Here is a 72,089-nt window from a genome sequence, read left to right as displayed (position 1 = left end):
ACTTACTTCACTCTGTATAATAGGCTCGAGGTTCACCCACCTCATTAGAACTGACTCAAATGTGTTCTTTTTTTTTATAGCTGAGTAGTATTCCTTTGTATATATGAGCCACAGCTCACATGTAGCATTTCTGAACCAGTCACTATGGTCATGGTGCACTATAGGCATTCCTGAAAGACACTGCAGGTCTGGTTCTAAACTTCCACAATAAAGCAAATATTGCAATAAAGCAAGTTGTGAATTTTTGGATTTCTTAGTGCATATAAAAGTTATGTTTATATCATACTTTGGCCACCTGATATGAAGAACTGACTCCTTGGGAAAGACCCTGATGCTGGTAATGACTGAAGGCAGGAGGAGAAGGGGGCAACAGAGGATGAGATAGCTGGATGGCATCACCAACTCAATGGAAATGAGTTTGAGCAAGCTCTGGGAGATGGTGATGGACAGGGAGGCCTGGCATGCTGCAGTCCATGGGGTTTTAGAGTCGGACACACTGAGAGACTGAACTGAACTGAACTGATACCATACTGTAGGCTACTAAGTGTGCAATTGCATTATGTCTAAAAAAATAGACATACCTTAATTTAAAAATACTTTATTGCTGAAAAATGTTAAACATCACCTGACAATGCTGAGTTCCCACAAGCTTTCAGTTTATTAAAAATGCAGCATCTGGAAGCACTATAAAGTGAAGCGCATTAAAATGTGATATACCTCCACTTTCATTAGTCAGGACCGGGTCATGTGACCATCAGTGAAGTCAGTGTTGAGGTCAGTTCCACCTGAAGTGCCATTGGAAGATGAGGAAGAGAGGTTCTCTAGAAGAAAATTGAAGGATAGTTTCTGGAAGAGGGAATGCTGAAGGGGGAAGATAAACATTTACTCTGTTAGGTTAGAATCTTACTACACACTCTTATAGCATTATGGACTTTTCCCTCTGGTACTATTCACAGCTGTAATTTTATACTTTTATTTGTGTGATGATTTGATTAATGTGTATTCTTCCACTAGGCTGTAAGATTCATTTGGACAAGTATGTTTTTGTTTTGTTTTACCTTATGATTAAATCCCCAGTGTGTACCTGCTGCCACTGGGAGCATGGCAAATATCTTTTGAATAAATGAATAAACTATGTTTGGATATGTGTTTCGGGGTATTACATCATGGTGATTTTGGAGTTACATGAATCTGAATTTCAGTGTTGACTCTATCACTAATTTGCTGTTAGAATAATTAATAAGTTGACCTAAGATTTACTTTTCACATCTGTGAAATCAAAATAATTCATGGTTCATTGGACTATTTTGAGGATTCAATCAGGTCATGAATGCAAAGGGTTGGTATACTATAAGAACTGATTATTCTTTTCTTCCATCTGTTGCCAAGAAAACTGGTTATCCATATACCCATGGCAGAACTGCCGTATAGTTTACTCCCCAAACCAGACACTCCTTTAACTGTAACCATGGCATATATCCCAGTATTTTCCATTCCATAGGGCTCCAGCCTTTAATCTGTTTCTGGAGAAAACTCAAGCTGCACAATAAGGTTCACAGACCATCCTTCAAGCGACTGCAAGAGACAGCGAGGGACAAGTCTAGTCCAAGCAACATGCAGTGGCGAGGCGGGAGGGTGGGGTGGTGGGGTAGGAGGGTGGGGTGGTGGGGTGGGGTGGGATGGGGGTGATGGGCTGGTATGGCTCTTGTCTCTTCCAGTCGGCAGTGGCTCATGCTTGTGCTCAGTCGTGTCCAACCCTTTGTGACCCATGGACTGTAGCCCACCAGGCTTCTCTGTGCATGGGATTTTGCAGGCAAGAAAACTGGAGTGGTTGCCATTTCCTATTCCAGGGTATCTTCCTGTCCCAGGGATTGAACCAGTCTCATGCATGGTTTTGTACATACCCAGCAGTCAAACTGATTACACAATGGTCTTTTACTTACAGTCTCTACTTCTATTTGCATTTCTGCACTTGTTTATAGCTTCATCTAACAGAGGGGGTCCATCCCACACCCAGAGTATCCAATCTGCTGTAATAAGCAGGGAAATGGGTAGGTTTCACACCAGCTTGGGTGTTAAGCACCACAGACACCTGGTGCAATAGTCAGTGAACTGTGAGAAGCTTCAGGCTGAGCGATGCTAAAGAAAAGTGTACCACACACTAGGGAGGTTCCCGGCTACCTGGAGTGAAGGAGTTATATTTGTTTCTCTCTCACACTAAGTGTATGGAGGTCAGTAGCTAGTAAAACACCAGATCTGGATAAGAAGAGAACAAATTCCCTGAAAAGGACTGCTATGGGTATTGAAGTGGGCAGGACAAAACACTGGAAAGCTGGCATTGTATCAGTATAAGGACAGAGCTATGACAGGTTAAAGGTGCTGTAGGAGAGGAATGGAAATGACCCGAACAATTGCTATGACCCAGTCTGGGCCTTGAAGGAGTTATCAAAGGAGGCAGACATGAAAAGTTACAATAATACAAAATAAAAATTTTAATAAATGTTTGTATAAAATTTTGTATGAGAGAGTCAACCTCTGTTTGGAAGAATTAGAAAAATGTTTAGTAAAGATTTCAAAAGCAGGGGACTTCCCTGGCAGTTCAGTGATTAAGATTCTGTGCTTTCAATGCAGGGGATATGGATTTGATCCATGGTTGAGGAACTGAGATCCCACGTGCCACACTGTGGGGCCAATAAAAAATAAAAATAAGCCAAATAAAAAGAAAAAAATATTTCAAAGACAACAAAGTATTTGGGATAAACTTCAAGCAAAGTGAGGTTTCTTGCATATCTGGTAGACAAGGAAGGTTTCTTGCATATCTGGTGTACAAGGGTGATCCAGTAGGAGTAAGAGTATGGGGCCATACACAGCTAAGTGTTGGGCAGGGTATTTAGATATGGCTGAAAGTTAAGCTATGTTTGCGGGAATAGTAGGCATAGAGATTAGACATAGGACAGAGTTCAAAGCGAGGTTACTCAGAGTTTGAATGTGGCAGCAGACCATTTAGGTTTTGGACTTGAGCTTTAGAGAAACTCAAATGCAGTGTCAGGATGACACATTGTCATTCCAGCCCCACATCTTAGAAAGTGACTCTCTGTGCAGGAAGTTGTTCAAGGCCTCAGATTCACAAAACAGGTACTTTTCTCATGGGTCAGTCTCATGAGAACTGATCTCTAGTCAATGGTTCAATGATTCAGGGGTGCTATATTATTAGCAAGGTTGTCTGCTCTGGTTTCCTTAAGACATAAAGCCAGTTGACCCTATATGTTAGATTTACCCTTTTAAGATTTCACTTCTTAGTGTCAAAGATTCTAAAAAAATTCAGAAAGCAGTAAGTTGGGTTGCAATGGTGAATGGATGCAATAGGAATTGGAAGGCAGTGTTGCAACAGACAACATCTGCTACTTCTGCCTTTATTTTATTCTTCTAAGCTTTACTTTGGTAAGCACTTGGCAAATCCCTTTGTTCTTCCACAGAACTTTGGCTCATGGGACCCCAACATCCCCATTTAGGCCAGGAAAAGCCTTATGGTATACCTCTGACTTTACCACTTATGCTGATCTGGCACTAGACCTCAGATCTTCACTGCATTTGCCACGAGTGAGACCTCTGAACACACTGCCTGACACAAGACATTTGGGCACTAAGTAGTTTGTGATTAATGTTTCACCCATGTTGCCAAGTACTTACACACACCTAAGATACCCTTTTCTATTTTATTCCTTTCTTATTCCAATTATTATTATTATTTTGCTAGAAATATGAGAGTAAGTTGCTGAGATCATGGCCTGTCACTCAGCTAGTATATCTTCATAAGTTTTTTTATTAAAATATAGTTGATTTACAATGTTGTATTAGTTTCAAGTACACAGCAAAGTGACTTAGCTACATATATATTCTTTTACTATATGAATATATATATTCTTTTTTAGATTCTTTTCCATTATAGATTATTACAAGATACTGATATAAGTTATTACAAGATACTGAGTATAGTTCCTGTGCTATACAGCAGGTCCCCATCAGTTATCTACACTATGGAGTAGTGTGTATATTTTAAACCCAAACTCCTGACTTATCCCCTCTTCCCACTGATAGTAAATCTCAAGAACAAGAACATTCAGATACAAAACTGCAGAGTGGGGACTTCCCTGGTGGTTCAGTGGTTGAAAATCTGCCTTACAATGCAGGGGACATGGGTTCGATTTCTGGTCGGGGAACTAAGATCCTGTGTGCCTTGGAGCATCTAAGCCCTTAACTTGCAACTACTGAGCCTTTGTGCCATAATTAGAGAGTCTGTATCCAGCAACCAAAGATCTGGCATGACCAACAAAGATCCTGTGTGTTACATTTAATAAATTAATTAACTGGGGAAAAAAAATCTAAACACTTAAAAATAACTGCAGGGTGATGATCTAACTCAAGAAATTTTAATGTTGATAAAATACTATTATCTAATATATGTCCATATTCACTTTATGCTGATTGTTCCAATATTATCCTTAATAGCAACTCCCATCTCCCCCAATCTAGAATTCTGTCCTGTCTCATTACTCTGGAACACTTCTTCAACTTTTCATTGAAATCAAGATATATTAATAATTTTTATTAATAAATAATCAAATAATATAAGTAATGAGATGGGCTGGGGAGAATATTTTTGGTATCATTTCATAATAGGAGACATTCGCAAGAGTCCAGTGAAAGAGATGATGAAGTTAAACCAACTAAAAAGATACAGTTTCTAAAATCACCATAAAGAGGACTCCATTTAGTGGGAGAGGTAAATGAGAAAGATTTGTGGACTCCCCGAAGTTTCTAACATGGTAGTCAGTGTGGACAATGATGCTGCACACTGCTAGAAAGAATACTGGAAGAAATCATATTGAAGAGGAAGAAGATCAATGAATTGCAGCTATGTTGAGTATTGCTGCTGCTAAGTCGCTCCGGTTGTGTCCGACTCTGTGCGACCCCATAGACAGCAGCCCACCAGGCTCCCCCATCCCTGGGATTCTCCAGGCAAGAACACTGGAGTGGGTTGCCATTTCCTTCTGCAATGCATGAAAGTGAAAAGTGAAAGTGAAGTGGCTCAGTCGTGTCTGACTCTTAGCGACCCCATGGACTGCAGCCCACCAGGCTCCTCCGTCCATGGGATTTTCCAGGCAAGAGTACTGGAGTGGGTTGCCACTGCCTTCTCTGATGTTGAGTATTAGGTGCCTCCAAAGTCATTCGAGTTATTTAATAGTAAGGTGACCAACTTAGTTTGCTTGGATCTTGCCTAGTTTTACCAATGAAAATTTATGTCCTGGAAGTCCCCTCATTCCTGGGCAAAATGCGATAGTTGGTCACCCTATAATCAGGAGGTTATTTGTGACATTAAGTCTATAGCTCAGAGAGTAGATGAAGTTAGTGATTTCATAGAGAGGGGCATATCTATGTAAAGGTTATAGTTGGAAACATTGGCAGGACTGAGACAATTCAGGGAGAAAAGACAGATGAGAAGGCTTCAAAGCCTAGACTGAAGCTGAGACCCAGAGCATCTCTCTTTCCAGAGAGGCAATTTCCTTAGCCAAGCGATCATAAAACAAGTACTGATTTCCTTCCTGTGTACAGGTTTCTCTTGCTATCCACAAGTAGAGAGTTTCTATGAAGCTTTCCCTAAATTGAAATGGCATAAAGTGAAGAAGCAATTACCTTACTTCACAAAATAAATGGAGAAAAAGCAAGGATGCTCACAGACACAGTTCAAAGCTAGGGCGGCTTGATGCTGAGATGATGACTGTAAGCTCCCGGGAATGAGTTTGGTGGTGTCACTCTAGCTGCTGGGGGCGCACTGCTTGCCACAAAGCAAACGCTGAATGCTATTTTTGACTTTTTCTTTTTTTTTTTCATGTAAAAGGAAATTGTCATCGGATTTCTTTCAGTTATCGAAAATCTCTACTAAGTGGCATAAACTGAAGGATAACTGTATATCGCATTACTTCTCATACCACTGCAAACTGTTCATAAACTTGCCATCAGGAACAGAAATGAAATCAAATTCATTATGAATCAAGGTGGTTATCATCACCCCTTCAATTTTTGACTTCTTTACTAGACTCAATAGCAATTTGGGAGATGTCACTCCTAAAAAGGAGTGACATTCTTCATTCATTCACTCATTTTTCCACATAATAAATATCCCAGCTCCTGGACTTCTTGGGGGAGAATCGAAGTTTAAACGCTTCCATCCCCAGTGCGGCTCACCTTCACACCCCCGCCCAATCAGGTCTGCTCACTCCGGGATGGCGTGCTCACCTGATTCTCCTGGTCATGTGCTTCTCTGGTCTCTAGGTCATGTGCACCCACACCCCAATCTCCGGGTCACGTACCCCTGGGGTCTGTGTTACGTGATTCCAATCTCCAGGAGTTGTGTACTTCCCCACTTCTATATCCGAGTCACAGGCCCCTTGGCCTCCAGATTACTCCTCCACCTCCAACTTCCGGGTCACATGCTCCCCTACGCCCGTCTCGGGATTACATTCTACGTAGCATCCCAGTCACGTGCGCCACCCCTGCCTCCAGGTCATGTACCCTCCACCCCTCTCTGAGGGTCACGTGCCTGCCTGGCCTTGGGGCACATGACATCCCCTCTCACTCCCCCCTACACACACAGGCACATGTGCGCCGGAGCACGCTTCCCCCGCTTCCAAGGTCACAAGCTCGCCTGGCCTCCAATCTCAGGGTCACATGCCTCCTCCCCCGCAACCCCTGTTAAGTGTTTCCGGGCACAAGGTCAAGTGCCCCTCCACACCCCATCTCTGGCTCACCGACTCCACATCAATGTGGCCCAGCTCTGGTCAGAGGCATCTCCCCTGCTGATACCTGCATGCTGATATGTGCACCCTGGCTGCGGGGTCACCTGAAGGAAAAAGGCATATATTTCACCCTGTTCTTAAATATTTTGGAGTTTTGAACTCAAAGACAAGCATTGCTGCCTGATGGGAGGGATGCTCGAGCCAGGATTGCAGGTCCCACCAGGACAACTGCCCTAGCAAAACCCTTTGAATGACGCTTCTAAAGAAGAGACCATGACCGTCTAGGCTGAAACCTTGGAGGATAAACATCCGGAAGACCAGTTCCATCCCTTCTGGATGGGACCCTGTGACAAACGCCAGTGAGAATGGAAAATGCGCTGCTAAAGAAAACCTGTGGCCACGATCATCCAGACCTGGGCTAGTTCCGGAATCCAGTGCTGACTTCTCACAGAGGCAGATGAACTCTGACGGATTATAAACTGCTTTCCTGAAACTGTGAGAAGGACACCGAGGTGAGTGGGTTCACTGCAGTGGTGGCTTTGCTCAAGCCAGACTCTTAAGAAGGCAGTTTCAATTGCTTGCTGGGGTATAAGAAAGTCTGGTGTTTTGGTAGTCCTTTTTTTTTTTTTTTAAGATGTATGTATTTAATTAAATTTTTGGTTGCACTGGGTCTTCACTGCTGCATGTGGGCTTTCTCTAGTTCCTTGCGGTGCACAGGCTTCTCATTGCAGTGGCTTCTCTTGTTACGGAGCATGGGCTGTAGAGTGTGGGCTCAGTAGTTGTGGCCCTCGGGCTTAGCTGCTCCTTGGCCTATGGAATCTTAGTTCCCCAACCAGAGATTGAACCCAAGTCCCCTGCATTGGCAGGCAGATTCTTAACGACTGGACCACGAGGGAAGTCCTCTATTTGAGTTTCTCAGCATAGCCTTTTCTACAACACGGTCCATTTTCTGCATCAAGAAAAGTTCAGCAGAGTGGAACTTCGGTTGAATAAAATGAGAATGCATTTAAAAGCTTGCTAAGCTCTGTACCTTATAAAAATCATAAGAACTATGATTATTATTTTTCAAAAAGACTGAGCATACTTGGACCTCAGTCTACCTCTAGATTCACTGTATTAATATATTAAACACAGCTTTGTCATTTGTTAGTTGACCCACACTTCATCAAAACTGTTTTAATTCATGTCAGGCATAAGTAATTTGTTGGTTCAGGGCCTCAGTTACAGATATGACAGGGTCTCAAAGGTCACATATACTCTGCATTCCCATCCAAAGCTGTTCCTGCTTTTGCTTCTGTACTTGAACCCTCTGAAGAAAACAGATGCTAAACTTGACACTTTCGTGTAGCACTGTAAAACCTTATATTTCCACAGCAGTTTCTCATACTTAACCTTATTTGATTCCTCCAGCTGTCGGGTGAATAGGTCAAGGGTTGCTATCACTTTCATTTGAAAAAGGAGGGACTTGAGACCCAATGTCACCAAGTGTTACAGGATGAATCAGTGGAGATATCAGCAGTGTTTATGAGACAGGTGCTGCTCGCCATGCAAAGAGGGCTGCCTGCAGCCACATTTACACATGTTCAAGTCTCTCCCACCACTCTTAGCCCTCTGTGCATTTTCACACTTGAATTACTTTACTTTTTATTATTTTTAACTTTAAAAAGTTAACATATACCCAAGAGTAATGAAAATATATGTCGACACAAAGATGTGTAAAAAGGTTCAGAGAATCTTGATTTATAATATCTCCAAACAGGAAATAAATGTCTGTCAATAAATCAAAAAATCAATGAATTGTGGTACATCCATACAATGGAATACTACCTAGAAGTGAAAAGGACCAAACTGCTGAAAAATGCTATCACATGGGATTATCTCAAAAACATTATGCTAGGTGAAAGAAGCCAGACACAAAAGAGTACATGGTGTATGCTTGGAGTTCCATGAAACTAAAACTAATCTATCTCATGTCAGTTGTTGCCCAGAGCCAAGGAGCAGGTGGGGTTGATAGAAGCTTTTGAGAGTGATGGATATATTTTGTATCTTGATTTTGTAATGGTAGCTACACAACTTGTATATATTTCTTGAAACTCAAGGAACTGAGTCAAGGAACAATAGAATGATACATTCTATTGTATGCTAATTATTTCTTAATGAAGTTGCTTTTAAAAATTAAAAATATTTTTGAAATAATAAATACAGAAAAATGTACAAGCCATCAGAGAACAGTTTATTGGATTATCACAAAATAAAGTTGACCATCTTCCAGGTCAAAAAAGTGAATATTGCTAACAGCCTAGAAGCCCCTCTCATATTCCTTCCCAATTACCCTCCAAAGTAATCTCTTGACTTTAACACCACAGCTTAGCTATGCCTGTTTAAACTTTATGTGAAATAAACTCATATTTTATGGCATGACAAGAAAAAATTTAAACATAGAGTTCTCTGCTCTTTGGCCTCCTTTCTCCCACTATGCAGTGTGTATTTGCATTTTAAGTATCAACCAGACCTTCTTTCCCATCAGCAAGAATACTTGCTCAACCATAAGGAGCAACATTCTCCCAGTTCCAACAAAATAACTCCTTAGAAGATAACATTCCTTGTTGATCTTGTAAGGGACACATGACCCACCATGATGGCGATTAGATCTGAATTATGTAAACTGTCAATAATATGCCATTTGATGTACAGCCCTCTGTGTCAAGGAATTTATACAACTGTGTCTTGACTCCTACCAAGCGGAACAGTTCTCAGAGCTTTCTGAGATGCTCTTCCAGGGTAATAATCCTTAAATTTAGTTCAAATAAAAATTTCTTTTCCTTTCTTAGTTCAACTGATTAATTTTTCATCAACATTTATGTAAGCAGAATTATGCAGTATGTAATCAATGTCTGACTTTTCTTGTTACTCATTATGTTCGTAAGATTCATCCATATTGATTCATGTAGCTATTTCTATGTAGTATTTCACTGTATGTACATTCCACACTTTATACATTTTTGATGGCCATTGTATTATTTCCAGTTTTTGAATATCATAAATATGTTGCTATAGGCAATTCAGTACATGTCTCTTGGTTAATTTTCTATTAGATATATATCTGGGAATGGAATTGCTGGGACATAGGTATGTGCATATTTGGCTTTAATAGAGAATGCCAAATATTTCCCGTATTTCTACCATTGTGCACTCCTACTAGGAGGAGCAGATGCGTTTTCTTTGCTTCACATCCTTGTTAAAAGTTTTGTTGTTGTTCAGTTGCTAAGTCATGTCCGACTCTTTGTAACCCAATGGACCACAGCATGCCAGGCCCCAACTCTTCTGTCCTTCACTATCTCCTGGAGTTTACTCAAATTCATGTCCCTTGAATCAGTGATGCTTTCTAACTATCTCATCCTCTGTTGCCCCGTTCTCCTTTTGCCTTCAATCTTTCCCAGCATCAGTGTCTTTTCCAATGAGTTGGCACTTTGTGTCAGGTGGCCAAAGTACTAGAGCTTCAGCTTCAGCAAGTTTGTCTGTTAGAGTTAAGTTTGTTGAAACGTATACTGTGAATTATTTTAATTTTAAGCTATATTTAAAGGAGTAGTATAATGTTGGAACTTTATCGATGGCTCAGCGGGTAAAGAATCTGCCTGCAATACAGGAGACACAGGATTGATCCCTGGGTTGGGAACATACTCCGGAGGAGGAAATGGCAACCCACTTCCGTATTCTTGCCTGGGAAATCCGATGGACAGAGGAGCTTGGCAGGCTACAGTCCAATGGGTCACAAAGAGTCCTATATGACTGAGTGACTAAACACAACGAGTATATCACTAGAGCTTTAATTGGACTTCTTTGATTATTAACGAGTTCCAGCATATTTTCATATGTCCCTGGCCATTTGTGTATCTTTTTATGTGAGGTGCCTTTCAAGTCTTCAGCCCATTTTTTCATGGAGATAACTTTTAAAAAATTGAGTTTTTTAATGGAGTGTTTTTTTTTCTTTAACATATCTGAGATATGACAACAAGCTTAGCTGTTCTGTGGCATGTGGAATCTTCCTGCACCAGGGATAGAACCCTTGTACCCTGCTTTGGCAGGCAGATTCCTATCCACTGTACCACCAGGGAAGTCCCTCCAATCTTCTTAAATGGGTTTTGACTATTCTTAGCCATTTGCAATTTCATGTAAATTTTAGTATTACCTTCTCAAGTTACAAAATTCTTGTTGAGATTTTGGTTGAATTTACATTAAACTGAAAGTCAATTTAGGAAGACTTGACATACTTTTAACATTAAGCGTGCTAATCTAAGAACATGTTATATCCCTTTATTTTGTTTTTTAAAAATTTATCCCAATAACATTTCATTTGCTGAATTTGCTACCACATATCTGATGTTTTGAAAGTGTAGAAAACTGTCTTTTAAAAAACTTAGTTTCTATTTGTTGCTTGGGGATCGAGATAGAATTGAGCTTTGTATATTGATTTCACACCGATCAATCTTATTTTATTAAAAAAATTATTTATTTGGCTATGTAGGATCTTTGCATGTGGGTTCTCTCATTGTGGCGAGCAGGCTCAGTAGCTGTGGCTTGTGAGCTCTCTAGTTGTGGCATGCGGGCTCAGTAGTTGCTGCTTGTGGGCTTAGTTGCCCTCTGTCATGTGGGATATTAGTTCCCTAACCAGGGAACTAAGAAAAGTTTTGACCAACCTAGATAGTATATTCAAAAGCAGAGACATTACTTTGCCGACTAAGGTCCAGCTAGTCAAGGCTATGTTTTTTCCTGTGGTCATGTATGGATGTGAGAGTTGGACTGTGAAGAAGGCTGAGCGCTGAAGAATTGATGCTTTTGAACTGTGGTGTTGGAGAAGGCTCTTGAGAGTCCCTTGGACTGCAAGGAGATCCAGTCAGTCCATTCTGAAGGAGATCAACCCTGAGATTTCTTTGGAAGGAATGATGCTAAAGCTGAAACTCCAGTACTTTGGCCACCTCATGAGAAGAGTTGACTCATTGGAAAAGACTCTGATGCTGGGAGGGATTGGGGGCAGGAGGAGAAGGGGACGACAGAGGATGAGATGGCTGGATGGCATCACGGACTCGATGAACGTGAGTCTGAGTGAACTCTGGGAGATGGTGATGGACAGGGAGGCCTGGCGTGCTGCGATTCATGGGGTGGCAAAGAGTCGGACACGACTGAGCGACTGAACTGAACTGAACCAGGGATCAAACCCACATTCCCTGCGTTGAAAGGCAGATTCTTGACCACCAGGGAAGTCCTGTACCCATCAATTTTAATGAAATTTTATTAATTCCAATTTATCTATGGGCTATTTTGAATTTGTATGTTTAAAATTATATTATTTGAAATTAATCACACATATTGTTTCAGTTCCAATCTTTGTAGCTTTTATTTCTTTTTCCTGGTGCTGTCAAAATCTTGGCTGTCTGTCTCCTGATGCCGAACAGAAATAGGGAGACAGAGTTACGGAGGAGAAAGGGGGGACATAGTAGGCTAGTGCCTCAAGAACTGTGATCCCTCTCCCTGGGAAACAGGGAGAGGTTATATAGTCAATCAGGGCTATGTGATAAGGGTTAAGGCAGTAACAGTCTTGGATTCTTTCTTCTGCAAAGTTTCAAAAGAATGGGCTTGCTGACAGGCTTATGGTGTGTGAAGAGTATCAGGTGGTTAGGTCTCCTAACCTTGATGAGCATTACTTTACTAGCATGTGAGATGAGTGCAATTGTGCGGTAGTTTGAGCATTCTTTTGCATTGCCTTTCTTTGGAATTGGAATGAAAACTGACCTTTTCCAGTCCTGTGGCCACTGCTGAGTTTTCCAAATTTGCTGGCATATTGAGTGCAGCACTTTCACAGCATCATCTTTCAGGATTTGAAATAGCTCAACTGGAATTCCATCACCTCCACTAGCTTTGTTCGTAGTGATGCTTTCTAAGGCCCACTTGATTTCTCATTCCAGGATATCTGGCTCTAGATTAGTGATCACATCATCATGGTTATCTGGGTTGTGAAGATCTTTTTTGCACAGTTCTTCTGTGTATTCTTGCCACCTCTTCTTAATATCTTCTGCTTCTGTTAGGTCCATACCCTTTCTGTCCTTTATCGAGCCCATCCTTGCATGAAATGTTCCCTTGGTATCTCTGATTTTCTTGAAGAGATCTCTAGTCTTTCCCATTCTGTTGTTTTCCTCTATTTCTTTGCATTGATCGCTGAAGAAGGCTTTCTTATCTCTTTTTGCTATTCTTTGGAATTCTGCATTCAGATGCTTATATCTTTCCTCTTCTCCTTTGCTTTTCGCCTCTCTTCTTTTCACAGCTATTTGTAAGGCCTCCCCAGACAGCCATTTTTCTTTTTTGCATTTCTTTTCCATGGGGATGGTCTTGATCCCTGTCTCCTGTACAGTGTCATGAACCTCATTCCATAGTTCATCAGGCACTCTATCTATCAGATCTAGGCCCTTAAATCTATTTCTTACTTCCACTGTATAATCATAAGGGATTTGATTGAGGTCATACCTGAATGGTCTAGCGGTTTTCCCTACTTTCTTCAATTTAAGTCTGAATTTGGTAATAAGGAGTTCATGATCTGAGCCACAGTCAGCTCCTGGTCTTGTTTTTGTTGACTGTACAGAGTTTCTCCATCTTTGGCTGCGTAGAATATAATCAATCTGATTTCGGTGTTGACCATCTTGTGATGTCCGTGTGTAGAGTCTTCTCTTGTGTTGTTGGAAGAGGGTGTTTGCTATGACCAGTGCATTTTCTTGGCAAAACTCTATTAGTCTTTGCCCTGCTTCATTCCGCATTCCAAGGCCAAATTTGCCTGTTATTCCAGGTGTTTCTTGACTTCCTACTTTTGCATTCCAGTCCCCTATAATGAAAAGGACATCTTTTTGGGTGTTCTAAAAGGTCTTGTAGGTCTTCATAAAACCATTCAACTTCAGCTTCTTCAGTGTTACTGGTTGGGGCATAGACTTGGATAACTGTGATATTCAATGGTTTGCCTTGGAGACGAACAGCGATCATTCTGTCGTTTTTGAGATTGCATCCAAGTACTGCATTTCGGACTCTTTTGTTGATCATGATGGCTACTCCATTTCTTCTGAGGGATTCCTGCCCGCAGTAGTAGATATAATGGTCATCTGAGTTAAATTCACCCATTCCAGTCCATTTTAGTTCGCTGATTCCTAGAATGTTGACATTCACTCTTGCCATTTCTTGTTTGACCACTTCCAATCGCACTCATCTCACATGCTAGTAAAGTAATGCTCAAAATTCTCCAAGCCAGGCTTCAGCAATACATGAACCATGAACTCCCTGATGTTCAAGCTGGTTTTAGAAAAGGCAGAGGAACCAGAGATCTAATTGCCAACATCTGCTGGATCATGGAAAAAGCAAGAGAGTTCCAGAAAAACATCTATTTCTGCTTTATTGACTATGCCAAAGCCTTTGACTGTGTGGATCACAATAAACTGTGGAAAATTCTGAAAGAGATGGGAATACCAGACCACCTAACCTGCCTCTTGACAAATCTGTATGCAGGTCTGGAAGCAACAGTTAGAACTGGACATGGAACAACAGACTGGTTCCAAATAGGAAAAGGAGTACGTCAAGGCTGTATATTGTCACCCTGCTTATTTAACTTCTATACAGAGTACATCATGAGAAACGCTGGGCTGGAAGAAACACAAGCTGGAATCAAGATTGCTGGGAGAAATATCAATAACCTCAGATATGCAGATGACACCACCCTTATGGCAGAAAGTGAAGAGGAGCTAAAAAGCCTCATGATGAAAGTGAAAGAGGAGAGTGAAAAAGTTGGCTTAAAGCTCAACATTCAGAAAACTAAGATCATGGCGTCTAGTCCCATCACTTCAGGGGAAATAGATGGGGAAACAGTGGAAACAGTGTCAGACTTTATTTTTTGGTGCTCCAAAATCACTGCAGATGGTGATTGCAGCCATGAAATTAAAAGATGCTTACTCTTTGGAAGAAAAGTTATGACCAACCTAGATAGTATATTCAAAAGCAGAGACATTACTTTGCCGACTAAGGTCCGTCTAGTCAAGGCTATGGTTTTTCCAGTAGTCATGTATGGATGTAAGAGTTGGACTGTGAAGAAGGCTGAGCGCTGAAGAATTGATGCTTTTGAACTGTGGTGTTGGAGAAGACTCTTGAGAGTCCCTTGGACTGCCAAGAGATGCAACCAGTCCATTCTGAAGGAGATCAACCCTGAGATTTCTTTGAAAGGAATGATGCTAAAGCTGAAGCTCGAGTACTTTGGCCACCTCATGAGAAGAGTGGACTCATTGGAAAAGACTCTGATGCTGGGAGGGATTGGGGGCAGGAGGAGAAGGGGACGACAGAGGATGAGATGGCTGGATGGCATCACGGACTCGATGAACGTGAGTCTGAGTGAACTCCAGGAGATGGTGATGGACAGGGAGGCCTGGTATGCTGCGATTCATGGGGTCGCAAAGAGTCGGACAGGACTGAGGACTGAACTGAACTGAACCTTGATGAGATTCTCTGGTCCCTTTAATCCTGTCTCAGGTGAGTTCATGACTGTTTCTACCTTGATCAGCAACTGTTCTGTCTTTTGGAACTCAGAGAAGGTCATGAAGACTGACATTTTACCTGTGAGAAATGGGGACGAAAAGTTCTCTGGGCCTGGGAGTTCCACAGGGCCCTGCTCGGCATCACTGACTAGTGCAACATTGAATGGAGAGCAGACATCCCTTTCTCATTCTTACCTCAGAGAGATCTTTCAACATTTTACCAATAAGTATATAGTTGGTCTAGGTTTTTTTGTAGATATCAATTGTCATATTATATAAGTCTTTTTTAATCCCTAGTTTTCTTAGAGTTTATTATAGATATATAATTACAGATCTGCAGTCAAAGGCTCTCCCCACTATCCCTTATTTTGAATTATTTTAAAATAATTAGTTATTTTTTCATTGAAATTTTACACAGAACTGTCATATATAGAGGATAGAAGTTGAACTTCTCCACTCACACTCCTCCCTCCTTCTCTTCTGGCTCCTAATGCCCCTCCCTTCCCCCTCCTACTCCTCCTTCTGCTTCTCCTTCCCTTCCTTCTCCTTCTTCCACCAAGCAGCAGCCTCAGCAGCAGCTCTACAGAACCATTGCTTTAAACCAACTTTCTTTCTTCACATCCTTTACTTACTGTTTAAAGCTCTTGTGTGTGTATCCTCAGTCAGTCATGTCCAGCTCTTTGTGACTCCATGGACTGTAGCCCACCAGGCTCTTCTGTCCATGGAATTTTCCAGGCAAGAATACTGGAGTGAGCTGCCACTTCCTCCTCTAGGGGATTTTCCTGACCCAGGGGTTGAACCCAAGTCTCTTGCATCTCCTGTATTGGAAGGCGGATTCTTAACCACTGCGCCACCTGGGAAGCCAAAGCACTTACATATACAATTCAAAAACGTGGAATAATAAGTAGGTAACGTCTATGGAGAAGGAAATGGCAACCCGCTCCAGTGTTCTTGCCTGGAGAATCCCAGGGACGGGGGAGTCTGGTGGGCTGCCGTCTATGGGGTCACACAGAGTCGGACATGACTGAAGTGACTTAACATGGAACATTTACTCTGTGCCAGGTATGTTTCTTATTAAGGGTTTACAAGGATTAACTTGTTTAATTGTCACAACTATCCTAGGAAGTACATATTATTATTAGAGATTATTTCTCATTTTATTTTAAAAATTATTTTATTTATTTTTGGCTGTGTTAGGTTTTTGTTCTGTGCATGGGCTTTCTCTACTTGCAGCAAGCAGGGGCTACTCTTGGCAGCGCGTGAGCTTCTCATTGTGGTGGTTTTCTTTTTGTAAAGCGCGGGCTCTAGGCCATGCGCTTCAGTAGTTGTGGCTCACAGGCTTAGTTGCCCCCTGACTTAGTCCCTTAGTTCCCAGAACAGGGACTGAACCAATGTCCCATACGTTGGCAGGCTAACTCTGAACCACTGGAGAACTGGAATTTTCTCATTTTATAGATGAGAAGTCTGAGGCTTGGAAAGTCAAGTAACTTAGCTCAAGATCACATAACTAGCAAGTGGTGGATTTTATTCCATTATCTACCAGTCTTAATGGATAAACTAAGCTGTTTTTTAGTGCAGACCCTTTCATCTCCAACCAGTGTAGCTAGCCATGTTTGAAAACATCTCATTCTTTAAGTTCTAGAAACATCTCTTACATGTTTGCTTTTGCTTGCATAGCAGCACAGCTGGCTAAATAGGTGACGAAAGACACATAATGGGAGGTGACAACAAGAAGTGCTGTTTATTATTTGAAAATTTGCATCCAGGATAACACATCCCTTCTGAAAATGTATTATTGATGCTACATATATTATTTGGATGTCATCTCAGATGTGATAATTTGTCAGAAACGGAGAGAGCTGTTTTCTCAAAACACATCACACTCCATGATCCTAATATCAGAAGCTGTTTGTGTTCGTTCTAAATTAATTCGGTGGTTCAGTTTGGACCTTATCTATTAAGTATGCATTACCTTAGTTGAGTTATTTAGTTGTGTTAAAATAGCCAGGGACTGAGATACTGATTTATTTTATGTTCCAATACGTTGCAGTATCAATGGCATAGAACTTGGTCTTTTTTTTCTTTTTCCTGGTAGAATTTCTGAAGGATTACTTCCTCTCTGTCTCTCTCTCCCCTTCCCTTTTGCCTCTTTTTTCCCCTTTCCTTTCTCTCACAAAAACCAATTATTGTATTTACTCTCAGAGATTCATTCTTTGGGTTTTGTTTGTTTGTTGGCTGCACGGGGTCTTTGTTGCTGTGCTTGGACTCTTTGGTGAGGTTGGCAGGCTCTGGAGCACATGGGCTTAGTAGTTCCGGTGCACAGGCTTCTCTGATTGTGGTGCGTGGGTTTAGTTACCTGGAGGTGTGTGGGCCCAGGGGTTGAACCTGTGTCCCCTGCATTGGAAGGCGGACTCTTAACCACTGGACCACAAGGAAAGTTGCACATTCTTTTTGTTTAACACATCCTAACCTGGAGGTGTATAACGCTGTGTATTTATTCGGCTGCATCAGGTCTTAACTGCAGCACATGGGACCTTAGTTGTGCACTAGGTGGAATCTTTCACTGCAGCGTGGCTCAGGCTCAGTAGTTGTCTCCCGCAGGCTCCAGAGTGAGAGGGCTTCAGTAGTTGCAGTACTCGGGCTCAGTTGCTCATGCTGCTGCTGCTGTCGCTTCAGTCATGTCCGACTCTGTGCGACCCCATAGACGGCAGCCCACCAGGCTCCCCCGTCCCTGGGATTCTCCAGGCAAGACGACTGGAGTGGGGTGCCATTTCCTTCTCCAATGCATGAACGTGAGAAGTGAAAGTGAAGTCGCTCAGTCGTGTCCGACTCTTAGCGACCCGATGGATTGTAGCCTACCAGGCTCCTCGATTCATGGGATTTTCCAGGCAAGAGTACTGGAGTGGGGTGCCATTGCCTCTGTGTATTTAGGTGTTACACTACAATGGCATTTTTCTATTTATTTGTGTTTGTGACCAACATTCTTCTCAAGACAAGGCTCTTCTTTCTGAGCAAGAGGTATGCTGATGGAAGCCCCCCAAAGGAAATTCCACATGACCACACTCAGGACACAACCCCCCTTAATGTGTGAGTCATTCTCGCTCCTTTTCCTCCCGCCTTGGGCATTTCTAGTCTTTTTCACCCCTCTTCTACTCTTCTTTCTTTCCTTTACTCTGACAGAGATTCTTTTAGTTCCTCCTTCATGGGAAATAGATGGGGAAACAGTGTCAGACTTTATTTTTTGGGGCTCCAAAATCACTGCCGATGGTGACTGCAGCCATGAAATTAAAAGACGCTTACTCCTTGGAAGAAAAGTTACAACCAACCTAGATAGCATATTCGAAAGCAGAGACATTACTTTGCCAAGAAAGGTCCGTCTAGTCGAGGCTATGGTTTTTCCTGTGGTCATGTATGGATGTGAGAGCTGGACTGTGAAGAAAGCTGAGCACTGAAGAGTTGATGCTTTTGAACTGTGGTGTTGGAGAAGACTCCTGAGAGTCCCTTGGACTGCAAGGAGATCCAACCAGTCCATTCTAGAGGAGATCAGCCCTGGGTGTTCTTTGGAAGGAATGATGCTGAAGCTGAAACTCCAGTACTTTGGGCACCTCATGCGAAGAGTTGACTCATTGGAAAAGACTCTGATGCTGGGAGGGATTGGGGGCAGAAGGAGAAGGGGACGACAGAGGATGAGATGGCTGGATGGCATCACCGACTTGATGGACGTGAGTTTGAGTGAACTCCGGGAGATGGTGATGGACAGGAAGGCCTGGTGTGCTGCGATTCATGGGGTCGCAAAGAGTCGGACACGACTGAACGACTGAAATGAACTGAACTGAACTCTTTCTATCCTGATTGTAGGTCAAGGCCAAGAGAAATAAAGTCCTAGAAAAATGTATCCGTTTATTACTAGATGGGAATGAACAGGTGAGGTGTATATACAAAAACAGTGCTTTGGGTGAAAATATGGCTAATCCAGGCCTTTGCTGCTGCTGCTAAGTCGCTTCAGTCGTGTCCGACTCTGTGCGACCCCATAGACGGCAGCCCACCAGGCTCCCCCGTCCCTGGGATTCTCCAGTCAAATCCAGGTCTCTATCAGTCTTTAAAATTGGATTCTCCACAGACCACTGGCCATTCAGACCTTTCTCCCAGCTTTAAAAATACCTTTACTACTTAGATTTTTGTATCTAATTATTTTAATGTTCTTTTAAAGAAAACAAATTGTTTCTGTTAACAGCTCATGTCAGGGTTTAACGGTTCTGCTTTGATCACAGGTGATTATTTTCATGAAAAACACTTGGATCTGTATTCCAAGTTATGCATACATGAGTAAGAGTCAGTCTCGTTTGTATTTTGTCTGCCCTGGCTGCACTTGGGGAATTAAAAAAAAAAAATACTGCACAAGTGCCTAGGATGCTACCAAATAAAAATTATAGGGAAAACAAGACAGATGAGTAAATACAGAAAATTGATGGAAGGATACTTCTAGGTACCAAATGAAAATCAAACATGAAGCTAAGTTTCTGGAGATGGGAGGTGGGTTATATATGAAGACCACAAACTGCTCAGCAAGAGGGGAATCCTGTAAAACAACAGAACCAGAGAGGAGGAAGAAAAAACTTTCTTCTCTGTTCTCTCAGAGTCTCCAGCTCAGCCTAAGAATTAAACTGACATAAGACAGGTTAACAAGAGGAAAACATACAAATTTTATTAGAATTGTATATATACATGGGAATCTTCACAAGAAAATGAAAGCCCAAAGAAGTGACCCTTTAGAGAAAGAGACAGTACATTTCTGAAGAACTGATAAGTCAGAGGTTTGAAGTGAAAGTGCTAGTCATTCAGTCGTGTCCAACTCTTTATGACCCCATGTACTATAGCCGGCTAGGCTCCTCTGTCCATGGAATTCTCAAGGTGAGAATACTGGAGTGGGTTGCTGTTCCCTTCTCCAGGGGATCTTCTGGATCAAACCTGGGTCTCCTGCATTGCAGGCAGATTCTTTACCTGATCCACCAGGGAAGTCCAAGAGGTTTTGAGTAGGGGCATACGTTGTGGGGAAGTGACCAAAGATACAGAGGGGACACCAGTGGAAGATGAAGGTCATTTTGGTGAGTTTTGTGTGTGCTGTTGCATGCACGTGTGCTCAGCCACGTCTGACTCTTTGCAACCCCACAGAGTGGGACCCACCAAGCTCCTCTGTTCCTGGGATTCTCCAGGCAAGAATACTGGAGTGGGTTGCCATTTTGTCCTCCAGGGGATCTTCCCAACTGAGGAACCCAACCCATGTCTCTTGGGCTTCCTGCATTGGCAGGCAGATTCTTTACCACTGTGCCCCCTGGTAAGCCATTCTAGTAAGTTTATATAGATCCAATTCAGCATCAGTTTCCAGTTTCTAGTGATAAGGATGTTCTTCTCTTCCTGCTATAGGAAGGGTACCTTTCTCATGGGAGATTTTATGGCCTGTTTTTCATGAGAAAAAGAGAGATCAGAGAGCCCTTCCTGCACCTGTTTTTTCTCAGGTGCCTTCAGTTCAAAATAATCACTACGCCAGAGAGGCGTATTTTGGGATGGTGTGTCCTGAATTATTTGGGGAGATGTCTGTGGAAGTCAGGGGATGTTCTGAATACCTATTGCTCGATGTACCAAATCACCCCAAAGCTTAGTGGCTTTTTATAATAGTAGTCATTTATAATTTCTTATTGTTTTCATGGGTCAGAAGTTTGAGTGACTTGATCAAAGGGTTCTGGCTTAGGTGTCTCATGAGGTCGCAGTCAGAGGATGGCTGCGAGTGGTGTCAGAGACAGACAGAGACAGAGAGGAGAATTAGAAGAAAGGGAAGCCAGACCTGAAGCTTTAAAAATTTCCTCCATGTATAGATGATTTGGCAGTGAATAATGAGAAGCTCTGATTGCGAGACGAAAGGCAGGCAGGAAAGTGTGATGTCATAGTAGCAGTGGAAGAGAATGGCTTCAAAGAGGATCTCCAACAGACGCTACTGAGAGGGCCAGGGTGATGAACACTGCCACACAGAACACATATGATTTGTAGTATGGAACTTAACGGGGACTATTTTATTCAGGGAATGGGGGATGGATTGAAGCAGGAATGGGAAACAAGGAAATCGAGACAAGAGTGTGGACACTCTTGCGAAGTTTGGCTCCGTGTAGAGTGAGAAGTGGGCTCCCCTGGTAGCTCAACTGGCAAAGAATCTGCCTACATTGTAGAAGACCTCAGTTCAATTCCTGGGTCAGGAAGATCCCCTGGAGAAGGGATAGGCTACCCACTCCAATATTCATGGGCTTCCCTGGTGGCTCAGATGGTAAAGAATACGCCTGCAGTGTGGGAGACCTGGGTTGATCCCTGGGTTGGGAAAATCCCCTGGAGGAGGGCATGGCAACCCACTCCAGTATTCTTGCCTGGAGAATCCCCATGGACAGAGGAGTCTGGTGGGCTACAGTCCATGGAGTCTCAAAGAGTCGGGCACAACTGAACAGCTAAGCACAGCATAGCACAGAGGGCGAAATAAGAGCTAGGCTCTTTCTCCTCAAAGCTTGATTCAAGGATTTGCATCATCAGCATCTCTTCACTTCCTTATTAGAAATTCAACGTCTTGGGCCTATCACAAACATACTAAATTTGAATCTGCTGTTTAACAAGTTGCCCAGGTGATTCTTATGTTTATGAAATTTTCAGAAGCGCTGATCTGGGGAGGATTGTTTTTAATTTGTTAATGTATTTAAATACTGGTGAGAAGAATCCAGTAGAGAGGGAGGGATGGGAAATGAGGAGAGAAAATTCTGTCTGGAATTTCCAAGAAAAATGGTCCGTCTCCAGTGTTGTGTCTCAATCTCTGGACTAGTGCTGGAAGGAGTAATCATAAAACCTGAAGTCTCATAGAGAGTGTTGACTTGAGGTGTCTACTTCAAGAAAACCAAAAAACAGAAGTCCATCCTGATCCTTGAATCTAGTAAGAGAAAACTGTAATTTAGGCTCGAACTTTGCAAACCTATTCCAAATTATGGAGAATGGCACATAATGGTTCAGTTTGTTTTTTATTATGGAAATTTCCAAAATTATTCAGAAATGTAAAAAAGATTAACAATGTACTCTTCACTCAGTTAACAATCTTTTTTGAACAAGCACTTTTATATTTTTTTGTTAGAATATTTTAAAGCAACACTTAGGCATCATACCATTTCACCCCTAAATAATCCAATAGGCCACCCTAAAAATAATAATTTTTTGTAACTAACAAAATAAAAAGTAATTTCTTAACATAATCTAACACTCATTTCTTATTTAAACTTCTCTGATTGTCAACAAAGTTTTTTTTTTTTCTTTCAGTTAGTTTGTTCCCAAACAATAACCATTGGGTATTATGTCTCTGAAGTATTTTTTGTTTGTTTTGGCTTGGCTTGCCAGGCCACTTGGCTTGCAGGATCTTAGTTCCCCTACCAGGGACTGAACTGGACACCTGGCATTGAAAGTGCCAAGTCCTAACCATGGACCACCAGGGAATCCCTTCTCTCAAGTATTTTTAATCCAGAACAACATTCCTCCCTTCTCTCCCCTACTTGTTTATGCCATTGATTTGTTGAAGAAACTGGTGAGCTGTGCTGTGGGATGTTCAACAAAAATAATTTGAATGGATATTTCTTCATGGTGTGGTTTAACTTGTTTCTTTAGCTTTTAAATGTTCCATGTGTTGAAAATTAGATCTAATCCCTTGATAAGGTCTTTTTGGCAAGAATACTTCATAGGTAGCACTATATACTTCATAACCCATCATATCAGGATGTACATAATGTCCAATTATCCCACCTAAGTTTTTTTTTTTTGGCTGCATTGTGAAGGATATGAGATCCTAGTCCCCTGACCAGGGATGGAACCCACGCCCCCTGCATTGGAAGCATTGAGTCTTAACCGTTAGACTTCCAGGAAGTTCCCAATTATCCCACTTTGACAGATAACATTTATAACTGGATTCCAGCACTGAAAAGTTTCCTAATAATCATTTACTCATTTTTTTTAACATCCACTGATTTTTACCTTAATTAGTTATTTTATTAGAGGTAGAAAAGTAATGCCTTTAAAAAAAAAAAAACTTTTATGTGAAAAATTTCAAATATTTACAAAATTAGAGAAACTAATACAATGAATTTCCACATACCTATCACCCAGCTTCACTATTTATCAACACAGTGCCAATATCTATACCTTCCATTCCCACCACCCCAGATTATATTATTATTTTAAAACAAATCCCAAATGTCATAGAATTTTATCTGTAAATATTTAAATATGTATTACTGAAGATGTAGAATTATTTTAAAAAACTTAACTGTATCGTTCTTCCACCTAAAAAGTTTTTTAAAGAATTCATTTATATCATCAAATAACCTGTGTTCGAATTTTCCTTATCCTTTTCCTTAAAAAAATTGTACAGTTGTTTTGTCAGTATTAGAATCCAAATATGTTCCATTTATTATTGACACATGTCTTTAGTTAGTGTCTTTTAATCCAAACTTACCCCTTTGTGCTAGATAATTTTACCTGTCAACTTGACTAGGCCATGGAGTTCCCAGATATTTGGTCAAATACTATTCTGTTGTTTCTGTGAGAGGTTTTTTGGTTTGTTTTTGGTGGTTTTAACATTTACATAAGTAGATGGAGTAAAGTAGATTACTCTCTCTAATGAGGGTGGGTCTCACCCAATCAGTTCCTGGTCTGGATAGAACAAAAGGCTGACCATCTCCTAAGTAAGGGAGAATTCCTCCTACCTGACTGCCTTTCAGTTCAGTTCAGTTCAGTTCAGTTCGGTCGCTCAGTCGTGTCCAACTCTTTGCGACCCCATGAATCATAGCATGCCAGGCCTCCCTGTCCATCACCAACTCCCGGAGTTCACTCAAACTCATGTCCATCGTGGAGAAGGAAATGGCAACCCACTCCAGTGTTCTTGCCTGGAGAGTCCCAGGGACGGGGGACCCTGGTGGGCTGCAGTCCATGGGGTCACATAGAGTTGGACACGACTGAAGCGACTTAGCAGCAGCAGCAGCAGCAGCAGCAGCATGTCCATCGAGTCGGTGATGCCATCCAGCCATCTCATCCTCTGTCGTCCCCTTCTCCTCCTGCCCCCAATCCCTCCCAGCATCAGAGTCTTTTCCAATAAGTCAACTCTTCAAATGAGGTGGCCAAAGTACTGGAGTTTCAGCTTCAGCATCAGTCCTTCCAATGAACACCCGGGACTGATTTCCTTTAGGATGGACTGGTTGGATCTCCTTGCAGTCTAAGGGACTCTCAAGAGCCTTCTCCAACACCACAGTTGAAAAGCATCAATTCTTCGGCGCTCAGCCTTCTTCACAGTCTAACTCTCATATCCATACATGACCACTGGAAAAACCATACCCTTGACTAGATGGACCTTTGTTGGCAAAGTAATGTCTCTGCTTTTGAATATACTATCTAGGTTGGTCATAACTTTCCTTCCAAGGAGTAAGAGTCTTTTAATTTCATGGCTGCGGTCACCATCTGCCTTTAAGCTGGGTTATTTTTCCCCCTGCCTTTGCTTTCGAGCTTCAGCTTCTCCTGGGTCTAGAACCTGCTGGCTTTTGGAGTAGAAGTATGCCATCAGCTTGCCTATGTGTCTGGCTTGCTGACTGCAGATCTTAGGACTTGTCAGTCACCTGTAACCAAGTGAGCCAATTTCATAATAGTTCACTCTTCTCTAGATCTGTGTGTCTATCTACCTATCTGTACTATAGATTCTGTTTCTCTGGAGAACCTTGATGAATACTTCCATAATTCTCCCCCCTCCACGCCCATCTTTTTGCCCTTGTAGTATTTTTCTGTTGAAGAAACAGGGTTGTATTTCCTGTATTTCCACTGCCCACTGGAGTTCGCATTCCAGTCTTGTCATTTAACGTGTTTCTCTGTCCTTTATATTTCCTGTTAATTGAATCTAATGATTAACCAGATTGACACCAGAAAGAGAATTTTGCGAGTGGTGGTGTGTGTACTTCCGTCACGTGGTACAGAAAGTCCAGTTGTGTCCTTTGTCGTGTTAGCAGCCTCAGTGATGATCATTGAGTAGATTAATTCATTAGAGATTGCAAGATGCTGATATTCTAATTCTGTTGTTCCTTTTTTCCATCTGTAATTCTATAAAGACCAAATTTAATCAAATATTGGTTACTCTGGGGTAGTGTGTACAGGAAATACAGGAGTAATGATGAATTCTTTGCTCTGTTTAACGGTTTCCAAATGTAAAGAATCAGGTCACCAGCACCTTCCAAAAGTGACCAATTAGCTGGATTTTTTTGCAAGTATCATTTTAAACACAAGGCTTAAATACATTTGATGTGTTTTAATCTGTGTGCAGTTATTAACCTCAGTAATGTTCAAACTTACCATTTTTGGCCAGTGAGAGCTTATTCTAGAAGGTTCCTAAGTTCTTTTTGATATGAACCCACTAGTCTCTGGAATCAGCCACTCCTCCAGAGAACCTCTTAATGAGGAATGATCTGTAGTGAACACAGTCTGGCCGCTAGGGTTCTCCTCGCTCCATGGGAGCTCGGAGACCTCCTTTCCTGACTCTTGGACTGAAGAATTCCTATAGAAAGTCACTTTGCCTTATAGACAAAAATTTATCCAATGTTTAAGGGTTAGATAAGAAAGAGATTAGAGGTGGAGAGAGCTGGTGTGGATTCTGGCATATACCTCCAGTTTATAATCCCTGTCAGAAAAATCAAGTGTTTCTGATTGGAAAATACCCTTAACTAAATACCCAGAACTTAACTATGGCTTCCGTGGGGAGTGGAGACAATGTAAAGGTCACATCCCATAGTCTACCTAGGCCATCCTCAGGGTCTGCATAGCTTCAGACTGTGCCTGCAAGCTGGTGCCCGCAAGCTGATGAAAAGAAAAAGGCCAAAGACTCAAAATTTAAAAATAAATATTTGTTGTTTCCAACAATTGCATGGCAATTAGGAAGGAAGGAAGGAAATGCTTACCAGCAAGTAGCCCAAAGACCATCACAGCCTGTGTTCCTTAACACACCAAGATTATATGATTCATTTTATTCTCAAAAGGACAACTTGAGATCCTGTGGTCAGTGGGGATATTGTAGCCTGAGACTCTCTCAGGTAAGGAGAAAAGGACATCCTGACACTTAGGAAGCAGAGATAAAATTCTGTGATATTCATCAGGGAAGAAGAAAGTGGACTTTATTTATAATTGAAAGTTAGGAAAGGTGAAAATGCTACTCTATTTTATTTTTATTTATTTATGGCTGCTCTGGGTCTTCATTGCTGCAATGTGGGCTTTCTTTAGTTGTGACAAGCACGGGCTACTCTCTGGTTGCAGTGCATGGACTTCTCATTGTGACGGCGTGGGCTCTAGGGCGATGGGTTTCAGTAGTTATGGCTCATGGACTCTGGAGGGAGGGTTCAGTATTTGTGGTGGATGGGCTTAGTTGCCCCGAGGTATGTGGGATCTTCCCAGACCAAGGGTTGAACCTGTGTCTTCTGCATTGACGGGCAGATTTTTAACCACTGGACCACCAGGGAAGTCCAAAAAAATGCTACTTTAAAAAGAGGCCGAAACATGTGTTTGAATAAGATCACAGTGTTAATCCCATCAAATATTAAGGATTTATTTTGTTGAGATTTCAGCTCTCTTTCTGTCATTGCAACCATTTGCTTTCTTGCAGAGGGACTGATTTTATCTTCGTTTATCAATCAGACCTTGCATCTGAGAACTGCCCCTTCACCCCTTCTCTGATACACTGATTATATTGCCCCTTCCCAAGACTTTCTGATTAGATGGCTCTTTTGTTCCTCTCATAAAGCAGGAAGACCAGTGTAGGCTGTCTTATAACCGGAAGGATCCCACTGTCCAGGATGCAATAGGGAATGTTTTAATAATGTTGGTCACCTCTCTTTCTTAGGTTTGATCTACAGTTAGATAGCCCAAATTTCAGATCCTTCTTGCTTATCTGCAGAGCTATCTCATCAGAGGAGCTGTGATCCTCTTAGATCACCTCCAAGAACCCAGGTCCGAGGAATAGTGACTGACACTCATGCACCCGCACGATAGGGAGGGTGGGTTCTGGCATCGGATTGCCTAGGTTCAGCTTCTAGCTCTGTCACTTACCAGCTGGGTGACCTCAGCCACGTATTTAACTCTGTTTCGTGTGTTTTTGCATCTTCACCTCTAAAATGGCGATTATATTATTTCTCTGCCTTGTATGACTGCTATGAAGAATGAGCCAAACACTGTATGAAAAATTCTTAGCATGACGTTTTAAGTTCTGGTATATAAAAAAGTGTTTGATGAATGATATCTGTTATAATTTTTTAAATATTTGTTTATTTTTGGTTGTTGGGTCTTAGTTCACATGCTCTTCATTGTAGCTTGTGGGCTTTCTAGTTGTGGCACACAGGCTTAATTGCCCCCCGGCATGGGGGATCTTAGTTCCCTGACCAGGGATCAAACCCCAGTCCCCTGCATTGGAAGGCAGATTCTTAACCACTGAACCACCAGGGAAGCCCTGATAATTGTTATTATTACCCTTCAAGTGGTAATGCGGTCTTCTGAAGCAGTAACAGTTCAGCATCCCTGGACAGACAGTCCCAGCCTTAGTCATTGGCACAAGTGCTGCTTTGATACTGGATTACATTCTTTTGTTTGAATGAATAAGCTTTGTTTCTAGAAAAGAAGATTTAGCTTCTCTAGTTTTACTTTTCAGAAATCTTTAAGGGGCCAAAGCTCCCTGTCTCTTGTAGATGGGGAAGCCCTCTATCGGACACCTGGTTTGGGAAAGTCCTCCCTCGTGTTTAGTATGATCCTCCCTGGACATAAAGGAAATCAGTCCTGAATATTCATTGGAATGACTGATGCTGAAGCTGAAGCTCCAATACTTTGGCCACCTGATGCGAAGAGCTGACTCATTTGAAAAGACCCTGATGCTGGGAAAGATTGAAGGCAAGAGGAAAAGGGGCTGACAGAGGATAAGATTGTTGGATGGCATCACCGACTCGATGGACATGGGTTTGGGTAAACTCTGGAAGTTGGTGATGGACAGGGGGGCCTGGTGTGCTGCAGTCCATGGGGTCGCAAAGAGTCAAACATGACTGAGTGACTGAACTGAACTGAACTCCCTGTACAGAGCCAGTTTAATAAAACCCTCTTCTCCACCTCCTGCACTGACACAAAGTTGCCGTTCCTGGTATCAAGAAGTGGCAGCATCAACTCACTCAGCCACCTGTGATTTGTCTCAAAACTGGATCCAGCCTTGTCTGCCCTCACCCACATCACTGTGTTTTCAGCAACATTTTCGTCCATCTGGGTTTGGGGTAATAGCCTCCTCTGTTAACACACGTATCTGCCTGCAGTGTGGCCTCTTTCTCATCCACTGGCTTAGGCCATTAGAAGGTCATTTCAGTGGATGGTGAGGGTCTAAGTCAGACTGGAAATTGAAGAGAAAAAAGAAAATGGATACTGTGAATGTAAGGAGCACCTAAGGAGTTTACCTGGGAGTGAGAGGAGAGAATGAATATAAAATAGATCTTCCTGAATGATCAGCAGGAAAATTCCTTAAAACAAGCATGATTATGGCCAGGGAGACAGGGATGAAGGATGAAAAAAGCAGCCTGTGTCCCAGGATCTGGTGCAAGAAGAAAAGAAAAAAGAAAGTCAGTTAAGACTTTAGCATGAATTTTTTGTGTGTGTTTTTAGACATCATGATAAAATATATACAAGATCATTTTATGTATTATGATCCATACATATAAGTCAGCAATAGTTAGATAACATTAATACAGTACAAGGAAAAATTAGTGAACAGTATATTATTTTTTTATTCCTTATTGATGTACAAAAGGAGGATTTTTGAAAAATAGTGTAACCATTACTTTTAATTTGTTTTCAATTTCTTTACCCCAAATGAAAGGTTTTCTTGCCCTAACACCAGGGTAATAATTTTCTTCCAGTAATTGAGCACACTGGCAGTGGCAACATTCACATGAACCAGCCCCCACCCTGAAGAGGACAAAATAATTCTGCCCCTAAATACAAGGTAAGTTTCATTCAGGCCTCCTTTCCTTTGCTTGGTTCCCATTTTGTTTTAGATAATAGACTAAGGGGGTTTTGGTTTTGTTTTTCCTTTGTTGACTCTTTCTAGGAACTCTTGAATCCTAATTCTAGATTGTACCTTCCCACCAGGGAACACCATCACACTTTCATTCTTTGTGTTCTACATCAAAGACCACCTTTTACTAGACTTTGTTATCATCTCATTTGATTTTTCTGATTCATTGCATTTATCTTTTGTCAGTGAGTTGAAACATTCCTTATGTACAATAAATCTCCCCAATGGTTTAATACTTTACAGTTAATAAAACTATTTCAGTGGGTTGTTTCCTGATGCTTTTAAGGTACCTCTAGAGTTCTTTGTGGCTTCATTTTATATAAGAACAAACAACTACCACAGAGATGTGGAGCTTGACTAAGTTTATATATCATTAAAAAAAAAGCCAGTCTTGAAGATAAGCAACTGTTATCTTCTATAATTTTAAATATATGTTATTTATCTTTAATAACTGAATAAAAGATGTGAGGATAAGTTACGAGAATATAATATCACTTATTACTAAATATTAAAACATTTTTGTTTCTAGGGTTTATATGAGATAAACATGACTACTTATTCATTTTGGTTTATGTTTGATGTGTTTTATTTCAGATCTTTGTCTTATGAGTGAATGTTCATAGAACAATTTATACATGGAATATAAAAGCATATATAGAATTTTTAACATCTTCTGTGAATCCTTCATATAATTTTGAACTAAGTGGGAAACAAAAAATAGTAAATATTTTTCTTTCTAGTTTACAGAAGAGCAAAGACTAAAGTAACTTTTTAAATGATCTCATTAGTTGGAGATTAGGAAGGATTAAAGTAGGAAATTAATTGTATAATTAAAACTGAAAACAGTTTTATTTGTGATGACATTGGGATTATGAGTGAAATTTTCTTCATTTTATTTCAATTTATGTTAAGGCTGTACAGCTATTATATGTGACAAATAAATAAAATTAGCTATTGAAAAAACACAGCGTTATATATGATATATATATAAAGTAAATTGTTTTTCAATTCTATGTTTAAAACATTGAAAACTATTAAAATGTCTCTTTTTATAATTGCATCTGAAGCTAATAATTTTCAAAAGATTGGTTATTATCATAGAAAAGTAAATTATTTTTCAATTTTATGTTTAAAACATTGAAAACTATTAAAATGTCTCTTTTTATAATTGCATCTGAAGCTAATAATTTTCAAAAGATTAGTTATTATCATAGATAGTGTTAAACCAGGTAAAGAATCTGATTTGTCATTAATAATTGACTAGTAGATAGATATAGCTATTATCTAAAGTAAATGATGAAGCATTTTAATTTAGTTGCATAGCATAGAATACAGTGAATTCTCGATTGGAACAAAATAAACCTACAAATAATCAGAGTTTTCTTTGGTCAATCTTTTAAAGAGAATCAGGAAAAATTAAGAACATATGTATACCGTGTGTCTGTCTCCAAATTTCCAGTATGTGTTTGGCTCTATTAGAAACTGAGGTCAGTTGTTTTGTCTAGATTTAGAAAATGTTTTATAAAGTTTGAAGCTAAAGGTCAATACTGAGTTGAACAAAAATCCATTAAAAACACTGATGTCCTCAAAGAAAATCATTATTTTTTATTCAGTATGAATTAAATAATGCGTAGCAAGATAAACAGACTGGTTCCAAATTGGGAAAGGAGTATTTTGTCACTGTATATTGCCACTCTGCTTATTTAACTTATATGCAGAATACATCATGAGAAACGCTGGGCTGGATGAAGTACAAACTGGAATCAAGATTGCTGGGAGAAATCTCAATAACCTCAGATATGCAGATAACAGCACCCTTATGGCAGAAAGCGAAGAAGAACTAAAGAACCTCTTGATGAAACTGAAAGAGGGGAGTGAAAAAGTTGACTTAAAACTCAACATTCAGAAAACTAAGATCATGGCATCTGGTCCCATCACTTCATGGCAAATAGATGGGGAAACAGTGGAAACAGTGAGGGACTTTATTTTGGGGGGCTCCAAAATCACTGCAGATGGTGACTGCAGCCATGAAATTAATACACACTTGCTCCTTGGAAGAAAAGCTATGACCAACCTAGATAGCATATTGAAAAGCAGAGACATTATGTTGCCAACAAAGGTTCATGTGGTGAAAGCTATGGTTTTCCAGTGGTCATGTATGGATGTGAGAGTTGGACTATAAAGAAAGCTGAGTGCAGAATTGATGCTTTTGAACTGTGGTTTTGGAGAAGACTCGAGAGTGTCTTGGACTGCAAGGAGATCCAACCAGTCCATCCTAAAGGAAATCAGTCCTGAATATTCATTGGAAAGACTGATGCTGAAGCTGAAACTCCAATACTTTGGCCACCTCACGTGAAGAGTTGACTCACTGGAAAAGACCCTGATGCTGGGAGTGATTGGGGGCAGGAGATGAAGGGAATGGCAAAGAATGAGATGGTTGGATGGCATCACCGACTCAATGGACATGAATCTGGTTAAACTGCGGGAGTTAGTGATGGACAGGGAGGCCTGGCATGCGGCAGTCCATGGGGCCGCAAAGAGCTGGACACGACTGAGCAACTGAACTGAACTGAACCGAAGATAAACAGAAACACAGAACCACAGCAGCATTTTGTCTTTGACATGGAGTAAAAATGAGAATTTTAGATGTAGCCTGTAGGCTCTACAAGATGTTTACTCTTTCAAAGCATGTCACATTGCCTAGGCCAGTTTGGTTTAGCCAACATTACTATATAGGTCTTTTGCCTGGGGTAGACATTATACCAGGAGCTAGAGACTCCAAAATCTTTGAAGTTGGTCGTTTTCCCTCCTGTTCCCACTTCCCTGGAATCAAGCAATGGTATTTTGTTTGCTTAGCCATTTAAGCAAGCATGAAACATTGCAGGAAAAGATATAAAACATAAAAGTCTGTTTAATGAATAATTAGAATAATGCAGATATAATCACCCACAAGAAATAATACAAACAGTAGTGTGATTACTTCCCAAAGCAAAGGATAAGATAACCCTAGCATCCCCAGAACACCTACAACTAACTCCCTGTGACCTTTCCCCTTAATATCCCTCATCATCTTCCCTAGAGGTAACTTCTCTTCTCACTATGGTAATCACTTCTTTGTTCTACTTTCTAGTGTTCTTTTAAAACCATCTCAGTAGGTATTTCCTCAATAATATAGTTTAGTTTTGCTTACATTTGAACTTTATGTAAATGAACATTTTGTAAATACTATCCATATTATTTTTTCTTGTTTCTGTCATTGAGCATTGTTAGTTTCACCCATGTTGCTTCACATAGTTGGTTTTTCCATTTTGATTATTCTGTACCACATTTTTACTTACCCATTCAACTGATGCTGGAAATTAACATTGCTTTCATTTTGTGCCTCTTATAAACTCTGTTTACTCTTGATATGTCCCCTGGTTCTCATATGCATAAGTTTCAGTCTTGAGTGTGTATAGCCAGGGGAGGAACTGGGTGGGCATATTGTTCACTTTATGTATCAGGCTGCTTTTCACATGTCATTGTACCAATTCACATCCCCACTGCAGTGTATGGGAGTGCTCACCATAGAACAGGGGTGTGTGTGCTATGCTCCGCAAAGCATTCTTCAGTGGCTGCAGAAGAGGGCAGGGCAGGAGTTGGCCAGTTCTGTGTTCCCACTTCAGTTCACTCAGTGCAGCTTTCACGTTTCCATATTGAACATCAGCAAACTTTTAGTGGGAAAAAAATTTGCATGACTTGAAAGGGATTGAAAATAACTGATCAGGAAGACAAATTGTATACCTAAAACATAGGTTCAGTAAATGTTTGTTGAATAATGAATAAATGAATGAATGACAAAAAAAATGAATGAATAGATTTCAGAATTGAGGGCTGTAAGAGAATATCTGTGGGCTTTCCAGTTGGCTCAGACAGTAAAGAATCTGCCTGCGATGTGGGAGACCTGGGTTCGATCCCTGGGTTGGGAGATCCTCTGGAGAAGGAATGGCAACCCACTCCAGTATTATTGCCTGGAGAATCTCATGGACAGAGGAGCCTGGTAGGTCACAGTCTACGGGATCACAGAGTTGGACACGACCGAGCAACTAACACATTCACAAGAGAATATCTAGCTCTTTCCAGCTATGGCCTCTGTTCACAGGCAAATGGGCTGTAGGGAAAGGTTATGTGAAGAGCAGGGATTTGTCTTGCCTTTATTTCTGTTTTCTAGTATCCAGAGAGGAACAGAGAGAGTCAGTGTGAGGTAGAGAGAAGAGAGAATGGATGGAGACAGAGATATTGAAAGAGAGGAAGGAGGGAAGAAGTGAAGCAAAGGGGTCATTTTTTTCTCTATAAGTCATCCTCTTCCATTTTGCTGAGTGGGTTCCTAGAGCACAGTCTGAAAACCAGTGGCCACCAGAGACTCCCTTTCTTGGTCTCATCACAGCTCAGTTTCTCCACCTTTGAGTTATTTTGTTCTTGATGTTCCTTGGGAGCTTGAGTTTGTGTCAGTATGGAGAACTTCACCACATCTCATTGGTCTTACCAGCTGCCCTTTGACAGATTCTTAAAACCCCTTAAACACAGCTGCAAGGACTTCCCTATAACTAGGTCTCGGTTGCTTGGGAGGCCAAGGGCCTCCAGAAACTGTCTTCATTGTTGATGTCCTACTTGCTGACGGCCTTCAACCACAACAAGCTTGTAGTCTCTTTTAGTTCAGGCAACCCATATATAAGTATGTATGCCTGCTATATACTTATTTAATCCTTGATGCTATATTAACCAAAAAGGAAAACATTCAAGAATCCTGGGAGCCGTTTATTCCAAAAATGATTTAACTAAAAGGAATGTGATCTTCATTTTCTGTCTTCATTTTATTCAGAGTGCTTACATAATTAAATTCTATTGGTGATGAAAGTGGTGAGCTACCTGAAAGTAATCAGCACTATCTACTTTAACTTTTCTCTTTGCTTTAAGGCTCTATTTCAGGTTCTTTCACTTGTGGGTATACACATTTCCCAATTTCAACAGAGACTTTTCTTCGCTTTAGGAAAAAACCTACATAATTTTCTTTAAGGTTAACATTAATATGGAATCCAAACTCATTCATATGGTAATTCTATCATTCAAATTTATGGCTATAATTGAGAATCTTGCATTATTTGATCTAAGGATAATCGAAATGAATAGGACTGTGGTCAGATCAAAGTGGGTTTTCAACACATGCAACAGGAAAACTAAATGGGGTGATTTAATACTGCCTAATATAATATTCAGTATTCATGGAGTGCCTCCCTTGGTTTCCGCAGACGAAGTCATTATTCCCTCTAACGGACAAATCTGAATAAAGAAACCATCACAGATGCAATTGCATATCAGTTTTGACACCTGGAAATTCTTACCATGTGTGAACTACTTTTCAAAGACATTCATTCATTCTGTAATCATTTGTTGAGTGCCTATTAGGCACTGTGTTATGCACTGAGAGTACAAAAGCAAATTAAAAGAAAACGAGAAGTGATTGTCCCTTACTGATTATTTGAGTGGCGAAGAATTGAGAAAAAGACTAGAAAAGAAGTGAGACAGCAATTAAAATTACTGAGTAGTGGGATATATGCTATGATTGAGGTAAATGGAAGGGGAAATGAGAATTTGGGATCAGACAGCATACAGCAATGATGGATGGGACTTGGGAAAACTTTCTAGAGTCCCTGAATCTGAAAAATTGTAAGAGCCAGGCAAAGGGAGTTGGCAAGGACATTCTAAACAGAGGTGGGCAGGAAATGCAAAAATCCAGAAGTAAGTCTTTCTTGTGTCTTATGGCCCCAGAATTGCAAAAGGCTATTATGATTAGAGATTATATGAGGGCTGGAGAGTGATAAGAGATGAGACTGGAGAGATGAGTAGACACCATATCATAAAAGGCCTATAGCCCATCATACTGGGGTTGAGTAGTGGCCCCCTAAAAGGTCATGCTGGGTTAGAGTTCAGGCAGTCTTAGTGAGTCATATATTGGCAGAAAAATCTAGTTCACAGAGGGAGGAAACAGATGAAAGTTAAAAAGAAAGAAAAAAGAAAAAAATTCAAATGAAGTTGTGTTGGGAAATACAGAGTTTGAGGAAAGAGATTCCTTTGGGAACCGATTATACCTTGAACCTCAGAATGTGAGCTTTTGGAAATAGGGTCTTAACTGATGAGGTTAGTTAAGGATCTCAAGGTGAAATCCTTCTGGATTAAGTGTGGGCCTTAATCCAATGACTGGTGTCCTTAGAAGAAGAGGAGAGGACCCAGACGCACAGAGAAGGAGGTCACGTGAAGCTGAAGGTGGAGCTTGGAGTGATGCAGCTCAAGCCAAGAAATGCCAAAGGTTGCTGGGAGATACCAGAATCCAGAAAAGAGGGAAGAAGATTCTTCCCTAGAGACTTCAGAGGGAGCACGGCCCTGCCAACATATTGATTTTGGACCTTAGCCTCTAGAACTTTGAAAGAATACATTTCTGTGGCCTTAAGTCATTAAATTTGTGGCAATCTGTTACATCAGCCCTGGGCGACTAACATAATCATGATAAGGAATTTGAACTAACATACAGACATTTATGTTAGGTGTCAGCCTTGACATGTCCTTGACAAGATTTAAGCAAAGAAGTGACATTATTGGGACTTTAAAAAGGTCACTTGTCTACATTGTAGAGGTTGGATGTGAAGAGAGACTGAATACAGGGATATGTTGGGAGGATCTAGGAAAGGGCAGCGTTAAGTTGAGAAGTGAGGGGGGATGAAAAGAAGTGGCTGGATTTGTGAAGTGGTAGAAAAGGTAGATTTGACAGAATTTCATTATTTCTTAGATATGAAGGATTTGTGAAGAGTAAAATGTCAAGAACTTTCGACATAACAGTCTATCTTTCCCACAACTCATTCGAAAAAGCATCTATTCCTATCTACAGCTCCAGTTAAGGCAGAGGACATAGGCATGACATATTTGCACCATTTGAGTCAGTTAGGTTGGGGCAATCTGGGTCTCTCCTGGTATGAACAGTGACATCAGAGAAATGCTGATGTGGGCTTGGCCTGAAAGGTCATGCTGGGTTAGAGTTAAAGTAGTCTTGCTGCTACTGCTGCTCAGTCACTTCAGTCATGTCTGACTCTGTGCGACCCCATAGACGGCAGCCCACCAGACTCCCCCGTCCCTTGGATTCTCCAGGCAAGAACACTGGAGTGGGTTGCCATTTCCTTCTCCAATGTGTGAAAGTGAAGTCCCTCAGTCGTGTCCGACTCTTTGAGACCCCATGGACTGCAGTGTACCAGGCTCCTCCATCCATGGGATTTTCCAGGCAAGAGTACTGGAGTCTTATTGAGCCATATATTATCAGAAAAATCTAGTTCACAGAGGGAGGAAACAGATGAAAGCAAAAAAAGAAAGAAAAACTCAAGTGAAGTGGGAAATACAGAGTTTGATGAAAGATCCTCTTTGAGAGCTGATTATAATTCTTACAAATGCCTTCCATGAGATTATTCTTAAGCATGTGATAAATCTTCTTTTTTGCAAATCCAGTGGTTTTTCTATTTTGTAATCACACCATCTCATACTGTCATACAAGATCTCCGGCATGGCTCACTGGATAGATGGCAGTACCATTTATCAAGAGGGAAGAATGGAAGGGAAAACAAGTTTTGAGGAAAAGTAATAGTTCAGATTTGGACACCTTACCTTTCAGGTGCTTATATAACAGGTAGGCAAGTCCACTGTGGACACAGAAGATCTTATGAAAATGTTTTGGGTTAGAGTTCAGCTCTGGAAGCCATCACACTGTAAATATTAATTCGCACCCTTTTTTTCCAAGGTAAGTGGGAAAAGAAGGCTCAGGGTGCTAGGAAGTCTGACATCTGAAGGTCTTCCCTATTCCAGAAAGAGGAATCCACAGAGGAGGATAAGAAGTAATAGCTAGAAACGTAGAAGAATAGTCAGAAAAAGTGTGAGGGTCGGGTGGGATGGGGTCTTAGAAAGTTGAGAAAGGAAAGTACTTTAAAGAGGGCAAAAGCATCGTCAGCTACTGGGGTGAGTACGTAGTGTTCTTAATTTATTTATTTTTTTCTTAAATCAAGGAAGAAGCCACTGCTAACTTTGGTAAGAGGAGATTTGAGGAAATAATGAGAGTAGAAGAAGACTATGAGTGGAAACTACAGATTACGTTTTCAATGGGCTGGCTATAATGGGGAGAGAGACACGTAGCGGTAGCTAGACGGGAACAGAGGACAAAGGGAGGTATCTGTTTGCCTAAGATGGCAGAGACTTAGACTGAGGGAAGACAGTTGGTAGCATTTGATGATAATTTAGAATCATTAATTAATCAAGGTCTCTAGAAATGTTAGAGAGATAGATGCAGTGCCCTCTTTCATTGTGGTGAAAGGGAATGGGGATAGAGGTTTTTTTTTTTTTTTTAAGGCAAGAAAGCAAATTTGTTGACAAGAAAAGTAAAAAGAAGAGGAATTTTTTCCTAATGATTTCTAACCTGTCTCTGCATAGTAAAGTGAGGTTGCGTCAGTCGTGTCCGACTCTGTGCGACCCCATAGATGGCGGCCCACCAGACTGCAGTACCATTTATCAAGAGGGAAGAATGGGAGGGAAAACAAGTTTTGAGGAAAAATAATGAGTTCAGATTTGGACACTTTACCTTTCGGGTGCTTATATAACAGGTAGGGATTCCGTCCCTGGGATTCTCCAGGCAAGAACACTGGAGTGGGTTGCCATTTCTTCCTCCAATGCATGAAAATGAAAAGTGAAAGTGAAGTCACTCGGTCGTATCCGACTCTTCGAGACCCCGTGGACTGCAGCCCACCAGGCTCCTCCGTCCATGGGATTCTCCAGGCAAGAGTACTGGAGTGGGGTGCCATTGCTTTCTCTGTAAAATGAGATACTGGAAGTTAAATCTGTGCTGAGGAAACATAACAGAAAGGTAATTTGGAACTACAAATTACCTGAGAAATTCCTTCTCCACCCTCCAGACTAATTCCAATTGTGAAACAGGTGTGAGTACTTAGGAAGTGACCTATAGAAGGGAAAACAACTTCTGGGGTCATCAAAAGTATATAAAATCTAAATTAGTTCTTTGTAAAGATAAATAAGAATGCAAACACAGATGTATGCATGTGTGCACACACATATGTTTACACATACATATGTATACATATGGGCTTCCTCAGTGGCTCAGCGGTAAAGAATCCACCTGCAGTGCAGGAACCACAGGAGACTCGGGTTCAGTCCCTGTGTTGGGAAGATCCCCTGGAGGAGAGCATGGAAACCCTCTCCAGTATTCTTGCCTGGAGAGTCTCATGGACTGGGGAATCTGAGGCTATAGTCCATAGGGTCGCAAAGAGTAAGACGTGACTGAAGCGACGGAGCACGTAAGCATGTGTACACATACCATTTTAAATTTGAAAAAGGAAATACAGTAGAAGTCAAAAGAATTATATAAGAAAATCTTGTGTAGTCCATGGTAATAAACTGAAAATGTGGAGGGAACAAATTTTTTTCTGGCAAGATATAAATAACTGAAAGTTAAAAACCCAAATACCAGTATCATAGGAAGTATTGGACAAGTTAAATCTACTACTTAAGAAAAGGTTCCAGCCTGTCTTTTTTGTTTGAACTGTATTTTAGAGTAACTAAACAGTTGATAAGGGAAGATTCTTCTTTGTTGAGGAATTTTAATAAATGCAGAAGGAATGATAGAATAAGAAAGTCACCGTTTTTATAAACCCTCATAAAACAGTGGCTTTAAGGAATGCTCATTAATGGCTGCTAAAACGATGACGTGAAAGGTTGATGGGGAGCTTTATAATGAATGGATCAGGCTGTCAATACTGGAATCCATGCACCAATCTCAATGTCATTGTAAGTGAGACATCTAGACATTGAGGACAATCATCACGTGATGTAGTATGAAGCATCCCTCACCACATATGAAGAATCCTCCATAGAAAAAAAATGAGCTTAAATATAATCAGGCCTCTATCTAATTTTCAGTCTACAAAAAATGAGAAAAGAGGAGCAAGTTAAGCAACACTAAAAGGAAACAATGGGCTTCCTGGTGGCTAGGATGGTAAAGAATCTGCCTGCAGTGCAGGAGACCCGGGTTTGATCCCTGGATCAGGAAGATCCCCTGGAGAAGGGACTGGCTACCTACTCCAGTATTCTTGCCTGGAGAATTCCGTGGACAGAGGAGCCTGGAGGGCTATAGTCCGTGGAGTTGCAAAGAGTTGGACACTATTGAGCAACCAACACAGTCTTCTCAGTTTGTAGACCTATTTAACCTTCAGGTGCTTAAAATCCCTGGTGGCTCAGATGGTAAAGAATCTGCCTGCAGTGCAGGAGACCCAGGTTCAATCCCTGGCTCAGGAAGATCCTCTGGAGAGGGGAAGTCTAGAATCTGGAATATTCTGTAAGACAAATAATCATTTATTTCAACAAATAAATGATATGGCAGGCCAGAGAAGGGGTGGTTGAGAAGGTAAGAGGGAACTTTTATAAATTGAGAGAATCAAGAGACAGAACAACCAACATACAATGCTGTAGATCTTGTTTGGATTCTGATTCAAATAAATCAACCATAAAAGGAACTTTTTTAAACAATCGAAAATTTTTTGTTAGGTGTAATAAGGTGGCTGTGCAAAGGACACTAGAGTGGGGACTTACAGAAAAGAAAAGGAAATGGGATAGCAGTAACAGAGGGAAATGTTAAACAAAAGAAGGGTAATGAATGAACCAGTAATGACAGTGTGTAATAGACTGCAGAGTATGGCCAGTTCAGTTAGGTACACATAATGGCTCAAAAATACAAATACCTTAATTGTTGATACTGTAATCCCATGTTCAGTAATTTTGTAATAGAAAATTAGTATAAGGGGATATATGAACCAGGATGTTTATTGTATCATTTTTTGGTTGTAGCTGGAATTAGGACTTGTATTACATCCATCAACAGGCAAATGACTGAATAGTTTGCAGTCTGTCCATATAATGGAATACACAGCTAATGAGAAGACTTAACTTAGTGTTATATATGGAGAAAGCATTGGCACCCCACTCCAGTACTCTTGCCTGGAAAATCGCGTGGATGGAGGAGCCTGGTAGGCTGCAGTCCATGGGGTCGCTAAGAGTTGGACATGGCTGAGCGACTTCACTTTCACTTTTCACTTTCATGCATTGGAGAAGAAAATGGCAACCTACTCCAGTGTTCTTGCCTGGAGAATCCCAGGGACGGGGGAAGCTGGTGGGCAGCCGTCTCTGGGGTCGCACAGAGTCGGACACGACTGAAGCGACTTAGCAGCATGATTAATTGCAGAAGGCAATGGCACCCCACTCCAGTACTCTTGCCTGAAAAGTCCCATGGATAGAGGAACCTGGTAGGCTGTGGTCCATGGGGTCGCTGAGGGTCGGACATGACTGAGCAGCTTTACTTTCACTTTTCACTTTCATGCATTGGAGAAGGAAATGCCAACCCACTCCAGTGTTCTTGCCTGGAGAATCCCAGGGACCGGGGAGCCTGATGGGCTGCCATCTATGGGGTCGCATAGAGTTGGACACCACTGAAGCAACTTAGCAGCAGCAGCATGATTAATAGTTGTGAAGGAGGTACAAATTTGCTAAGTAGATAACTGAAAGAGAACTTGGAAAAGTCTAGGTTAGGAGGTGTGATGATTCTGGTTCTGCAATTGTTTGAAAACCAATTGGGTTCAGCTACTGTCTGGGGCCATGGCTTGAGGCTGCAGGACTGAAGAAGCATTGGTCAGATGATTCTCCTGGGGTCCATTAGCAAACCAGAAAGATACAAGGATCCTAACAGGAATCTAAGGAGTAAAGGAGAAATGTAGTTTTCAGAGTTACAATCCCAGCATCCTGAAACCAGGAGAGTTTGGAACTGAGAGACAAGGGCTTAATAACTAGTACCATGTGTTTGCACGTAATTGTGGGGATATGCAGAAAAGTGTTAAATGATGCAACTCAACCTGTTCATGTGAACCATCAGTACCTCAGGGGTAAGAAGAGACTGGGAACTTAAAAAAAAAAAAAAAAACTCCCACATAGTGGATGATGGATTACAATGTGGATATACTATTTATGTAGTAATAATTTTTAGAAGTCCACATAACAATGAAGTGGAAAAATTAAAAAAAAAAAAGTACAATTAGAAGTAGGAGTACCCTGGAGCATGCTCTTGGGAGAGAATAGATCTATTTCTTCACAGAGCTGTTAGTGTCCTTGGACCTGAGAGGTAGCTGCTTCAAGGGACTGGTTTATACTGTTAAATACACAGCTAAATTTATGCTTAATTTTCAAATGTATCTAAACTGTGGCAACTTCTTAATGATATTGAATCTGATTGATGGGTAACTGGAGGTTCATTGTACTGTTCATGCCCTTTTTGTGTATGTTGACTTTTTTCTTTAAAATATTTATTTATTTGGCTGCATCAGGTCTTTAGTTGCAGCACGTGGGATTTTTGTCACAGCATACAGGATGTTTTGTTGCGGCTCTCTATCTTCTCTCTAGTTGTGGTACTCAGGCTCAGTAGTTGTGGCCAAGGGGCTTAGTTGCCCTGAGGCATATGGGCTCTTAGTTCCCTGACCAGGGATCAAACCCACGTCCTCTGCATTGGAAGGTGGATTCTTAACCACTGTACTACCAGGGAAGTTCCTAGGTTGATATTTTTTCCCAGATGAATACCAACAAAAGAAGATTCTGATAAAAAAAAATCATGATTTATTTTACAATCATAGCCCATGAAAGGAAGAAAATAAATGTGTATTTTTCCTAACTCCAGGAGAATTTGGAGAATCCATTATACTTTTTGAATTAATTACAATAAGATCAGTTACAATTTGATGAGTTTAATTCAAGTTGAACTTCATGTAATAAACAATGAGGAAATAAAATTTCTCAAAACAAAGCAAGCATCATTATCCTCAAAATTAAGGATAATTTTACAATAAATTATTGTAGTTAAAAATCAAGAGATAGCTGGTGAACTTTTTAAATGTACATGAGCCAGAAATTTCATCATGATAAGAAACATAAATCTGTCAAAAAGGGACTTTTACCCCCACCTGGCTAATGTTTACATTTATAGTTGTCCTCAAAACATCTGATTGGTTCATAGAGTCTGCCTTTAATCTTTATCTCTCTCATAAGCTGCAATGATCAGCTCAATATTTTATAACCTTAAAATGTCTATGTCAGCATCTCATCTGCCCAAGGTTCCTGTTATTGAAATATGTATTTATATATAGCACCTCTTCTTTTATCTGGAATTCAATTTAATCAAAGCGGAATCAAAGATATTTGGATATTTTTATTTATTCCTTTCCTTTTGCTTTAAGTCTGTAAATTTGAGAATCTTAAGAATGGAGGAGGCTTGGAAGAGATGATTATTATGTGAAGGAGACTGCCCATTTTTATTGAGTCCAGATAGCGCCTTCAGGATCATCAGAGAACTAGTTTGGTTAAGTATCAATAATATGTGTGCCCACAAGAGGTCGGGAAGTGGGTCCTAATCAGACTCCAGAGCCATGTCTATTGGGATGTGGAAGGCAGACTGACCCTCAGTGGCTGTGAAAACCTTTAGGGCTTTAAGACAATTCAGAGGAAATGTGGAGACTTCACGAAGGAGATACTGAGGGTCCCTCTAACAGCGCTTACGCGCTGTGGACTGTGCAGCGCCATGATCCTCCAAGTGTGTGGGCCACCTCCAGCCGAATGCACTGGCAAAGTGCTGTCAGTGCCCTGTCCTGAGTCTGGGGTGGAGGGGAGCCAAGGACAGTGGCAGAAGTTTGAGATAGCTGCCATGAGGAATGGGAGAAACATCTGATAAAAGTATTCACTGGAGAACTTTTGGGCTGTGAGGAAGAATAATCCAAGGTTGGAGGACCTTAGCACATGATTTTCTCAGCAGCCCCAAAGCAACCTGCGTCCAGGGACTGAGAGGATGGATGAATGAAGTGAGGCGAGGCATAGGGGCAAAGATGGTGAGCTCACGGATGAGACTGAACTGATACAACGTGGCCTCTCACCTGAGTAACAAGAAGAAAGAAGACAGAAGAGAGGAAGGTTAGGGGGAAACACAAGAGACAATCCAGTGTGAGGGGGTTACTTGACTAGATCAAAGGCCAAGGGGTGGAGTAAGATGTGGAAGAACTGGAAGGCTGTGGTCAGTGAGCAATTCACTGGAATTCATTATATCACAGGTGGAGCACATAGGTGTGCAAAGGTCCCCAGGTGTGCCCATGGGAGGAGGTAGTTGTTATGGAACAAAGGTCAGTGAGTATATCAAGCCACGGTGAAGCTAGAATGTTGGATGACTTATCCATGTGGGTGTTAACACTGATGGCAAGTAGCAAAGAGAAAGACTCTCTGGTATGAATTTAGGAAAATACCAGAAGATTAATAGATTAAAGGTCGCTTTTATTTATTTTTAAAAATTTTATTTATTTTTATTTATTTGGCTGTGCCGGGTCATAGTTGCAACACTTGGGATCCAGTTCCTTGATCAGGGATGGAATCTGGGCTTCCCTTCATTGAGAACACAGAGTCTTCACCATTGGACCACCAGGGGAGTCCCCAGGCAGCTTTTATTTGGGACTGTCAGTCCCAGCCTCTGATCTCTATCCACTGATTTTTGGAGTACTGTAAAGGAATTCAAGGACCTTGGTCCTCTATTCTCTGAATATTCCCCACCACACCCACACCCATCTCCCCCTTCACACACACACACACACACACACACACTCTGAATATTCCCCACCACACCCACACCCATCTCCCTCTTCACACACACACACACACACACACACACACACACACACACACAGAAACCTCTCTCATTCTAAATTAGCAAAGAGTAGTGGAAAGTTCCTAAATATAAATCTCTCATTAAATCAAAAGAAAAAAAAGTGAAGATGACAATAATTTATGAGGAAGATGAATGGTTTAATGGTATAATATTACGATGAGTCAAGAAATCTGGATATTTATTGCAGGTTTACTTTGCGCTTAGCTTAGAGTTTAAGTGTAAGGGTTTTGGAGTTCAACAGTCCAAAGACCAGATAGTCTGCTTAATAGATGCATGAGCAAAGCAAATTACCTCTGGAAACTTCGGATTGTTGTCTTAAAATTATGATCATACCACCTACTTCATAGAATTGCTATGAGGATTAAATGAGATGTTCCTTGTAAACCATGAAGTATTTGGGAGAGTAAGTGCTCAACCTCTGCTTGGTAACATCATCCTTCTCCTTCCTTGTTCCTGGGTGGTGGTTTTTTTTTCCACGTACTCCCCTTTCCTCATTCCAGAATGAAGAGAAATTCATCCACCCGTTGTGTCAGGGGATGTGATAGGTTCAACTTACACCAATACCAGAGTTGTTTCTCTCCCCAGCTTGTGGTTCAGTGATACTGATAGCTGAGATCCACCACAGTGGGAGTATTTATACTATGGGAATTGTCAAATACTTGAGAATAGGGCTTTTGAAGGGCCTGGTTTTCCAGCACGTGACTGCCTTGGGTTTCAGGTTGGGTGTTTCCCTGTCAGATCAGGAGCTAGATGCAGGCTGGTGTGCAGCTCCTAGGCAGTTCCCAGCCTCTTGCAGATTTTCGTTAGTGAGCCTGCTAGCATGAGATATCTGCTATCTTCTCCTGCCTCAGTGCCTCTATCACCTTCTGACTGCTGGCCTCTGTGAAACATCCCCATTGCCAGATCCCTGTATTTCACAGCCCTTTCCTGATGCCTCTACAGTGTTCACTTGTGTCAGTCGCTCAGTCATGTCTGACTCTGTGACCTCGTGGTCTGTAGCCCGCCAGGCTCCTCTGTCCACGGCATTCTCCAGGCAAGAAATCATAGAGTGAGTTGCCATTCCTTTCTCCAGGGGATCTTCCCGACCGAGGGATTGAACCCAGGTCTCCTGCATTGCAGGCAGATTCTTTACCATCTGAGCCACCAGGGAAGCCCAGTGTTCACTTAGGGGACCACAACATCTCCAGTGTTATCCCAGCTTATGCCTAGTTTTTATCACGGAATTCAAATATTTTTGAAAGAGAAGGGAGGAAGGACTAAGAACACTCCAGATCCCTCAAACACGGCTCCTATATGAGGGAAGTCTGGCCATCTAAATTTTCTCATTTCTTCAGTTTTTTCTTTTTTCCTTCAGAGGCAATATTCTGGGCTTTCCACCTGACTTTTTGCTTGCAAGTTTGCCATTTTCCCCAGCGGTCTAGAAAGGGAGAGCAATTGATTAAACTTTCTAGGTGATTCTATCTGACTTATTCTTACTGGAGTTTTCCCTTTGCTTCTGGCCTATAGATTAATTGTCAGTTTTTATTTTGATTTGGGTGTTCATCTTCTTTCTTCTTAAGTATTTTGATCGGAAGTTGAAAAAGGTTATGTCAGGATCTGCTGGTTGAATGTCATTTTACACTGGCAATCATCCTAAGAGAAACTCAATTTTGCTTATAAACTTTATGTTTGTTTGGTTCCTTTTCACACCCCGCCCCTCCACAAAGTTGTTATTAAATAGAATTATTTTGCATTATATTTCCTTACAGAAAGTACAGATAGCAAGGACAGGATCCAATTCAATTTTGAGTTTCTAGGAATTTCTTGGACTGTACCACAGTGCCCTGTCTAAAAATACTTCTTTAGTATCCACAGATAAATGAACAGAATTATGATCCTTGAAGGAGAGCTCAGAGCCAGGACATACTCAGATACATTAAAGTATGTTTTCAAAAATTACCTTTTGGAACCGTCTTACACTGTTGGAGGGAATGCAAACTAGTACAGTCACTATGGAGAACAGGGTGGAGCTTCCTTAAAAAAACTGGAAATGGAACTGCCATATGACTCAGCAATCCCACTGCTGGGCATACACACTGAGGAAACCAGAATTGAAAGAGACGCATGTACCGCAATATTCATCGCAGCACTGTTTATAATGGCCAGAACATGGAAGCAACCTAGATGTCCATCAGCAGATGAATGGATAAGAAAGCTGTGGTACATATACATAATGGAACATTACTCAGCCATTAAAAAGAATACATTTGAATCAGTTCTAATGAGGTAGATGAAACTGGAGCCTATTATACAGAGTGAAGTAAGTCAGAAAGAAAAACACCAATACAGTATATTAACACATATATATGGAATTTAGAAATATGGTAATGATGACCCTGTATGAGAGACAGCAAAAGAAACACAGATGTATAGAACAGTCTTTGGACTCTGTGGGAGAAGGTGAGGGTGGAATGATTTGAGAGAATAGCATTGAAACATGTATATTATCATCTGTGAAACAGATCACCAGTCCAGGTTTGATGCATGAGACAGGGTGCTCAGGGCTGGTGCACTGGGATGACCCTGAGGGATGGGATGGGGAACACATGTACTCCCGTGGTGGATTCATGTCAATGTATGGCAAAACCAATATAATATTGTAAAGTAATTAGCCTCCAATTAAATAAATTAGAAAATAAACCTTAAGAACATTAAAAAAATTACCTTTTAACCTCAATAGATAAAACCTGTATAAATTTTTTAAATGCCCTCCAAACTAGTGGGTTTGGCAAGAAACAAAGCCCCAATCTGAGTATGTACTGGATACCATCTACCAACATAACTTCTGGCAGAGAAAACATTTTATCAGAAGACCTTTCTCTACCAGAAAGACCTGTATTTTAGGGCCATCCTTAGGAATGTGTTGATAGTAGATATTTTCTGAATAAGAAGGTGGGCAGAAGAGGCAGTGAGGAGGCTGACAGTGATTCTTTAAAGGCTGCTCTTATGCTGGGGATCTCTGTGGACTGTGTGTGGGTGCTGGGAAACAACAGGGGTGAGCCTACACCTGTCTTCCTGCTTCTCTGGTCAGTGGGCCGTCTGGAGGGTGAGTATCAGCTTGATTTACCTCACCTGTATGCTGCCAGGTTGTGATTAGCTGTCACAGGGAGTAACCACGCTCGTCTGAGTGAGTCAGCAAGTTGTTTTATTTCTGGAGAAGTAATGCCTTTCCTTTCCATGTGGGGAGAGTCAGGTGAGCATGAGTGTTGGGCTTTGTTAAACCAATCAGAATCCTTTTATATGGCAGGAGGCGCCAGCCTGGGTTCATCAGGAGCAAGGCATGCTAAAGTAAGCTCATTTACTTCCTGACAAGGGATTGTAGAAGAAAGGTGATAACTTTTGGTAATTATTTGTTGGTTAGTGAGACACCAGACAAAGATATGATATCCTTAAACATGAATCCAGGAAATGTGATGTGGAAAATAATACAGTGCATTATGTGGATTTGATTTTTAGCTAATTTAATCATAGAGGCCAAACATCTCTAATTAATCAATCCATGTTGGCTTAGAGGGTTTTTCCCCCCAGTGTGTGTAGTTTTATGCAGGATTCATGAATTATAGTTTTATAAGCTACCTCAATGAAGACAGATGACTAAAAGCTGAATGCATGGATTATAGGCTGGGTGATAGAATCAGGATCTCCATAGACTACATGATAGATTTTCAAAAGATAAAACTTGGCATGGATTAATGTCTACACTTAAATTTTAAAGAATTAGCCTCACAAACAGAAGTTGAGGGATATGTAGAACAGAACAAACTGCTTAAAAAATAAAGCAAAGAGTTTTGTTGATTTTAAGCTTATGCTAAGATCCAACCAGTCCATTCTAAAGGAGATCAGTCCTGAGTGTTCTTTGGAAGGACTGATGCTAAAGCTGAAACTCCAATACTTTGGCTACCTCATGCGAAGAGTTGACTCATTGGGAAAGACCCTGATGCTGGGAGGGATTGGGGGCAGGAGGAGAAGGGGATGACAGAGGATGAGATGGCTGGATGGCATCACCGACTCGATGGACGTGAGTCTGAGTGAACTCTGGGAGTTGGTGATGGACAGGGAGGCCTGGCGTGCTGCAATTCATAGGGTCGCAAAGAGTCGGACACGACTGAGCGACTGAACTGAACTGACCTAATAGTTTGCTGCTGGTAAATTGTTTCAATCGCGACTCTGTGCGACCCCATAGACTGCAGCCCACCAGGCTCCCCCGTCCCTGGGATTCTCCAGGCAAGAACACTGGAGTGGGTTGCCATTTCCTTCTCCAATGCGTGAAAGTGAAGTCTCTCAGTGTGTCTGACTCTTCGAGACCCCATGGACTGTAGCCTACCAGGCTCATCCGCCTATGGGATTTTCCAGGCAAGCAAAATGAATTACTAGATTGTGTTATTAAAATTATAACAAAAGAGGAATGGAGGCCAGTCTTTCTGTAATGATCAGAACACATTCATGCTTATTTATTACTATGGCTCAGGTCATCATTCTAGAAATTATGGGAATCTAAAAATGTTTTAGAGATAAGACTGTTTTTTAATAACCACAGCAGAAGATAGGAATTGAGGTATCATAAGAGAGGTAAAGGTATAGGTGAATTCACAGAAGCCAGGGATTATTTCTAGCAGTAGAAATTAAGAAACACTCATTGAAGAGAAGGCATGCATATCAATAGCTGGAGGAGAGAACATGGTCACATCTCTAGCGTCTGAATCTTATGGGGGTGTAGCCATCAGATACATGGCACGTGACTACAAAGGAGCAACCTGAAGTGTCAGAAACAAAAGGAAACTAATTGGAAATCCCAAGTGTAGAATTGGTGGAGAGAGTAGGTAAGTTGGGCTGAGTTTGTCAATGACAATAGTTTAAAAGATTGGAAAGGTGAATTGAAGCCAGATATTTGTGCCTTGTTAATATCAATGGGAAGCAGCCACAAGTCTTCAAAGAGGTCATTTCCTCTCAAACAAAGACTGAATTTCCCAGCTTTGTCTCTGCTCTCTGACCATCACAATCTAACTCTGGATTATTATTCTCCAGCTTGCACCATTGAGGGTTCTATACCTTCTGTCTGTATTCTAGCCAAAACCAAGCCAAATCCATCTGTGTGTTATTAATATTTGTAACAACTACAGTTCATGCAGAATGTGTTTGCATTTTACAGAAGTGATTTGAACAACTAATCAATCATAAAGGGAAGATAGAGTAGAAGGAAAAAGATTGAGGTAGAGAAAGAGGCAGTGAAAGTTAGACTTAAAGTTGTACTTATAGGAATATAGAGGAGCGAGCACTTTTAAGAGATACACGTAATTACCTCTGGAGCAGGATCTTACTTACTAAAAAACTATACACAACCCTGTTTGAGTTAGGAGCCAGGTAAGAATGATCCCCGGGCTTCGCAGGTGGCTCAGTGGTAAAGAATCCGCCTGTAATACAGGAGACACAGGAAATGCAGATTTGATCCCTGGGTCAGGAAGATTCCCTGGAGAAGGAAATGGCAACCCACTCCAGTATTCTTGCCTGGAGAATTCCACAAACAGAGGAGCCTGGTGGGCTACAGTCCATGGGGTCACAGAGTCATACACAGCTTAGTGACTGAGCCACAAGAATGATCGCCATCTCCACAGTAAATTAACTCCATCAGTCCAAGTGGAAAATAATTAGAAGTTAAAATTTGAAAAGGAAGAAGCAGAATGCTCTCCCCACCCACCCCCACCCCGCAGCCACATTATGTAGCATGCAGGATCTTAGTTCCCTGACCAGGATCAAACCATGCCCCTTGCAATGGAAGCACCTAGTTTTAACCAGTGGATTATTTCCAGATTATATGATAGTTTACCTGAAAAAAAAAAAAAAAACTCTAAAATTGAAAGCAAAATGAAACAAATTAATCTAAACTGTATATCAAGTTGGTGATACAGCCATAAAGAAAAAGGGATTATTTCAACTGTCTTTAGAACAAGGACTCTGACTATATATATCCTTAGTGAGATACACCATAATACTGAAAAATAGGGCAAAGTAATCTTGCACTTTACTTAGTAATAAGTATGGTATTGCTTCTGATGTCATAGTTTTGAAACTAGCTCATGCGTATCACAGGGCAAAACAAAAAAGTTATGTTTACATTATTAGGAACCAGTATTTTCAGTGTGAGAGAAGAGATATAAATATGAATCCAAAGAAATTTTTAAAAGCCTGTGTCATTCTTATCAAACTAGACAGGGAACTTCATCAATTTGCTAAGGTACACACCAAAACAAGTCAGTGTGACTTTAATGATGAACTATTTAACATTTCTCCTGTAATCTGGGGACAAGACAATAATATGTATTTTTACCACTTCTATTCACATTGTACTGAAGGTCCAGTACTAGAAATTGTGCTAGAGATATTGTCAGTGCAATAAAACAATAAAAAGAAATAAAAGGCATTCAGTTGGAAATGTGAACATGAAAGTCGCTCTGTCGTGTCTGACTCTTTGTGACCCCATTGGCTGTACAGTCCATGGAATTCTCCAGGCCAGAATACTGGAGTGGGTAGCCTTTCCCTTCTCCAGGGGATCTTCCCAACCCAGGAATCAAACCCAGGAAGAAGTAAAACTCTCTTTACTCACAGAAAATCCAGTTGAGTCCACAGATAAATAATAAGTTTGAATTTAGCAAAGGTATCTGGATCAAGGTCAAAGGGAAAAATATTTTTACATATTAGCAACAATCAACTAGAAAATAAAAATGTTAAAAATGTTAAAACTACCATTTATGACAGTACAAGGTAGTAGATACTTAGGAATGACAAAGATATGCAAACTTCTACATTGAAAACTACAAAACATTGTCAAGAGAAATTAAGGAAGACCTAATTAGAGACTTTATTTTTGGGGGCTCCAAAATCACTGCCGATGTTGACTGCAGCCATGAAATTAAAAGATGCTTACTCCTTGGAAGAAAAGTTATGACCAACCTAGACAGCATATTCAAAAGCAGAGACATTACTTTGCCTACTAAGGTCCGTCTAGTCAACGCTATGGTTTTTCCAGTGGTCATGTATGGTGTGAGAGTTGGACTGTGAAGAAGGCTGAGTGCTGAAGAATTGATGCTTTTGAACTGTGGTGCTGGAGAAGACTCTTGAGAGTCCCTTGGACTGCAAGGAGATCCAACCAGTCCATTCTGAAGGAGATCAACCCTGGGATTTCCTTGGAAGGACTGATGCTAAAGCTGAAACTCCAGTACTTTGGCCACCTCATGCAAAGGGTTGACTCATTGGAAAAGACACTGATGCTGGGAGGGATTGGGGGCAGGAGGAGAAGGGGATGACAGAAGATGAGATGCCTGGATGGCATCATGGACTCGATGGACGTAAGTCTAAGTGAACTCTGGGAGTTGGTAATGGACAGGGAGGCCTGGCTTGCTGCGATTCATGGGGTTGCAAAGAGTCGGACATGACTGAGTGACTGAACTGAACTGAACTGAACTGAATTAGAGAGAGACACCATTTCAAGGATTGGAAGACTCGGTATTATTAAGGTGACAGTTCTCCTCAAATTTACCTATTAGATTTAATGCAATTACATAAACTCTCAACAGGTTTTTTATAGAAATTCAAAAGTGATTAAAAAAATTTATAAGAAAAAAGCAAAATATCTAAAATAGTTAATCTTAAAGAAGAATGGATTTGCAGGACTAACGTGCCAGACATCAAGAATTAATCTAAAATCTTGTTTACAAGAGTAAGTCTATGTGCTATTGGCACAAAGGCAGACAAATAGATCAATGAAACAGAATAGAGAGTCTGGAAATAGACTCATGTATATGTGTTTACTTGATTTACAGCAAAGTCACCAATGCAATCCAGTGGGAAAAGAATGAATGTCACTGGGACAATTTAATATTTACATGGAATAAAAAGACCCTAGTAACAGGCTCTTCATTATAACGTGCTCAAAAAACAACTTGAGATTAAATCATATATATAAATGTGAGAGGTAAAACTAGAAGAACACAGAAGATAGTATATTCATGGACTTAGGGTAGGCAACAATTCATAATTAGGACACCAATGAATTAACCGTAAAAAAGAAAAGTTGACAAATCAGCCTTCATCAAAATTAAAAGCTTCTGTTCATCAAAAGCACCATTTAGAGAGGGAAATTAAATCATATATCCAGAAAGAGAATTATACTAGAATATTTATGGCAGTTTTACTCAAACAGCCCCAAATGGAAATGGCTCAAATGTCCATCAACAGAAGAATGGACAGACAAACCACGTGTGTATTCACTCGGACAATTCTTTCAACTTTTTGGGCAGAAAAATACAGGAAAAAACCAAACACAATGGGATACTAAACATGCTTTTGAATTATTCCTGGATATTTAGATCTGGAATGAATTTATGAACTGGCAAGGACACACATCACATTATATAAAATTATTTCTATTTTATCTTTTGTATATAGCATGCCTGAGTATTTTTTAAATGAGTATACATATTTTAATAAATCATGAATTTTGCTTTATCACATGGTGTAAAAGAAAAAGAAGCATATGTATATCCTGTTACTACAGCTACACCTATGTTCTATCCCATACAAACATAGTATTTTCAATGAGGTTTTTGGGTATATGTGGAATTGTCTGACTTTTTCATAATTGCTCTTAGAGTTCATCTTACCAAATAAGATACTTATTTGAAAGACTTGGGAAATACAGAAACAACTGTTGTCATCAGCGAGTGGGATCTATTATTTCTTTGCTGTTTAAGTTGGAAATTTCTTACCTTGCTAAAACTACTTCTAGAATTTGTTTAACATAAAAACACAGGCAGTATATTTCACAGAAGTAAATGTGCAGTGATTAGAAATATTTAAAAATGAAGGTATTGCATGGCTTTCCAATATGAAATATATAAAGACAAAATTTTTAAAAAGGAAGATAAGGATAAGAACTGACTGTGGGAGACGAGGCAATGACTCCAGTCAGAGAAAGCACAGCACTTTAAGCTTGAGTGAACGCGTGCAAACCGAACAGACAGGGCTTGGAATGCTAGCTTGGTCCACAGGCTCCTCTAAGAGGTTCTTGCCCTGAACCATCACAGAGGGGAGAAGCCTCGGGTAGGGCCCCTGCCTCAGCACTGCAGTAGGTTGTCCCAGAGGAATTGCAGTGACTTTTTTCTGGGACCCATCAGATGTCTCCTGGGGAGATTGGAACATTTCAAGTTGTTCAAGTTGTGGAAGCTAAACTCACACAAGAGAAAACCACATGCAGATGCCATGAAGTGGAAGACAGAAGTAATCCAAAGCCATCAATGAGCAGATGTCACGATTTGGAAAGGATAATCGGTATCGGTTGACAGGAGTGAGAAGCAGAAACAGGTTCTAGTTGTGTCGATGATGCTCAGATAGGGCTTATAGCTTGCCAGAGAACTGTCCTGAGGACTTGTATACCAACTCATCTAATCCTGAATTTAAGGTAGATACTATTATTCTCATTTTCACTATTATACTATTTCATCTCATTTTTCAGATGAGAAACTGAGGCAGGAAAGCATTACGTACCCTGGCAGTCTGGTTCCGGGGGTCTTCCTTTTAGCTGTGACACTGTTCTGCCCCACCGCATGATCCCACCAGGATGGGGGAGGTGGGGGTGGTGGAAGGGGGTGCTGCTGCAGAGGCAACCTGTGCCCTGTGGCATGGACGGTTCAGGACCAGCTCTAGAGCTGTTCCTGTATTTTTCCCCATGAGGTCTACCTGTGTGACCTCTCTGAGTTTTTTATGAAGTCTAGCTGGAGGCCTGAGGGTCTTATAACACATCAGGATAGAGGAGAAAGAATGGCCTCCAGGAGGGAGAGAGTTACAGTGAGAGTCAAGACTTAAAGAGCAGGCAGGGACCACATCAGAAAGGGCCTTAAAAGCCATGTTAAGGTGTTTGAACTTTATCCCCCAAACAAGGGGTGTCACTGAAGTGTTGTCAGTAGGGAAGGTGGGGAAAGAATGATGATGAGATTTGCATTTTTAGCAAGATTCTCCTGCCTAACTTTGTGGAGGAGGGAGTTGGGAGAAGCTGGAGTGTTAGAGGCTGATGCAGTCTTCTAGGTGAGGGGTGATGAGAGCCTGAATTAGGGAGACTGGCAGTAGGGATAAAGAGGTGTGGGCCAATTCAAGAGATATTTAAGTGGGAGCTTTCAAGACTTGGTGATTTATTAGGTGTGAGGGATAGGGAGAGGAAAAGCTGAGAATGATAACCTGGGAAGTTGGGTAGATGACAGTGCCATTCACCGAGATGGAAAACACAGCAGGAGAGAGTTTGTCAGGCAGGGCGGGCTTCAGGGGCACACGAACTGCGCAGTCAAACGGCTCTGCTCAGAAGGGACGCGCGACTGGCTCAGTGATCTGCTGCTGCTGCTCAAAGTTATACTGAATAAGGAATTTGGCACTTTGGATTTGCACTAGGCCCAGGGAAGAATCCAGTGAAAAAAGAGGCAAATTCACACAAGAGAGACCATAATGGAAGGGGCAAAGTTTGGAGGGCAAGAAACAATTCAAACCAAGGACACAATTGAAAGACTTACTTTTAGAAAATAGACAGGGTGTTTCTTTGGGACAATAGGAAAGAATAATTTATTACATAAAGACATTTGGAGGTGACAGAGGAAAACTTGATGGAGTCTTCAGATGGTTTCCACGTTCACAGTAAAACATGAAGTGAGGTGATTCAAAGAAAGTGAAAACTTGACTATTTCATTTAGCTCTGAATAATAAAGAATTTTTAATGAGTTCAAAAGTTTTAGTGGAATATATGGAATTTTTTTTTCACTTTTCTTTACAAGGGAAAAGTTATATAACCTCTTTATACAAAAAGTTTTTCTATAAAGCAAAAAAAGCAATTAAAGAAGAAAAATTGTACTTGTGATCTTGTGACCCTAATATAACCAAGATCAACATTTTGATGAATTTCCTTCTGGCCTTTTTAATGCATTTTTAAAAATCTTAATATACTCAAAAGTGTATGAGTAATTAATATCTTGCATTTTTTTTAACCTTTTTTACACTTATGAGTCTTCTCACCCCTTCCTCCTGCCCTGTTACCCATGATGGCATATAAACTTAATATAGCAGTCATGGGAGGGGGGCAGCATAAAGTCAATACATAAATTTATTATAATTAGACAATAAGTCTCCACTCATTCAACACTGGTTCCAGTTTTCCAATGATATAATAGCTCCAGGAAAAAAGTACTTTCATACCTATCTTCTGCTTTAAGTATAGTTCTTCAGTTCTTCTGAGTATGGACGATTTGTCCAAAATAAATTTAATGAGTAGAATTGCTTGGTCATAAACTATAAATGGTTTCATGCTTTAGTAATATATAGTGTTAATTCAAGTACAAATGAGAAATTATTTCTCTTCACCAATAATTATAATAGAAACAACATATCTTTTTTGGCTTACCATCAATTTGGCTTACCAAATTAGCCAAAAAATAATGATAATAAATGAAAATATTTACATTAGTCAGTCATTATAAAGTTTCTTGTGAAGCAATATGATGGAAAATAGCAGTAACCATAAACATTTTTCTGTCCTGGTTGCAGTATATTTCACAGTGAAAGAAAAGTGAAAGTTAGTTGCTCAGGTAGTGTCTGATTCTTTGCCACCCCATGGACTATAGCTCCCCAGGCTCCTCTGTCCATGGAATTCTCCAGGCAAGAATACTAGAGTAAGTAGCCATTCCCTTTTTCAGGGAATCTTCCCAATCAGGGATCTAATCTAGGTCTTGTGTATTGCAGGCAATTCTTTATAGTCTGAGCCACCAGGGAAGCTCGATATATATTTCAAATATATTTCAAGGACATTGCCAAATCCAAGCATGTTTAGCACAGGTATTTAGGATTTTCCCTTCTGGAAAGAGGTGGTCTACATAAATGTTCCAAACTTGAAAACAGTGGAAATGAGCAGCCTTCACCTGGCTATGATCATCCTAAGTTAGCAAACATGACATTATATTGGAAATTCTATGTTTAGAATTAACATAACAGAAATTTAGGTATTCATCAAATATAATGAAAAAGCAAGAAAATTTTTCTTTTCAGATATACAACTTGACCAAATTAGATGAAATTTCTGCAACTTCAAATTTTTTTTTTTCCTGGGTTCTACGTTTGTCTTTTTCATTTCTAAATCAAACGTGAAGTATTCAGGGTATACAAACATTAAATATATTTACAAAAATTTAAATTAATGTTGTAAAATAAAAACATTTATGTATTTTACAGGTATTATTTTATATTTTTCATATGTAAAAGTGATGGTTAGTTTTATGTATCAGCTTGGTTCAGTTATTTTAGACAGTTATTCAACCACACTAATCTAGGTGTTACTATGGAGGTATTTTGTAGATGTGGTTAACACCTACAATTAGTTGGCTTTAAGATTACCTTCAACAATGTGAGTGGGTCTCATTAAATTAATTTAAAGGCCTTAAAGAGGAAAACCTGAGGTTTCACAGTTAAGAAATTCTGCCTCAAGTCTGCAGCTTCATTTCTGCCCCAGAGTTCTAGTCTTGGTGGCCGGCTCTTTGGATTTCAGACTTGACAGCCTTAACAATCACATGAACCCATTCCTTGAAATAAGTCTCTCTGTCACTTGGACCTTGAATAATACATCATGTTTTTAATGTAAGATATTTTTTCTTCTAAAGTATTCAAGATTACTTATTAAAAGTACAAAGCCCAGTACAAATCATAATTCTAAATATAAAAAATTTAAACTCAAAGTATTTAAATAAGATTGTATTTTATTTGTTCCACATTTAATTAAGCCTTATTAAGTAAGTTTATAAAAATAAAGCCATTCACAATTCCAGCACTCAGTGTCCGTCTAATTGCACTGTGAAGAATTATTGTTATTCTTCATGCTTACTACATCCAGATCTATTGCATCCGTAAGGTTCAGTTAGGAAAACAGAAATTACAGCAAGGACTCAAGGAATTGCTAAACAGGTATCCTTGAACTAAAATACTGAAAAAGAGTCATGAAAGTAACATTGGCTTCCCAGGTGGCGCTAGTGGTAAAGAACCCTCTTGCCAGTGCAGGAGATGTAAAGAGACGGGTTCAATCCCGGGTCAGGAAGATCCCCTTGAGAAGGGCATGGCAACCCATCATCGTATTCTTGCCTGGAGAATTCCTTGGACAGAGGAACCTAGTGGGCTACAGTCCCTGGGGTCTCAAACAGTTGGACACAACTGAAGCTACTTAGCACACACGCAAAATAACATGCAGATAGTAGCTGCAGAAGCCATCAGCCTGGGCTCGGAGAGCAGAGGAGAAACTAAAGCTCGGAGGAGGGCACTGGATAGCTAAAGTGCAGACTTGGAGCAGGGAGTCTTGTCTGGCCAGTAGATGCTGTGATGCTTGGTCTGGGACTGCCACAACAAGCAGGACATGAACCAGCTGTCGCCGCCACATTGAAGGGCTGTTGTGGAGATGCTGCTGCCAGGAATATCCAACAAACAGAAAAAGGAGCAAGTCCCTGCCTTCTCTGGCCTTGCCGTCTAGCTGCAGTCTTCCCTATTGGCAGAAACCAGGAGTATCGCTTGCAGAGTCCCGGGAAGGGCCTCACACGGCAAAATCTGAGAGGTGGTTTGGGATCTGAGAGATGGTATAAATCAAAAAGTAAAACAAACTTGTTTAGTGTTACAAAAATTTCCTCTGCCATTATATGTGACTGTTGTGAATATAATATTATTAGTCTCCTAGAGCCATGAATTGAAACACAAAAACAGGAAGGTGTGGCATTATTGGGAAATAGTTCATGATAGAAGAATTTATTGTCTTCAAGCTGAGACAGATTTGACAAGGTAACAAATTTGTCTTTTTTCTAACCTAAGAACTTGGGCTGCTCAGATCTGCCCTGAATTCCAGAGATACTGGCCTTCGGTGTCGGCAGCGGAGCAACCCGCAAATCTTCATGGCATTTTGACACAGCTGCCTTTTGTTTTGAGGAGAGAGGTTAGCCAGGGGAAGCAGTATTTCCCTGGGGTCTGGACGGGAGCCCATGTTTAGGGTTAGAGGTTGTGCTGGGCCAGTGCTAACGGTCAGATGACAAGTGGCAGGCCTGTGCTCTGATATTTGTGTGTGTATTTATGATACGCACGGTTTGTGGCACGCAGAGCAAGGCTAAAGCTTGAAGCCCAGGGCAGAGGTACTTCTTGTCCAGATCTGAGAGTAGTATTGCTCAAGTGTGCCATGGACCTAGAGATGATCACACTAAGTGAAGTAAGTCAGAGAAAGATGAATATCATATGACATAACTTATATGTGGAAACTAAAATATAATGCAAATGAATGGGGATCACGTGTATACCTGTGGCGGATTCATGTTGATGTATGGCAAAACCAATACAATATTGTAAAGTAATTAACCTCCAATTAAGATAAATAAATTCATATTAAAAAAAACAAACTGAAGTAGTCTCACAGACATAGAAAACAAATTTATAGTTGCACAGGGGAGAATGGGTGGAGTTAAATTAGGAGTTGGGGATTAGCAGATACAAACTACTATATATAAAATAAAAAAGCAAGGTCCTACTATATAGAACAAGGAACTATATTCAATAGCTGTAATAAAAAGAATGTGAAAAAACTTAAAAATTATTAATGCTGTGTCCATCTTAATGTTGTGATATATCAAGACCATTATTTAAGTAATTCTCCATTGGTAGACACATTTTTCTATTATAAAAGCCCTCATTAACACCTGTACTTCCATCTTTGTCAATTTGTACTATTATTTCCTTGGATTATATTTTTTAGAAATAGACCTGTTAAGTAAAAGACCATGTATGTATTTAAGAATATAAATACGCGTTGCTGAACTGCCCTTAAGAAAGGTGATGCCACATGGTCAGTTCTGCTCTGTACTGTCTCCTTTATGGGTTTTAATCCCATTGTCTCAGATTCATCTCAATCACCTTCATTTTTCTTTCATTCTATCGTCTTTTCACTTCAATCTTAACTGTGCTTTTCTGAATCTGTTTTAAAGAGGCCAGTTACTCTGCATTCTTCTGAGGAGGCAAGCTTTCCAAAACTTTGTTTTCTGATTCCTGCAGGAAATCTTTTCAGGGGCCTGTGAGTTGTCTGAATCTGATGCCCCGTCTCTTGTTTTGGTCTCTTTCCACAGGCTGGGCTTTATTATTTGTGACTTATTCTCCGTATCCTCTGGAGAAATGAGATCTCTCAGAGATCACACTTGAGTGTGCCTTGTGCCCCCAGCACTGCTCTCTCTCATCTAGGGTGCTGGTAGAATCGACAGATCAAATCTGCAGAGAGTGGCTGGTGAGGACCCTGCTCCTGGCCCTGTTCAACAGACTTCCATCACATGTCTCCTGGAACAGGAGGGAATCTGCTGTGCCAGTTCAGGGATGCTCTCACACTCGGAACAGGTGTAGTTCATAAAAGGGTACACTCTCCAGCATGCACATCTCCAGGGCCCTTGCTTTCTCTATAGGGCTCCACCTGGGGGGCAGTCACATCACAACATAGCTGAGTGCTTGGATCCAAATGTAAAGATAGTTGAATTAATGAATGCCATAAATGACGTGCCTCTATCGATAAAAGGAAGGAGCTAGGGTTCACAATGTCCACTGTGACTTGGCATTCCATTTGTCTGAATTCTAGTATCTTCTGGAGTTCTAAACACTTGGCCAACATTGCCTGCAGTCCTCCGAACAACCTCCCAAGGCAAGTAGGAGGTAGGTGGTGTTGTCCATGAACTTCACAGGTTAACAAAGGCACCGAGGGACCCAGTGACTCATATGCCCAGTTGGTGGGCATCTGTGGTTCCCTTGCTTCCTCTCCAGTGGGTTTCCTTGTGGCACTTTGCTGCCAGCCTGCCCATCCCCTGAGGTTAGTTGGGCTGTGGTGGAAGGTCAGTTTGGATGAGTCATTCAAACATTTGAAGTGCCTTGCTGCTGCTTGGAAAGTGCCCTTAAAGCAGGCTGCCCTGCTGAGCATTTGAGGTGTGGTGCTGAATAAAACTGCACGCCACCCAGCCCGCCCCAAAGCCCTGTGTCACACAGACCTCATAAGTCTTAAACCACTTCATCCTCAACAACAGCTTAGTATGAAGTGCTTCTAATAATAGCAGCAGCAGACGAGCAGATACAATACCTGTCATCCTGAGGTGCTTTGGGAAACTCTGCACAGCTGTTTCTGTGTCTGTCCGGTCCTCACTTTAACCCTGTATCTGGAAGCAGGTGCTCACGGTGCAGTAGACCGAAGCATTTGGTGTCCAGGAAGTCTTGCGGCTATACCTGAGGGGTTCAGTAGAGAATATAACTAGGTTCAGCTGATCCCATTATGCACGTCACCTGTCATGAACTTGCATTCCTGGGAGAATGGAAACCAGCATTTACTAAGCAAGTTTTAAGAATCTTTTGGTTTCCATGGAATGTAGAACTATAATGGGTCCAGCAGGTGCAGAGGAGAGCCAGCTATGAAAGGGCAGATAGGTCCAGTAGCCTAAGGGCTAAGTTTAGTAACTCCCCAAACTGTCGTTTGTTGGATCTGTAGAAATGGAAGCTGGTGGGGGAGAGATAAAGAGGAAGGGAGGGAGGGAGAGAGAGAGAATCTCCTTGTTTCTTTTTCAGAGAAGGGGGGATTTAAATTATTGATTGGAGAGATCATAAGGCTGGTGGGTTCCTAGCAAGTGAGGAGAGTAAACAACACAATTCACTGGCAGATAAAAATGAGGCCGAACTGACATGGAATCCAGAAGGGTTGTGAGGTACATTAGCCCTTCTTATTCCAGGAATGAGATAGGGTCTTTTGCCCAGGACTGCACTTTAAGTAGAAGCGGCTACTGCTAACTCGCTTCAGTCGTGTCCGACTCTGTGCGACCCCACAGACGGCAGCCCACCAGGCTCCCCCGTCCCTGGGATTCTCCAGGCAAGAACACTGGAGTGGGTTGCCATTTCCTTCTCCATAAGTAGAAGAGTCTGAGACAAAAGTAATGGGGGCTAGAGAAGAAAGATGATGACGGGGAAGAAGAGAAAACGTGAGATGAACTAGTTGCTTCAAGTTTCTGAAATGGAAACATATATAACATATAGAAACAAATGGAAACATATATAACAGGAAAACACCTATGACTCTTCCAGGAAAAAATATTTAGAAAAATTTTAAATTTATTTTGGGTGCATTGGGTCTTCCTTAGGGCTTCCTCGATGGCCCAGTTGTAAAGAATCCGCCTGCAATGCAGGAGACGCCAAGTTTGATCCCTGGGTCAGGAAGAAATCTTGGAGGAGGAAATCAGCAACCCACTCTGGTATTCTTGCCTGGCAGTTCCTTGGACAGGGGGCCTTTGTGGGCTACAGTCCGTGGGGTTGCAGAGTTGGACACGACTGAGCAGGAGAAGCAAAGGCAGCAGGGTCTTTGCTGCTGTGAGCAGGCTTTCTCTAGTTTTGATGAGTGAGGGACGACTCTCTAGTTGCGATATGTGGAGATGACTGAGCCTGGGCTCTAGGGCATACGGGCTTCAGTACTTGTGGCCCAGAAGAAACTCTCAATTCCATGATTTCACGCCATGAATGATTCCACCTAGTCATTCATTTTGACAAATGAAATTTTACTCATGGATCCAAGTCTATAAACCTTTTCCTAGTTTGAAACTATTTGGTTCGAAGATTTAACGTAAAACCCGTTCTTTGCAGAGACTTATTTTGATCTTTATACTATGACAACTCAGTTTTTAGTCAACCACAGAAAGAGGAATAATCTTTTAAGAATGGGCCTGAAGGTAGAAAACCGCTGTAGCATTTACTGTGCAAGTCATACTTCTGGAGGGGAATATACTCAATATCAAGAGAATTACAGTGGGTAGGGAAGTATTGAGTTTCGCTTCCTTCTTCTTCAGTCATAATTTTAGAGGAGTACCACACCAAGCCATAAAACCAGAATTACACCTCAAATCATGCTCAGAGGCTTGGGTATGATTTCAGGGGTTTCTGGAGTGACAGTGAATATTTTCATTGACCTTAAGCAGCACTGTGCATTCCTTTTTTTCCCCTCCAAATTTATAGTGTGAAAAATCTACCCCATTTAGAAAAGTTGATGGAATAGTTGAGTGAACATGCATATACCACTCTCTTAGATTCATCAGTGATTAATGCTTTACCATATTTGTTTTTTCTTTCTCTGGACATTTATTAAAAATAAGTTGTAGATATGGCATTTTGCTCTTAAAATATAAACATTACACTAGTTATGCTATCAGAAAGTGAGAATACTTGAACAAATAAAGTCAAGTCTTATTTAGAAAAGGGTGGGCAAGATGAATTGTTAGTATAACTTCTGGGAATGGAGGTTTCTAGCCCTTAGCTAATTCTCACACTAATTCTCTGATACCTGGGATCATTTTACCCAGCATGCATAATAAATTTCATCTGGGTAGTTCTTGTTTCAACAATTTTAAAACAGACAAAGCAAATCCATTTTAATTCTGTACTTTCATGTCCATTTTATTCATTGTTTCCTTCAAAAGTATCTGTTTATTACAATGTCCTCTTACACACACTGGAAGATATAACTTGCTTTCTCTTCTCTCTGAATGCTAAGTACTGGAGTTATTTTGCAATATGTATTCGGGGCTATTAAGGAGAAAGTTAAGATCTTTCATTATTTTACCTGTGACTTGAATCATAATAAAATACTCACTTTCCAAGGTGAAAGATGTTAAACATTACATTAACACTTGCTGATGATTACAAAGCATTACTGTATGGCACATTATAATAATGGCTATCTTCTCCATAAAAATAATTATATTCCTTTAATGCACTCATAATATCTCTGCAGTTTTTAGCTGGTATTTTGTTCCCAACCTATCTTGTACACAAATACAGAACTTAGTGCCAGTTCATCAGTGGATAGATTATAGAAGAGAGAAATTATTCATTAGGAAGCTACAGATGTCCTGTCTTTGCTTCAGAACACACTGGAGAATTTAATTCAAAGTTCTAAAAAATTTGACAGACAGATGGGATATGAACTTAATGAACCAGCTACAGAACAACACTCTCTAATATGTCAGGCCCCTTTCTGGCACTTGCCTTTCTTTTTTTCAACCCCCAGTTCCTCACACAGGTCAATGTGTTGTAACCATGGCATATCTCAACAATAATAGTCTAAAATTGGACATAAGACATTGGAGTTGGGCGATAATGATAAGAAACGGAATAAAAGCCAGCTGTTCTAGATACAAGGTAGTTTGACTATAAGAACCTGGGAACCTGGCTCTGCATTATGTCTTGTTTAGCTAGGCATTCTAGTCCAGTGGTTCCCAAAGTTTAGGGTGTCTAAGGACCACTGAGTATCAAAATGCTAATTCCTTGGTTCTTAGGCCTGGAGGTTCTGATTTGGCGGATCTGGAGTGAGGTCCAGGAGTCTTTCTATTCAGTTTTCTGGGTGATTGTGATGCGGAACATACTGTTTCCAGCACCTAAGATGACAAAAGAGTGGATCATTGCTATCCTGAACCATGGTATGTAAACTGATTTAATGCTTGTCTTTGCTGGTGGCCATCCCCTCCAAGATTCAGAAAGTCGGAAGGAACAAGGGACCCATATCCTGCAACTAAGAACCACTGTCTAGGTGGCCTCTGAAATGGATACTTTATTCTTCTGTCAACCCTGAAACAAACTGGTACGACAGGACACCTGCCTGGTAGAATAGTTGACTCTTGAACAACACAGATTTGAACTGCATGGGTCCACTTATACGCAGATTTTTTTCCAAGCGTAATACTACAGTGGTGGTTTAGTTGCTAAGTCATGTCCGACTCTTGTGGCCCCATGGACTGTAGCCTGCCAGGCTCCTCTGTCCATGGGATTTTCCAGGCAAGAATACTGGAGTGGGTTGCTATTTCCTTCTCCAGGGGATCATGCTGATCCATAAGTCAAATCTGGGTCTCCTGCATTGCAGGCAGATTCTTTACCAACTGAGCTACAAGGGAAGCCCAGTTCTACTGTATTAGTATTGACTGGTTGAATCCATGGATATAGAACAGTGGACATAGAGGAACTGCCAATAAGAAGGGCCAGCTATAAATTATACTTAGATTTTTTTTTAACTGTGCAGAAAGTCAGCACCCCAACCCCTGCATTGTTCAACCCCTGCATCGTCAAGTGTATTTAAACAAGCCCGTGTGTATAAATGTGTGTACCCAAAGCTCTTGGACCCAAGATTAGTCTTTTAAGGGCATACCCCACACTCTTAATACACTTCTGCTATAATGTGATAATTGCTTTCATAGAAATCACCATGCTATGCACAGTTGTGCAATAAAGTCCATAGGGCTTATGGGGAAAGATGATCTTAGGGAGACAGCACTCCAAAACTTCACTAGTGACACATCAAAAAAAGATAAGAACCTAATAAAAATGCTAGCACAATTTTGTACATGTTAAATGGTTAAGAAATGTACACGTAACCTCTTTTCTAGCTGAAATCATGGAGGATATAGAATAGAAGACTGCAGCCATGAAATTAAAAGATGCTTGCTCCTTGGAAGAAAAGCTATGACAAACCTCTCTCTGCTCTCTCTGCTAAGTCGCTTCAGTCGTGTCCGACTCTGAGACCCCATAGACGGCAGCCCACCAGGTTCCCCCATCCCTGGGATTCTCCAGGGAAGAACACTGGAGTGGGTTGCCATTTCCTTCTCCAATGCATGAAAGTGAAAAGTGAGAGGGAAGTCGCTCAGTCATGTCCGACTCTTCACGACCCCATGGACCGCAGCCTACCAGGCTCCTCGTCCATGGGATTTTCCAGGCAAGAGTACTGGAGTGGGGTGCCATCGCCTTCTCCGATGACAAACTTAGCCAGCGATTAAAAAGCAGAGACTGTACTTTGCAGACAAAAGTGTGTCTAGTCAAAGCTATGGTTCTTCCAGTAGTCATGTATGGATGTGAGAGTTGGATCATAGTGAAGGCTGAGCACCAAAGAATTGATGTTTTTGAAATGTGGTGCTGGAGAAGACTCTTGAAAGTTTCTTGGACAGCAAGGAGATCAAACCCGTCAATCCTAAAGGAAATCAACTCTGAATATTCATTGGAAGGACTGATGCTGAAGCTAAAACTCCAATACTTTGGCCACCTGATATGAAGCGCTGGCTCATTGGAAAAGACCCTGATGCTGGGAAAGATTGAAGGCAGGAGGAGAAGGGGATGACAGAGGATGGGATGGTTCGATGGCATCACTGACTTGATGGACATAAGATTGAGCAATCTCTGGGAGATAGTGAAGGACAGGGAAGCTTGGGGTGCTGCAGTCCATAGGGTCGCAAAGAGTCGGACATGACTGAGTGACTGAACAACAACAGCAATCAAAGAGAAGGGAAAAGGGTTCCCACTCTGCCAGGTGCCATTAAGAAAAAGCAAAGGAATTTTGCAGAGTTGATGATCACACACCTGAGAAAGAAGTTTGCCCAAAAGATGCTTCAAAATTCAAAGAGGAATCTTATCTATGAAAGAGCTAAACCCTATAATAAGGAAAATAGGTAGATGTACAGAAGTAAGATTTGACGGGCCAAGATGACAAAAAAAGTGGGCAACTTCTGTGTATTAATAACTCTAGAACCTGAATGAGCATTTGTCTTCAGGATTAGGGTATCAACGGTGTGAGCTCAAAGGTCTGAGAGGTGTTTCATTTTCTTTACCTTTGTCAGTTCATCAACGGCTTTTTGTTAAGCTCAACAAGGCTCAATTTACATGCTGAGGATTGTGGAGCCATATACTGTACGGCAGGGGTCCCCAAGCTCCAGAATCTAATACCTGATGATCTGAGGTGGAGCTGATGTAATAATAATAGAAATAAAATACATAATAAATGTAATGCACTTGAATCATCCTGAAACTATCCCCTCACTTCCAGTCAGTGGAAAATTGCCTTCCAGGAAACAAGTCCCTAGTATCAAAAAAGGTTGGGGACCGCTGCTGTATGGGATACCTGAAATAGAAATCAGTAAAAGAATTGATCTATAAGCATGATATAGCAAGATCAACAAGACACTAACTATCCCAACAGACAGCACTTTGATTGCTTGATCTCTTGGTAAATAGGGCATCATCTGCCATGGAGGATCTGATTCATGAGACCCATACTGTTGGAAAATGCAAACATCTTCCTGTGGTTGTTCAGTTATCTTCTTCATATGATGGAATGAAGAGAAAGCCCATGCATTGTGTAGGAGGTGGAGATGCTGGCAACAGGGGAACTAGATCACAACAGGCTTCTTTAGAAGGCTGAACTATGGTGTCTGTCATGATTATTTTTATAATCTTGTCAGTTAGTGAACAGTGACCACTTTCAAGTTGAAAAAAAGAGGAAATCCATAAATAATACAATAAATACGGCACTTTCTCTTAAAAAAAAGATTTGAAATTTGTTTGAGGAAGCCAACATTGGAAGGGTTGCAGCTTGTAATTCATTGTACTGTGGTTGGAAGGTAAATTATCTGAAATCAGAGGAAAATTCTAACACCAGATGCGAATGGGCATAACTCAACATACACAGTAAGCGGAGGTAGCTGGTAGATATCTGAGAAGTGTGGGTGTGTGCATTTTGTGTATTCCCAGGGGCCTCAGTTCAGCTGGATGGTTTTCCGCTTTCACCAAGTGTTTCTTGCTGGTAAGATCTTGCATCAGTTCAGTCCAGTTCAGTCGCTCAGTCGTGTCTGACTCTTTGCGACCCCATGAATCGCAGCACACCTGGCCTCCCTGTCCATCACCAACTCCCGGAGTTCACTCAGACTCACGCCCATCGAGTCGGTGATGCCATCCAGCCATCTCATCCTGTGTCATCCTCTTTTTCTCCTGCCCCCAATCCCTCCCAGAATCAGAGTCTTTTCCAAAGAGTCAACTCTTCACATGAGGTGGCCAAAGTACTGGAGTTTCAGCTTCAGCATCACTCTCTCCAAAGAACTCCAGGGCTGATCTCCTTTAGAATGGACTGGTTGGATCTCCTTGCAGTCCAAGGAACTCTCAGGAGTCTTCTCCAACACCACAGTTCAAAAGCATCAATTCTTCGGCGCTCAGCCTTCTTCACAGTCCAACTCTCACATCCGTACAGGACCACAGGAAAAACCATAGCCTTGACTAGACGGACCTTTGTTGGCAAAGTAATGTGTCTGCTTTTCAATATGCCATCTAGGTTGGTCATAACTTTTCTTACAAGGAGTAAGTGTCTTTTAATTTCATGGCTGCAGTCACCATCTGCAGTGATTTTGGAGCCCAAAAAAAGATCTTGTATAGGCCAAGGCAAATTTGCATTATACTCACTCATTTCTTAATATATCAATCACATTGGAACCAATTTGTGCTTTCAAGATAGCATTTTAGCAGATCTGACTGTACCTGTATGGAATTCACATCAAAAGTAACGGTTTCAAGCTGCTTAGACCCTGAGGGTAACCAGGAAAGCATTAGTGCCTTACAAGGAGCATTGTCTAAGAGGGTTTGGGGACTGCAAATGTGAAGGTAAAGGAAGTGGTATTCCCTGCCATCCATGTGGCCATGAAGGAACTCAACATCTCATAGGCGGTATCTTATTCCAATTATTATAGACTAACCTAGATTAATAATTACCCAGGGGTAATTAGGATAGCTAGGCACCCCACTCCAGTACTCTTGCCTGGAAAATCCCATGGATGGAGGAGCCTGGTAGGCTGCAGTCCATGGGGTCGCTGAGAGTTGGACACGACTCAGTGACTTCACTTTCACTTTTCACTTTCCTGCACTGGAGAAGGAAATGGCAACCCACTCCAGTGTTCTTGCCTGGAGAATCCCAGGGACGGGGGAGCCTGGTGGGCTGCCATCTATGGGGTCGCACAGAGTCGGACACGACTGAAGCGACTTAGCAGCAGCAGCAGATAAGAAAAATAAGCAGCATTAGAGTAAGCTTCAGAGAACTCACATTTTATTTTTAGCTCTGCAAGTGTGTGCCCTAAGGCAAGTCCCTTTCTTTCTCCTGGATTCATTTCCTCATCTGTAAAATACAGAAATTGGACTATGTTGCATCTCTCTAAGATTTCTCTTGGCTCCTTTATCATGTGACTCTGAGGTTTTCTATGTTGATTAAATGCAAAGAAAATGAACACTTGCTGACCTCTTCAAAACTCTCTTTGTGGCTCAGCAATTTTTTTTTTTCATCCCAAGTTGTCTTCTTTGGTTATTTCCCAAAGAGAAAAATTCCAAATTGTTATTATTCTCAATCTCTGTTTCCACCAACAGATGGAATTTATTGAGGCAGATCAAGTCTGATCTCATAAACTCTTTTATTTAATTTGTTAACAGCTTTATTGAAGTAAAATTGACATATACTAAGCTGTACATATTTAAACAATACAGTTTGATAAGTTTTGACATGTGTATACAGTCATGACACCATTATCGCCATCAGAATAATGAACATATCCGACACCCCCAAAGGTTTGCCTGTGCCCCTTGTAATCTCTCCCTCCCTCATTTGTCCTCCCCATGCCCAAGCAACCACTGACCTGCTGTCTTTCATTATGGGCTAGTCCATATTTTCTAGAATGTTACATAAATGGAATCATCAGTATGTATTGTTTTGTCTGACTCCTTTCACTCATTATAATTATTTTGAGATCCATCCACATTACTTCTGTTAATAGAAAGGAATTTAAAAAAAAAAAGAAGGAGCTGGGTGACAGTCTATCGTATGGATATACCACAATTTGTTTATCTATTTACTTGTTAATGGGCATTTGGGTGTTCATAAGTTTTTAACTATTATATATAAAACGGCTATAAATATTTTCTTAAAAGTCTTTGTATGGACATATGTTTTCATTTCTCTTGGACAAATACTTAGGGGTTGAAAGGGTGGATCACATATGGTAATTGTATGTTTCACGTTTTAGAAACCACCCGACTGTTTTCCAAAGTGGTTATGCCATTTTACATTCTTATTCACATTATATGAAAATTCCAATTCTTCTATATCCATGTCATCACGTAGAATGATCAGTTGCTCAGTCATGTCCAGCTCTTTGCAACCCCATGCACTGTAGCCCACCAGGCTCCTCTGCCCATGGACCAGTTGCCATTTCCTACTTTAGGGGATCTTCCTGACCCAGGAATCAAACGTGTCTCTCGTATCTCCTGTATTGGGAGGCAGATTCTTTACCACTGAATCTACTTGGGAAGCCCAAATATGCAATATTGACTATTAAGTATAGTGTTAGTCATAAATTGTTTGTAAAGGCACTTTCTCTTTACCTCCTAAAGACTCAGATTGCCAGATACAGTCACACTGGAGTTTAGGGCTGCAATATATGAATTTGGGGATGACAAAATTCAGTCAATTACAAAACTGATGAGCCTTGATACCCTACCATCTTTGTCTTTGAATCAGGGTGTTTAAACTATTTACAGTTGTAATTATTAATATAGTTAGATTTAAATTTTTTCATCCTGCTATTTGTTTTCCATTTTTCCCATGTGTTCTTTGTTTTATCTGAATAAGGCTTCTGTTATCTAAATAAGTCTCCTTTCTCTGAATAAGCCTTTATTTTATTTTCTGATTCCAACCAACCCCTTTTATTTTTACTTATTTATTTTAAAATTTTTATAGGATTATAGTTGGTTTACAATGTTGTGGTAGTTTCTGCTGTACAGTTATATATGCACATATATCTACTCTTTTTTAAACTCTTCCACCCCCCCATATAGGTCATTACAGAGTATTGAGTAGAGTTCTCTGTGCTTTATAGTAGGTCCTTATTATTTATTTTATATTTGGCTGTGTGTGTATGTCAGTCCCAGCCTCTCAAGTTATTCCTCCCCTTCCCCTTCTCCCAGGTAACCATAAGTTTTTTCTTTAAAATAACTCACTGGTTTTTGTCCTGCTTTAAGCTATTAGGCTGAGGCTGGATTATTACTCTCTGGCCACAACCCATTCTTCATCTCAATGACATACTTATCTCCTACCAGGTCATGAGACTGGTGGGCCAATATGCTTTACCTCTGAAACTGACAGAAATCAGACAAGGATAATACTCAAACATGTTGGAATATCATTTTAAGATTTTATAGAATTTGGTTATATTCACTTATCCATCTGAATTTCCCACCTGTCTTCCTTCAGACACTCTCCACATTTTCTCCTCAGCCATATACCTAATTGTGCTCATATCCTTAATTACTTTATCCTCAGGATCTCTTCCCTCCTGCTCTACATTTGATCATGGTTTTCACTTTAAATACAGGTCTTCTTTCTCAGCTCTTTGTATGATGAAATCTTACAGACACTTAAAGACTCAGTTCTTGCTACTTTTTTTTATCAAGTCTGACCTGACTGTCTATCCAACTTCACCCACAAAGAAAAATATTCCCTTCATTTGGTTCTCAGAATGCTTTGTAGGTGTGTCTGTTACAACAAAAACAAGCACTTTTCACATTATATACGGTAAGTTCTCGCTTGTCTGTTTCCCCATGAAGTGTCAAAATCTTGAGGCTACAAAAGTCCATGTATATTTTTTTAAAGTCTCTTTCAGATTGTTCTTATATAAGTCAAAATGCTTGGTTGTAAGCAACAGAAATAGAATTTCAGTTTTGTTGCCTGTTTTTGCTTCCCCACTAGCTTTACTGAAGTGTGATTGATGAACAAATTGTTGTTATGTTTAAGGTACACAGTGTGATAGTTTGATATATGTATACATTGTGAAATGAGTCCCACAATCAAATTATTTAACACATCTATCACATCACATAGTTACCTTTTTTTGTGTGGGTGAGAATGCTTAAGGTCTTTTGTGGTTCCATTCTTCACACTTAGATTTCAGGATTGGCCCCACTAGTTTCAGAATTGATCAAAGTGGCTCGCTCTGCTTACACTGTACAAACAATTTGGCTTATGGTGAACACATTCTTTCCTACTGTGAGTCTGAGATTTGGGTATGAGCTAGGCAGAGGATGCCTTATATTACCAAGCCCCCAATTAACATCCTAGGCACTGAGTCTTTAATGAGCTTCCCTGGTGGACAACATATCACATGTGCTGTAACAAATCCTTGCTGAGGGGATTAAGTGTGTCCTGTGTGACTCCACCAGGAAAGGACTCTTAGAAAATTTTAACTTGTTTCTGCCTAACTTCACACATGTGCTTTTTTTCTTTACTGATTATGCTTTGTATCCTTTCAGAGTAATAAATCCTAGCCATGAGGAAAACTATGTGCAAAGTTCTGTGAGTCCTCTTAGCAAAACATTGAAACTCAATGTGGTCTTGGGGACCCTTGGCATGGGAGACATCTCTTCAAGATAGTTTTGTAATGCCTTTGCTAGAGCCCTAAAGATTTCATTGGTTCTGGAAAGTTTCTAGGTTAATCTTTTGGTTTGGCGTTCCCTCTTCCAAAGGATTGTATGAATTTGTAACCTCCCACACTTGTGGCACAGATTTGGGGTTCTGACTTCTGATGGATGGCTCTTTCCCTCGGTAGAAAGGGAAGCTTTATTGACACCTCCCTGGACAGTGGTCAGTGTCTTTCCATTTTGTCATCATGGGCAGAGAGCTTTGTGAGCCATGGCTTCTGTGGGAAGCCCAAATCCTCACCTCTCATCCCCATGAGACCACCAGTGCCCCAGCTGTTGGCCTCTGAGGCTTATATTGATATACTAGTCTTCTCTTGAGGGGTTTGGCTCAAAGTCCTGTTTTGTTTCTCTGGTAC

This window comes from Oryx dammah, unplaced genomic scaffold (genome assembly GCF_014754425.2).
Source record: "Oryx dammah isolate SB20612 unplaced genomic scaffold, SCBI_Odam_1.1 HiC_scaffold_20, whole genome shotgun sequence".
In the NCBI taxonomy this organism is placed as follows: domain Eukaryota; kingdom Metazoa; phylum Chordata; class Mammalia; order Artiodactyla; family Bovidae; genus Oryx; species Oryx dammah.
Note: the sequence above shows the minus strand (reverse complement) of the source record.